The sequence below is a fragment of the Marmota monax genome, unplaced genomic scaffold (assembly GCF_021218885.2).
Source record: "Marmota monax isolate L192 unplaced genomic scaffold, Marmota_monax_Labrador192_F-V1.1 WCK01_AAM20220418_F8-fsc00064, whole genome shotgun sequence".
Taxonomy (NCBI): domain Eukaryota; kingdom Metazoa; phylum Chordata; class Mammalia; order Rodentia; family Sciuridae; genus Marmota; species Marmota monax.
Genome location: NW_026694542.1, coordinates 1,434,984 through 1,495,931, shown reverse-complemented (window position 1 = coordinate 1,495,931; position 60,948 = coordinate 1,434,984). Strand labels below are relative to the sequence as shown.

General features: G+C 44.7%; 2 protein-coding genes, 2 long non-coding RNA genes and 1 other non-coding gene across 7 annotated transcripts in view; 3 read left to right on the top strand and 2 right to left on the bottom strand.

Moving 5' to 3' along the window:
- The first annotated feature begins 665 nt into the window (after positions 1-665).
- On the top strand, positions 666-22,638 carry LOC124076448 (uncharacterized). Its single transcript, XR_009224562.1, has 3 exons — positions 666-8,531; positions 18,587-18,723; positions 20,123-22,638. It is a non-coding gene; the product is annotated as an uncharacterized LOC124076448 (long non-coding RNA).
- LOC124076608 (U6 spliceosomal RNA) lies at positions 1,051-1,157 on the top strand. The gene has a single exon (XR_006846399.1). It is a non-coding gene; the product is annotated as a U6 spliceosomal RNA (small nuclear RNA).
- A 1,677-nt stretch (positions 22,639-24,315) lies between the features above and the next one.
- Positions 24,316-42,659, bottom strand: Trim25 (tripartite motif containing 25). 2 transcript variants are annotated; one of them, XM_046420363.2, is made up of 8 exons: positions 41,927-42,642; positions 37,684-37,779; positions 34,484-34,717; positions 32,836-33,007; positions 31,480-31,545; positions 29,399-29,548; positions 29,224-29,319; positions 24,316-29,077 (listed from the first exon to the last, which is right to left on the bottom strand). In XM_046420363.2, exons 1-8 carry the CDS (start codon positions 42,518-42,520, stop codon positions 28,548-28,550), a joined length of 1,938 nt encoding a protein of 645 aa, XP_046276319.1. In that variant the 5' UTR covers positions 42,521-42,642; the 3' UTR covers positions 24,316-28,547. The 2 variants fall into 2 exon arrangements, with proteins under 2 accessions (XP_046276319.1, XP_046276320.1); XM_046420364.2 differs by lacking the exon at positions 29,399-29,548 and having other exon boundaries at positions 41,927-42,659.
- On the top strand, positions 42,588-43,944 carry LOC124076447 (uncharacterized). The gene is made up of 2 exons (XR_006846355.2): positions 42,588-42,868; positions 43,110-43,944. It is a non-coding gene; the product is annotated as an uncharacterized LOC124076447 (long non-coding RNA).
- Positions 43,945-51,527: 7,583 nt separating this feature from the next.
- The window catches only part of Coil (coilin), an 18,353-nt gene continuing 8,932 nt past the window's right edge, over positions 51,528-60,948 (bottom strand). For both annotated transcript variants that reach the window (XM_046420362.1, XM_058571491.1), the window contains exons 3-7: positions 60,938-60,948; positions 60,617-60,664; positions 59,237-59,306; positions 54,944-55,032; positions 51,528-52,481 (exon numbers count right to left, since the gene is read on the bottom strand). The exon at positions 60,938-60,948 is cut by the window's right edge and continues 76 nt beyond it. In XM_046420362.1, coding sequence (XP_046276318.1) covers positions 52,398-52,481; positions 54,944-55,032; positions 59,237-59,306; positions 60,617-60,664; positions 60,938-60,948 — 302 coding nt within the window. In that variant the 3' untranslated portion in view covers positions 51,528-52,397. The remainder of the gene's footprint in view (positions 52,482-54,943; positions 55,033-59,236; positions 59,307-60,616; positions 60,665-60,937) is intronic.

The window sequence follows — 60,948 nt, the reverse complement described above, 5'->3', positions numbered from 1 at the left end:
AAACTGAAGAGCATTTGTTCTTATTCGAGTTCTGGGCTCTGCTGGCAGTCCTTGCAATTTGATCTGCTTGAATGACTGCCGCAGATAGATCGGCACTGTGGTCCATACATCTATTCTTTATAAGTTCAAAGCAGTCCAGCTGAGTCCTTGGCCCAGGCACTCTTTTGAGGGTGTGACTACTTCATATCAGAATCACAGTATTGAGGACACTTGTGGAGACTCTACCTGAATCTCCAACTGGCCTTTGGTATTTTCTTCCCTGTTTGAGCACAGCCCTGGTACCTACCACTTTATCAGCCTGTGTTGATTGCTTTTGTTGTGTTGGGTCTATACTGTGATCATTGCCTACAGACAGAAATGAGAATTGAAGCATCTGATAAAGATGTTCGCTTGTTTTTTAATAAAAGTTAACGTGCAACACTAGCGGGGCATGAGTGCACAGTTGTAATCCCAGCAACTCAGTAGGCTGAGACAGGAGGATTGCAAGTTCAAAGCCAGCCTCAGAAACTTAGCAAGACCCTGTCTCAAAAGGACTGGGGATGCAGCTCAGTGGTAAGGCACCCCTAGGTTCAATCTCCAGTGCCCCCCAAAATTAAAAATAATAAAAGTATGGTCTTGTGGGTTTGGGGAGGGGTTTGTTTGTTTGTTGGGTTTTTTTGGGGGTACTGGGAATTGAACTCAGGGGCACTCAACCACTGAGCCACATTCCCAGCCCTATTTTGTATTTTATTTAGAGAGAGGAGGGCCTCACTGAGTTCCTTAGCACCTCACTTTTGCTAAGGCTGGCTTTGAACTCACTATCCTCCTGTCTGAGCCTCCTGAGTTGCTAGGATTATAGGCGTGCATCACTGCACCAGGCTTCTTATGTTGTTGTTTTAATACTTTTTTTTTTTTAGTTATAGATAAACGCAATACCTTATTTATTTTATGTGGTGCTGAGGATCGAACCCAGTGCCTCACACGTGCCAGGCAAGCGCTCCACCACTGAGCCACAACCCCAGCCCTTGTGTTGTTTTTGACACAGTAATGAGACAAATTAAGAAACTTTGAGTGCTTGCTTCAGCAGCATATATACTAAAATTGGAACGATACAGAGAAGATTAGCATGGCCCCTGCGCAAGGATGACACTCAAATTCGTGAAGCGTTCCATATTTAAAAAAAAAAAAAAGAAAGAAAGAAACTTTGAATTCACTTCCAGAAAATAGTTCTTGGTCTACAGCAGGTCAAACTTGACAATGTGGCAAGTTGTAAGTCCTGAACTTTTGAGTGGAAGGAATATAAAATTCACATGGTGTGGCTTTTGTAGTCTAGAGGCACCGAGTGTCCACATGTACATAAACACATCCGTTTGCTTGTAGACAGGCCCCCAGCAGAGCGGAGCCATAAACAAATGGAGTGAAATGTGAGATGGTGAAGAACAGGTTGGACACCAAGCCCCCACGCTGATTGCCTCTGGGGCATTATCTTGGTTTTGTCCCTCTGTCAGGTGAAACCCATGCCCTCTCTGGAGCTGCAGCCTCAGAGGCCCTCAGGCTCTGGGCAGGTGGTAGGTGCAGGGGGCTGTGGAAGCTAGAGAGCTCTGACCCAGGGAAGCAGGCCCCTGGGGAAAGAGCCTACTTTTGTAGAAATCAGACAGACTTTATATGAAATCCACTTACTGGTTGGCAACTCCCTGACCACCTGTGGCCACACAGGGTGCTGTGACGGTTCTAGTGTGGGCAGAGGGGCGCATCCTATGGTCTGGCAGAGGGTTTCCTTCCACTTGAGTTTTCATGAAGCTTTGGTTTATGATTGTGACCTCGCTCTCACAGAACGTTTGTCACAGATAACGTTTTTTTCATTTCATCAGGTCTTAGAGGAAAGAGTGTTTATGGTCCTACTTTATCCTGTCATCCTTACCCAGATCCTAGATGTCCTTTTTTTTCCTCTCTCTTTTCCTTTTGTGTGTGGGTGTGTGTGTGAGAGAGACAGAGAGAGAGAAAGACACTGAAGCCAGGGGCGCTCCACCCCTGAGGTATATCCCTAACATTTTTTATTTTTTATTGACTGTCTCACTGAGTTGCCCAGGCTGGCCTTGAACTCAGCAACCCTCCTGCCTCAAGCCTCCTGAGTCTTTGGATGACAGGTGTGCATCACCACACCCGGCCACAGTCATCCATTTTTACAAAAATTCTTGAAATAAAACTAACTGTTCACTTACATGCTTTAAAAAAAAAAAAAAAAAAACACGATACACGGATTTTCTTGAGGGATAATTTTATACATGAATTACATAGCTGTGATAACAGCTGAAATTCACAAGGAAAGCTTTCTTATTTACTAATTCCTAACAATTCCATGTTTGGACTTCTTAAATAGCTTCAGCAAACACTTGGGTATTTGTAAGGTGTGTTTACTTTTAGCCTGTGACAACCTATATAATTCTGAGTTAGACGTTATTAAACCCATTGTACAGAGCTAGAGGTTGATCCCCTGCCATCCTACCCACTGCTTTTTCTTATTTTATTTATTTTTTATTTTTTCATGTACCAGGGATTGAACCCAGGGGTGTTTAAACACTGAGCCACATCACCAACTCTTTATTTTCTGTTTTGAAACAGGGTCTCACTAAGGTGCTTAGATATGCAACCCCCGCTTGCATATCTTTTTAAAGATTCTGCTCTGTGTATTACAAAACACGTACTCTGCAGAACAGAGCTCCAGTTCCCAGCTGAGGATGCTGCATTCAAAGGGCAGCCCTGAAAACAGCAAGCTATCATCTTCTATTGCATGCCTGCATGAATCTCCCAACTGGTATCTCTGCCAGGTTGTTCTCAACCAAATCAACCAAATCCTCTGTCAACTGGTGGCATGTATACCATGGGATCACTCATCCCTTGAAGCTGATTGGACCAGGGGAGACCATCCATTGATTATCAGCTAATCAGATTCTCCACTGGACTTCATCTTCTTGAAATACCTGTGTAGCCTTTAAATCTGTACTCTTTGTGAACTGTTTGCTTCCAAATCCACCAAAAGCACAGAAATTGCAAGTAAGATCTAGACATTTTCGTAGTTATTTTGTCAATTGTCTATGGAATCTAATGGTTTAAAAAAAAAAACATAGTTCGTAATTTACAGGTCTTATCATTTTTCTCTTAATTTTCTAAAAAATATTAATACGATGTTTCAGAAAGCAAAACTAAAACCAGGCGGTGGTGCACGCCTGTAATCCCAGCAGCTTGGGAAGCTGAGGCAGGAGGATCGAGAGTTCAAAGCCAGCCTCAGCAAGAGAGAGGCCCTAAGCAACTTAGGGAGACCCTGTCTCTAAATAAAATACAAAACAGGGCTGGGGATGTTGCTCAGTGGTCGAGTGCCCCTGAATTCAATCCCTGGTACAAAAAAGAAGAAAGCAAGTAAGACAGACGAAAGTCCTTCACCAGGGATAATTTGAGATGCACTGCTTTAAATAATATGTTCATTTCCTTTCGGAGAGGAGGGGACCCATCTGCAGTGAGTTTCTTTTCCTCTTCAACAAGCTCTACAATGATGCAGGAGCCTTGCTATAACCTGATCAACAGAGCGGGGGCTGTCAGGGTCTGATCCCAAAGCTTTGCTTGCGGCTATGATTGAGGTAATTGCAATGGACTCCAGACCAATGAAGCACTCAGACAACCAGGGGGAGGGAACGAAAGATAAAGATGAACTTAGTATTTTGAGATAAGCAGGACATGATGTCAACTGGAACATAATACACGGAACCACATGGCCTGGAATTAAGTGGCATAATGAGATTTGTAGAGCACTCAATCATCTAAAAGCAATTTTATGTAAAGTATTTTATTTATTCCTTTAGAAAGTCAGTAGGGTAAGCAGAGCAGATATAATTTCTGTTTTCCAAATGAGTACACTGTGATTCAGAAAGGTTAACGATAAGCCAGTGTGACACTTAGCTGAGATACCAGTGTGACACTTAGCTGAGATAACGCCAAATCCTAATGGGGTTTAATCTTCTGCCTACATCAGGGGTTCCTACCCCTCATGGGGTCCAAGCAGCCTTATGCAGTTGGCTACAATTGTAGACCTTTCTTCCTCTTCCACCCCACAGCTATGCAGACAGCAAAATTATATGGCAAATTTTAGGGGTCTCCTACACTGCTGTTTTCAACAGGAATGTGGTGTGGTGGCACACGCCTGTAATCCCAGTAACTCAGGAGGCCAAGGCAGGAGGATCACAAGTTGGAGGGAGCATCAGCAATTTAGCAAGGCCCTAAGCAACTTAGGGAAATCTTGTCTAGAAATAAAAAATAGGAGGGCTGAGGTGTGGCTCAGTGGCAGAGCACTTGCCTAGCATGTGTGAGGCACTGGGTTTGAGTCTCAGCACTTCATATGAATAAATAAATAAAATAAAGGTCCTCCTGCCTCAGCCTCCCAAACCACTGGTATTACAGGGGTACACCACCAAGCCAAGCTTCTCCAGTCATTTCCTACTTTTGACTCATCTGCAAGCCCACAGAGAATTCAGTCACCTGCAGTTTCAGAGAATTCAGGGTGGAGGAACATATCAGGGAAAAAGAAAGTGATACTTAGCCTAGGCCTTCCAGGAGATGCCAATCTGGCAAATTCAAAGACCCACATGCTGGACAAGATGGCGAGATGAAAAGGTTGATACAGAGGATTCTTGGGAAAGAAATTTGAAGAAGTAATGAATGACCAAATGTTAAGAGTCTTGAACAAGAAGCTAAAGCATGTCAACCTACAATCTGTGAACTTTAGGGCACCATGTACAAAATGGCATTTTAAGATTACTATGGCCAGTTGCAGTGGCACCAACCTGTAATCCCAGGGACTCAAAGGCTGAGGCAGGAGGATCGTGAGTTCAAACCCAGCCTCAGCAACTTAGGGAGGACCTAAGCAACTCAGCAAGATCCTGTCTCTAAATAAAATACAAAAAAAAAAAAAAAAAAGGATGGGGATGTGGCTCTGTAGTTAAGCACCCCTGGTTCAATCCCTGGTACCAAGAAAAAGAAAAGATTACTCTGAGAGTGGTGTGGTTTGAAAGGAAGGATTGGAAACAAGAAATGCAATTCAACAGAGCAGAAATGAAACATGCCTGGAAGAAAAGTTGACAGGCAAGATGGCTAAGGACACTCCTAGGAGATGGTGAGCTTATGAGCCTTGGGCTGCTCGCCTGGAGAGCAGAAACGAGACGTGCAGGTATCAAGCTCACTCCTGGCAAGGCCACCTCCTGACCAGGTGAATCAGTGAGGTTACAAGGAGCCACTTTCAAACTTCGATCATGTATTAAAGCAAAGAGAATAATTTAGGTAATTTACAGATTGCAAAAAGAATAAGCCAAAGATGCTAGGTCCCTGTGACTTTTGTCTCACCCACCAAGAAGTCCACTACCACAACTAAGAGGCCCAGTGCATGCAGTGTCTCAGGACAGCTCCCTGCTCGACAGAAGGTGGCCCCATAGCAGCTCCCTCCATGTCCATGAAGATCACAAGGCGTTCTGCCAAGACTCAGATAAACCACTGTTCAAGACATTGCCTAAGCAGATATGAGCAAGGTCACTGTGACACCATCACAGAGTCATGCCCCCACACAGGATGGCACCTTTTTGAGACCAGATCTCGCTAAGCCACTAAGGCTGGTCTCCAACTTGCTATCTTCCTGCCTCCCCCTCCTGAGTACCTGACTTGATTTTCTTTCTAGCCCTTTCTCCCAATTAACATTGATCTATGTGCCGTCTGTTCCCTCTAATAGAATGCACAGCCCACCAAGGCTGGGATCAGGGTTTGTGTTTCCACTGCTGCATCCCCAGCAGGAGAACGATGCCTGGTGTCTACTCAGTCCTCAAGATGAATTTCCTGCATGAATAAGTCAATGGCAGCCCTTGGAACAACTGTAGCCTTGTACAGGGGACCTGCAGAGGCATGTGGGGGTAGGGGAGAAATGTCCTAAAGAGGGAAGCCCCGAATGATCAGTGACTCAGGAGGGCCGTTCTTGGACGACACCATGTTCAGCAAGTCGGTCTCTGCTGATCAGTTCTGCTTTGTTAAGGAATGTGGGGGTGTAACTAGCAGCCTGGGAAGCAAGTGTCCAGTGGGAAGGAACAGATCAAAGATGCAAAAGTGAGGTGATAGCTGTGGATTAGAACCCAGCGCTGACTTAGATCTTTTAGTCCCCAGCTTGCATCAAGGCCGGGAGTTATCACTTCCCATATCCTCCCCTTTTCCCAGCATACAGGCTGCTGGTTCCTAAAAGTGGGCAGCAGTGCCTGCTATAGCTACTTACTCTTTGGCTACCTTCCAGATGGGTGACAGATAAGAGGGCACTGCATGTCACTGTTAGAATGTTTTTTTGGTACCGGGAATTAAACTCAGGGACACTCAACCACTGAGCTGCACCCCCAGTCCTATTTTGTATTTTATTTAGAGACAGGGTCTCACTGAGTTGCTTAGTGATTTGCTTTTGCAGAGGTTGGCTTTGAACTCACAATCCTCCTATCTCAGCCTCCTGAGCTGCTGGGATTACGGGCGTGCACCACCGTGCCTAGTGTTAGAATGTTTTAAGGAAATCTGGCTTGATACACTACAATGAATCCTGTTTGTATGTATAATTACAATGCACTAATTGAAATAATAATAATAATAATAATAATAGAAGGGAGATCAGCAGAGCAAGCAGATGGAAGAGGGGGAGAGGGAAAGAAAAGGTCCTGCAGAATGAGATTGATGGAATTATGTATGTTATGTGCATGTAAGAAGGCAGCATGACCAGTCTCACTATTATGTATAATTAAAGGCAGCAATAAAAAAAAATTTTAAAATAAACCTGACTTGAGGCATATTAAACAGGTAGACATAAAAAGTACTTGTTTCACCTCGCATAGGAGCGCATACCTATACTCCCTGAGACTTAGGAGGTTGAAGCAGGAGGATCACAAGATCAAGGTCAGCCTAGAAAACTTAGAGACCTTGGGTAACTTCTGAAACATAAAATGGACTGGAGGTGTAGCTTAGTGAAAGAGTGTTCCTGGGTTCCCCTGTGTGTGTGTGTGTGTGTGTGTGCGCGCGCACGTGCACATATATATCTATTAATAACCCTGCATTATTAATTACCTTTATTGGACAACCAGATGCAATATTCCTAGAAGTGTTTAAAGCAAAAAACTAAATTTTTTTTTTATTATGGTGCTGGTGTAACAATGGTCCACTTTATGCTTTGACTATAGCCCTTGCTGCTTGGCCACTGCAACTTATTTTTTAAATGGACATGTTTCTTTCTCTTCCTCTCTTCCTGCCCTCCCTAATTTCTCCCCTTCTCTAATCTCAGGGGAAACAGGATTACTTTTCTTTCCCATTTTAGGCAGATTTACCTGTCCTTGAGTACACACACAACATAGAACCTAAGTAATCCAGATTTGGGGGATGGCACCAGAAGATCTCAGAAAAGAAATGACTATCCCCAAATTAGCAAGTGAATGACAACTCCAACAGAGAACACGTGAATGTAGCCTTCTAGTCACCTCTTTAAAAGCCTCTGTTCTTGCTGATGGGCAGAATCACAGCCTCTAGGATGGGAGTCCTCTGGGTTTCTCCTTTGCTAGCAAAGTAATAAAACTTATTTTTCCTTTTTCTCAAAATCATGTCCTCATTATTAGATTGGCATCAGGGACAAGGTAACAAATTTGGCACCCTAGATGGGACCCAAGAGCAGCCCCCACTCCAGCTTTCTTGGGCAGACCTGGCTCTCCAAAGAACCCCACTTTCATGCCTGGCTCTCCAAAGAACCCCACTTTCATGCTGGGATGCAAGATGCTAACGAACTTGTTGAGAGCCAACTGCTAGAGCGTTAGGAGATGGGTGAGTTTGCTATGGGTTGAACCAGAGGAGCAGTTCCTGTGAGCAAAGGGAGGGACTGAGGGACCCTCCCAGCAGCTGCCAAAGCTCCTTTGGCTTTGGAGAACTTCTGCTTTCTCTCCCATTGTGGTCCACTTTGAGAAAAAGGAAACTGAACTCAGTAAAGTCACAACACCCTTGGCCATCTGGTAAGTCCCCCATGTGCACGCCAAGACCTTTGATTTTACACACCTGTTTCCTCTTCATGGGAACATCTGGTCCCTGTTTGTGGGGACACCTGTGGCACCACTGGTGTAGGAGTCCTGGTTAAGCAGGATATTTACTCCCTTCAGATCTATTCTAGGTTCTCATCTGTTTGTTGGCCTTGGGTTTGGGAACTCCCTCCGGTTGACTGTGTTTTCATTTTGTTTATATCTGTTATTACCTCCTTTTAAAACATAGCCAATACTGCACTGATCCCATCTGTCAGCCATGGTTTGGGGGTCCTCTCTGTGGTGGTCTCTCTGTTTTTCTTTTTTGAACAGTCTTACAACTGGAGTTGGTCTGTCAGAGGTAAAGTGAGTTGAAGAAAGGACCACCTACAGGATAAGCCTGTCTAAGATAATGTTTTACTGTAACCATCTGGCTTTTGAATAGCTTTCTGGATTATTATACAATCTTGCTGTTGGAGTTGGTAAAGTCAAGTAAGTGGAAGACATTTGTACCTGCAGGTGTGTCTGTTTTAAAGTTTCCCATCTGTCAGCCCTGGCTTCAGTGATTCTCTCCTGTTTTTGTTGTTGTTGTTGTTGTTTGTTTTGTTTTGTTTTGTTGTTTGTTTTGTTTGTTTTTTGGGGTACCGGGGATTGAACTCAGGGGCCCTTGACCATTGAGCCACATCCCCAGCCCTATTTTGTATTTTATTTAGAGACAGGGTCTCACTGAGTTGCTTAGTACCTCGCTTTTTGCTGAGGCTGGCTTTGAACTTGCAATCCTCCTGCCTTGGCCTCCCAAACCGCTGGGATTACAGGCATGTCATATATTAAAGTCATAAGTGATTACTTTGTAACTAGTTAAACAAATAACTGTTACTTAGGTTATAACAAAATATAGTTGATACCCTAAATATATGTGACTAGGTATATGTATGCATTTGAAAACTATATCTAAGTCTTATATAAGTGTTATATAAAAGTTTATAAAATGAAAGTTTATGTAAGATTACTGACAAGATAACCAATAAGTACTCTCTTTTGTACATTGTATCTGACATACAAGGGCCACACTGTCACTTGAAGACCTGTGTTGTTTGCTTTGACAAAGTCAATTTCTGATCCTTAACACTGTTTCCTGAATGTAGAAGAGATTTAAGGTGATCCTTTGATTTCTGCTAGTACTCTAACCCATGCAGACCTGTGATTATTGCTACTGTACACTCTGGGTTCTAAATTGTACTTTTAAAGTTAAACTTAGTTAAATGTAAAGCTTAGGAGACCACTTTACCAAGCTTGTTCTCCAAACTAAAATTATCTGTAGCAATAGTCTCAGATTTGTATAGAAATAACAAATTTGGTTGGCATATATTCATGTCATTTGATGTTTTATAGCTGAATAAAGTAACCTGTTTTCAGTAAGCTATAGATGCAAATTTGTGGTACTCTCCACACTGCAACTGGAATTTAAATGAGTTTTTGAAAGATAATAAGGAGAGTCTGATCTCTTTAAAGGTGACATTGTGCAACATGGAATCATTCTGCCACTTTTTCCACAAAAAGAAAGTTAAAAGCTCTCTTAGCCTAACTTTGATTCATGTTCCAGATGTAATGTTGTATTGTATTATTTGTGAAGAGCCTCCACCTTATCTGAGATAAGGCTCTGCCTCCCACCTCACTCCATGTTAGAATGGCTCCAAAATAGGCTAGACTTCAGCTCATTTAAAGTTGTGTTCAAAAGATTGATTTTTGTTGTAAAGATGACTGTGACCTCAAACAGGGGGTATAATATATAAGTAAGTAAAGGTTTAAGATTATAAAAATCATTTTTCGTGGTTCATAGCTATTAAACTGATTTTTTTGCTCTGTTAATTTCATTTTGTATTTTCCTTGTAAACCTTATAACTGTTACCTGTGTTTCTTTAATTTATTCTAATTTGTTATATATGGCAATAGAATGCATTTGATTCATATTACACATATATAGCACAATTTTTCATATCTCTGGTTGTACACAAAGTAGTCACACCATTCGTGTCTTCGTACATGTACTTAGGGTAATTATGTCTATCTCATTCCATTGCTTTTCCTACCACCATGCCCCCCCTCCCTTTCCCTCCTTCCCCTTTACCATAACTAGAGTTCATCCATTCCTCCCAGGCTCCCCCTCCCAACCACACTATGAATCAACCTCCTTATACCAGAGAAAACGTTCAGCATTTGGTTTTTTGGGATTGGCTAACTTCATTTAGCATTATATTCTCCAACTCCATCCATTTACCTGCAAATGGCATGATTTTATTCTCTTTTATTGCTGAGTAATATTCCATTGTGTATATATACCACATTTACTTTATCCTTTCATCTACTGAAGGGCATCTAGGTTGGTTCCACAGTTTAGCTATTGTGAATTGTGCTGCTATAAACATTGATGTGTCTGTGTCCCTGTAGTGTGCTGTTTTTAAGTCCTTTGGGTATAGACTGAGGAGAGGGATAGCTGGGTCAAATGGTGGTTCCATTCCCAGTTTTCCAAGGAATCTCCATACCACTTTTGGGGCTGTAGCTCAGTGGTAGAGCGCTTGCCTAGCATGTGTGAGGCACTAGGTTCAATCCTCAGCACCGCATTAAATATATATATATATAAAATAAAGGTATTGTGTCCATCTACAAAAAAAATCCATAGTGCTTTCCATATTGGCTATACCAATTTGCAGTGCCCATTAGTGTTTTGCAGAGGTACTACTTCTGAAAAAACAACCTGGGTTAATTTGAGATTATAAGCCATCACCTACAGGACAGATATTATATAATGCTGACTTCCAGTACTAATACTAACCCCAATTATGAAAGGGGCAACTGTAAAATTATAGAAATTGAAGTTATAACCTTTTACTTCCTCTCTCTCTTTTTTTTTTTTTTTTTTTTAGTTGCTGGGGATTAAGCCCAGGTCCTTGTGTATGCAAGGCAAGCACTCTACCAGCTGAGCCAAATCCCCAGCCCCTGTTACCCCCTCTTTAAGATTGGTGAAACTGGCTTGCTGGGAGTTTAAAACCAAAAACTCGAAGACCAAAGTCAAGGAAGTAAAAGGGCCAAGAAAAAGCATCCAACATTTTGGCCCTTTTCCTCTAAGGTCAGCCAGGATGCAGAGAATGATGGGACCCCTCTCTGGGCCCTGAAATTCTGATGAGATACCCAATCTGCTGATCAGGGAGATTGAGAGGACCCTAGATAACAGGAAACTAACCAATGCACATTCTGCAAAGAGGAGGGTCACTGGAGACAGAATTGTCCCTGATGCTTCCAAGAGAAGCCACATATGGTCATCAGGACTCTGACCCATCCTGGCAGATGGCACCCCTGGTAGCAGAAAGCTAAAGAGGATTCACATACAACCACAAGAGTGATCTCTAAGGAATTTCAGCTGACTATTAAGAGTAGATAGGAACAAGGTCAGTTTTGACCAACTTGGTCTTAAACACCTGGCAGGATAGTATAGCCTAAGCACAGTCCTACATGGACATTTAAAATGAAAAACTACAAAAAAAAAAAAAAAAAAAAAAAGGAAAAACAATGCTTTTTTTTTTTATGTAACTTAAGATGTACTCTTGTGTCAATCTAACCCGAAATAAATAAAGCTAGAGTCTACAAAGGAAGGATTCTTGTGTGGGAGTGCCTATTAATAATGATCCACAAAGGACTCTAGAATTGCAAGTTTGTCCTGAGTTAATTTGAGCCTGCTCTCATAGACCTACAAATCTTCCTAAGCTTCCATATGGATAAAATTGATCTATTTTTCACTGATATAATTATGAGTTACTGTCTTTCTGGTTTTCACGGACTGGCTGAAATACTAATTGCTTTTGTGCTAATTGTTTACCAAAAAAAAAAAAAAGTAATGCTTTGCTATCTTGTTTATTGATACCTGCCCTATGTATGCCTTGTCCAGACACCTGCCATCTGCCACTGTGGACCTCTGGGCTGTTCTGATGCTGAATGCCCTGAACTGTCCATGCCCCACCTGATAGAGAATAAATAGAGAATCCACCTGATAGGACTTTGGGTTACTTCCCCCAACTTTACCCTCTTTCACCAGGAAGAGACACCCAATTTTCCATAGAAATAGAATGTAGAAATTGACAGTGTGGAAAAGTAACCATGGTCCACTTTATGCTTTGACTATAAATAGCCCTTGCTGCTCTGCCACAGCAACTTAATTTTGATGGACATGTTTCTTTCTATTCCTCTCTCCCTGCTCCTCCCTAATTTCTCCCATCCATAATCTCAGGGGAAACAGATTACCTTTCTTCCCCATCCTGGGCAGAGTTATCTGTCCTTAGAACACACTCACTATAAAAATTCAGTAATCTAGACTTTAGGGATGGTACCAGAAGATCTCAGAAATGACTATCTCTCAAATTAACAGGTGAATGACAACTCCAACAGAGAACAAGTGGAAGGTAGCCTTTGAGTCACCTCTTTAAAAGCCCCCTGTTCCTGCTGATGGGCAGAATCACAGCCTCTGGTATGAGAGTTCTCCTTTGCTATCAAAACAATAAACCTTCTTTTTCCTTTTTGTCAAAACCATGTCCTCATTATTGGATTGGCATCAGGGACAAGAACCAAGCTTTCGGTGACACTGGGAATTGAACCTAGGGGCACTTTGCCACTGAGCTATACCCCAAGCCCTTTTAAAATTTTTGAGATAGGGTCCCACCAAGCTGCTAAGGCTGGCCTCAAACTTGTAATCCTCCTGCCTGAGCCTCCAGAATCACTAGAACTACAGACATGAGTTACTGTGCCTGGCCAGAAACTCAATTCTTTTTTATTTTTTTTTTCTTTTTGGTACTCGGGTGACTCGATCACTGAGCCACATCCCCAGCCCTATTTTGTATTTCATTTAGAGATAGGGTATCACTGAGTTGCTTAGCACCTCCCTTTTGCTGAAGATGGTTTTGAACTCGCAATCCTCCTGCCTTAGCCTCCTGAAGTGCTGGGATTACAGGCATGCGCCACGGCGCCTGGCTCAGAAACTAAATTCTTAAAGTGCTGAACAAAATCAATGCTATTCCCATTTTATAAAGCCCTTGCTGCTTATTTGTAAGAAACTGCTATCATTATTACTTCTTCCTACAATACAAGGCCAAGAGCAATTTGTGCTGTTTCCTTTTTGGATATTTCTAGAAATATAAACCTAAATTTTACTAATAATGTAGGATGTGCCAACTATCATTAGTCAAAAATATATATTGGGGATAAATCGTATGAAATATAAATAGAGAACTTCTGTGTGTGGTGATTGCTGCACAACTTTGAACTTTGCCCTATTCCTAGGGTCCCATCTGCTGGGTGGGGCTGTTTGTGTGCTTTCCCTTTCGGATTCCTAATGACTCAGAACAAAACGACATTTTTTTCCTCCCTGGTGCTGATGATTGAACCCAGACAGGAAAAAAAAAGAAAAAAATGAGCCCTCCTGCCTCAGCCTCCCAAGTCGCTGGCATGACAGGCGTGTGCCACCACACCTGGCCCTTCTGCTATGGTTTGAATGTAGTTCGTCCCCAACAAAAACTCTTGTTGAACTGTTATCTCCGCTGTTTCATGTTAGGGAGGGGTGGAAACTTAAACCATGGTGTTCAGAGGTCATTTGGTTCTCTAAACTGAGGTCATCAGGATGCAGCTCCCCTCCTGTGACTGAATACTGGTGCCTTTGTCATTGGAGGGAGTCTGAGGAGGTCCCTGGGGTTTGGAGGAGAGGGGAGTCAGGACAACAGGATTTTTTTTTTTTTGGGGGGGGGTACTAGGGATTGAACTCAGGGCCTTGTGCATTTGAGGCAAACACTCTACTGAGTCAAATCCCCAGCCCTCCCAAGCCCTATTTTGTATTTTATTTAGAGAGTTGATTAGCACCTCACCTTTGCCGAGGCTGGCTTTGAACTGGTGATCCTCCTGTCTCAGGCTCTGGAGCCCCCAGGATGACAAGCATGTGCTACCATGCCTGGCTGCAGTTTTTTCCTACAACATGTATATGTCAAGAATCCCTTCGTGCGGGCACAGTGGTGCATGCCTGTCATCCCAGTGGCTCGGGAGGCTGAGGTATGAGGATCACAGAGTTCGAAGCTAGCCTCTGCAAAGGCAAGGTGCTTAGCAACTCAGTGAGACCCTGTCTCTAAATAAAATACAAACTAGAGCTGGGGATGTGGCTCAGTGGTCGAGTGTCCCTGAGTTCTATCCCCAGTACTCACTCCCCCCAAAAAAAAAAACCTGCAAGATGTGTCAGAGGCATAAGAAGAGATTTATTCTGGAAAGCAAGGAGTACACATTCAAGGGTAGACGTGGGCTGTCTGAGAGCGAGACACGTCTTGGAAGTCTCAAGTCCTCCTTTACATATGCATGTAATTTATTTATTTATTTATTTATGGGTCCTGGGGATTGAACCCAGGGGCGCTTAACCACTGAGCCACATCCCCGGCCCTTAGTCTTACTAAGTTGCTAAAGGTCTTGCTAAATTACAGAGGCTGGCTTTGAACCTGCCATCCTCCTGCCTCAGCCTTCTGAGCCACTAGGATCCCAGGTCTCTGCCACATTGCCCTGCTCAGTCCTCCTTTTTTTAAAGGAAACATTGTGAGGGATGGCGTTGAAGGTCTCTAGAGAGGACATCAGTTGGTGATGACAAGATGTTCTGGTGGTCTGACTGTTCTCAGGATCTTTGACACTGTCTCCATAGATAATGTCTGATCCATAGATAATGTTTGCAGTGTACCCGCTGTGAAGGTTCCTTAAACCATCACCTCTCCATTTGCTCAGTCTATTCTCAAAATTCGTACATGGCACAGGGCAATTTTCCTAAGTAAGTGAATTTCTAGTAACTTCAAGATTGTGAGTAAAGATGAACAGATTTCCCAGAAATTTGAGAGTGAAAAGAAAAACCGGCTTGGGGAGTTATAGGCCTGGGAGGCATATTGGCCCGCAAGTGAAGGCCAAGGTCAAGGAAGGTCAAGGCTTTCAGAAGAAAGCTGCAGTCTCCTTTTCCCTCCTTTTGTCTTTTCTCTACCTTTTATTTCTCCTCTCCTGTCTCAGCTGAGACAGAAGCCACATCCACATGCTCCCTGTCCAGGGTTTTGTGAGGCCCCATGCCACCTAGGGACTCCACCAGCAAGAAGGCTAGCACCAGAGGCATGACCACGCACCTCTAGAATCAGCTGCCCAAATTAACCTTTTTTCTTTATAACCTTATCCACTCTATGGCTTGTCTCATTAGCAACAGAAAACAGACTAAGAGAAATTCTCATCCTGCAGTAACTTACCAACTAGCCCAACAGCCTTCACCTACCATGGTGACCACAGAATACTGCACTGACCCTGCCTTTTTTTTTGGGGGGGGGGTACCGGGGATTGAACTCAGGGGCACTCGACCATTGAGCCACATCCCCACCCCTATTTTGTATTTTATTTAGAGACAGGGTCTCACTGAGTTGCTTAGCACTTTGCTGTTGCTGAGGCTGGCTTTGAACTCTCGATCTTCTTGCCTCAGTCTCATGAGCCTCTGGGATTACAGGCATGAGCCACTGCACCTGGTACAACCCTGCTTTTTAAGGGAGTTAACATTAATGAAGCATTTACTGTATACCATGGTCTAAAGACTGCATAGAATAATGATCATTTTAACAACCACTGCAAGCATTTATTTATTGAGCATATCAAAGCACTATTGTATCCCATTTAATGGTGATAGACACCAAAATGTCATTACTCCTATTTTACTGGTGAGGAAATTGAGGCTCAGGAAAGTTCAGTAACTTGCCAAGTTTGAGGGACTGGTAAAGTTGGGATCCAAACATGTTCTTTTCCTCTTACCACACTGCTCTGCCCCAGTATTTTAGTGCTGGTCTGTTTTTAATCCATGGAAAAGGAAACTAAAAAATAGCCAGTAGAAATTTCTCAAATGGAAGTTTTTTCTTCTTTCAAATTTTTAAAGCTTTTGCCTTTCTAGAGAGAAAGTGCCAGCTGATAACTAGGCACATAACAAGTAACAAATAAATATATATTCATGGAAAAAGTCACAGGAGCTAGTTTTGCTCAGTTTAATAGTTTGAGTGTGTGTGTGTTGGCGGGGTATGGTATGTGTCAAAATATTGCATGCATGTTTTATCTTCTGCTGCTGAAATGTTTCCATTATGAAATTAAATGTACCTGCCCATGGATACACAAATATCACCAATGATTCTTGTGGCAGAGGCTTCTCATGAATCCCCTGAAACTGTGTACAAAGTTGGGTTTGTGAATGTATGTACATGTGAGTGTGTGTGTGTGTGTGTGTGAGAGAGAGTGAACGCACGTACCATGTTCTAATAAAAGAAATCTGAGGTCTAGCTATAGCCAGAGATCCGTGATCCAGAAGGATTTCAAAGCCACTGACTGCCTATCATTCCCTCTTACTGCCATCTCTCTAGGTCTAAGAAAAGTCTATGAATTCTACCAGGAGACAGATTTCTGTCCAGATGGCAGCATCTGAGATAATGTCTTCTTCATTTTCTGTCCTGCTTTAATTCTTCATAATGACCATGTGTCACTTTGAAAAATAATGAAGTGATTTGAGAGAAGTAAAGGGGGACAGCCCATCAGGGTGGCCTACCAGCCTCCTTTTTTTTTTTCCCTTTAAATTTTTTTCTAGTACTGAGAATCGAACCCAGGGCTTCACACCTGCCAGGTAAGTGCTCTTCCACTGAGCCACATCTCTAGCCCACCCAGTCTGTCTTACACCTCCATGGATAGGAAACTCCATTCCTAAGGGCTCTAGTCGGTCTTAATCCTCCCCAAAGCATTAACATTTCTTCCACATATTTAATTTGTGTTTATATAAAGAACAAATTAGGGCTGGGATTGTGGCTCAGTGGTAGAGCACTTGTCTAGCATGCATGAGGCACTGGGTTCGATCCCCAGCACCACATAAAAAAAATACTAAATAAACCAAAAAAAGGTATTGTGTCCCTCTACAACTAAAAATATTTTTTAAAAAGAACAAATCAATGAAGTTCCACGAGGCCAAAAAAACAGAAATGATTCTTGGGGTGAAAGAGCAGGGAGGGAGTGGCCTATGGCTGATCCTTAGAAGCCTGCCTACTTGGCTATACCACATCAGGGATGAAGTTCAAGGACACCAAACAGGTCTCAGCACAACCTGGGGATGCAAAGTCTTATCTGTGGTTTGGAAAGTGGAATGTGGAGATGGGGAAGACAGTGAGGCAGAAAGAAGGGCCAAGTTCAAATACAAAGGGGAGGGGGAGGGGGTCACCTCTGTCAGGAGCCCTCAGAAGCAGGAACGTTATGTAGGGTGTGAGTCCAGGAAGGGAATGCTCACAACATCAATATGCCACAGTGGAACAAAATAGCCTTTCGCCTCTGTCCCTTGTCCCAATTTCTAAGTCAGCCTCCTGCTGAATTTCCCTCCAAGTGCAAGTGCAGGCCAGGATGGGCAGAGAAGGTAAAGGAATAATTGCATGCTCAATGCTTTAGCTTTTGGGCCATTTTTACCTCTAAAATTCCATCTGGATGGCAAGTTCAAGGCCCACCTGGGCAACTTAGCAATACTCTGTCTCAAAAAATAAAAAAATAAAAAGGGCTGGGGATGTAATGCAGTGGCAGAGCACCCGTAGGCTCAATCCTCAGTACTGCAAAAATTAGTTAATAAATGAAAGCTTGGTATGTGCCTTAGCCATCCCTTTAAATGAGCTTCAGAGCCCAGGTGCCTCATTAGGGCCAGGATGCTGTTGCCATGACGACGAGGACAAACAACAGAAAGGATTAAAAACTGTTGAGGATCCACCAAAAGAGCAAATTCTCAGGGCCCTTGACATTTCACTCACTGTGGTTTGCGTTCTCTTAACTGCAGGCGGAGATGTGTATAACAATGCATCAGGGGGCAGGGGACACAGCTCAGCTGGCAGAGTGCGGCATGCACAAGGCCCTGGGTTCAACCACAAAAAAAATAAAAAGAAAAGAAAAAGAAAGAACGCAGCAGGATATGAGAAGCTAATCTTCGCTCCCGAAGGCCCACTGAGCAGGCCTACCTCAGAGTTCAAGGAACAGGGAATCATACCCTTAGAAATGAACCTAAAGCTGATGAACATTCCTAAACCTACCCCCCCCCCGCCACCCGCCCTGCAAACAGCCCTGTCACTAACGCCAGTGCTCTTTTCTTTTCTTTCTTTCCTTATTTCTCTTTTAATATTTTTAGTTATAGGCGGACACAATACCTGTATTCATTTTTATGTGGTGCTGAGGATCAAACCCAGTGCGCCTCACATGTATTAGGCAAGTGCTTTGCCACTGAGCCCCAGCCCCAGACCTGTGTCTCTTTTGTAAAAATACTTTTTAGTGTTCACGGACCTTTATTTTATTCATTTATTTATATGTGGTGCTGAGAATTGAACCCAGTGCCTCACACATGTGAGGCAAGCACAACTCGAGCCCCTGTGTCTCTTTTCTTTAAGCGAAAGACTTGTCGGTGTGTTTGTTCCACTAAATTGCTCTCCTTTCTACCATCTGCCCACCAGTGCTATCTGATATCACTCCTGGTTGTCCACAAAGGAGCTACCAGTTCTTCTTTTGTTATGGTGGTGAGGCTCTGTGACCTGCCTGGGATCCGTGCTCAATAAATGCATGAATCTCTGCTTCTGGGGAAGATAGGCAGGTAAGAAAATCCCTTGGCCCATGAATTCAGAAAGAATTGGCTCAGGAGAGAAATGAGGACAAAAAAAAAAAAAGAAAGAACCTTTATTTTACTTTTGTTTGGTACTGGGGATTGAACCCAGGAGGCTGGCTTTGAACTTGCAATCCTCCCACCTCAGCTTCTGGAGGCGCTGGGATTATAGGAGTGCAGCACAGCACCCATCTAGACACAAGCATTTCTTAATGGTCCCTTATGAGCTGCCTGTGTTAGGGGACAGGCAGATGTAAATTGTGGGAACATGAAGAGAATAATTCTGTAAAATGGGCCCACGGTGCTGACCCCCACATGCTTTCTTTGCCAAAAAGCAATTTGCCTGCAGCCCTGGCCTAAGTGGACAGGTTATGTCACATTCCCCAGAAAACTGAGGCAGGGGCAAAGGTCAGGCAATCAGTGTAGGTAATGAATGATGGGGATCAAGAGAGACCACTGGTTATCAGAGAACAGTGCGCTGCTAACAGTGAACCTTTGCACTCCTGCTCCCAGTCACGTACACGGGGAAGAAAAAGAAGGGAATGATTATAAAGAGGGGTTCTGGGGCCTATAGGGAAGCAATCTCACCCCCTCCTATGGACACCCATCCCCTTCTCTCTGGAAAAATCTATCTCTATCTTTTTCTTAATAAAACTTGTGCTCTACACTTGCCTTGGTTCCACACCACAGGTATTTTATTCTTCAACACCCAGGAACAAGAACCCATTCCTGGCCTGTACCCATCCTGCTCCACAACTCTGTCATAAGCTCCATCCTCTGCTACAAAAACAATCTAGAGCCAGGCATGTTGGTGCACGCCTGTAATCCCAGAGGCTCGGGAGGCTGAGACAGGAGGATTGTAAAAGCCAGCCTCAGCAATGGCAAGGCATTAAGTAACTCAGTGAGACTGTCTCTAAGTAAAATACAAAAAAAAAAAAAAAAAGGTCTGGGGATGTGGCTCAGTGGTCAAGTGCCCCTGAGTTCAATCCCTGGAACCAAAAAAAAAAAAAAAAAAAAACAGCCTAGACAGGTTCAGTCTTTCCCAGAGATGGACAGCTGGTTAGAAGACCCAGATTGCAAACCCACGTTCATCAGGCTCCAGAATTCTTGTGCTCTCCTGAAATCCCCTCACTCATGCCGCCACCAGTTGAGGCAGAGTCGGCCGTAAGCAGCTCAGGGTGGCATCTAACAATGCTGTACTTTGCTTTTGTTTTCTGGTACTAGGGATTAAACCCTAGTTTAAATTTTATTTAAAAAGGATCTTGCTAAATCACCCAGGCCGGTCTTGAACTTGTGATCCTCCTGCCTTAGCCTCTTGAGTCACTGGGATTACAAGGGTGTGCCACCACGCCCAGTGTACCACACTGCTGTACTCTGTGTTTGTTTTTAGGAAATGTGGAAACAGCAGAAGCACATCAAGATGATTTTAGTCAGCTGTTAAGATCTGAAGGAAAACTTGAAGCTCACAAGGTTCAGGGATCACCCTGCTGCGCCAGGCAGGAGGACCTACCCAGTATGTTCCCTCCATGCTGGAATCGCCTACAGGCCCCAGCCCAAGAATGGAGAGGCATAGAACCCGGAGGCCACCTGCAGAAGGGACTAAGGGGTGAGTTCTCAGGATGCCATTGTCAACCAAAATCAATTCTACAAACAGTGGTGTGAATGCCGACTCTGTCACAGAGACAGCATCGCTGAAATCGAGCACTGTTACTAGTGTCCTTGGGCAAAGACACTGGCCCTGGGGGTGCCAAGAGACAAACTTGGCCACTTGTCCCTATATGCCAATCAAAGAGATGAATCGTGGTGAAGGGTGAGAAAGGGAGAACTGGCTCTGGAGCATTCTCTCTCTCTCTCTCTCTCCATGGGACCCAGGGCTTTGCAACATACCAGGCAAGTGCTCTACCATGGAAGGACATCCCCAGCTCAGCCCAGGAAAGGAGTTTTTCAACACAGCCACACTGGGACAAACCGACACTGGGGCACAGTGACCAAAGATCTGTCTTCCAGGGACTGACAGAAACTTTGTGGTTTTACAGAAAAGGGCAATGAAGGAGGTTTGCATAGCTGCTGGGGAGGTCGTCCTGGTCAGGTCATTCTGGTTGATCATTATCTCAGGACTGGTTCTGTATGGCTCTGGAAAGGTCACCATGGCTGGAGGGATGGTTCTGTTCTGATCACGAGAAGATTACTCCTGCTCAGGGGGCAACCTCGGCTCTGATATGGCATCACTGCTCAGGCTCCGGGAGATGTCTCATCATGTCTATGGTGGGTTGAACTGTGCTTCCAGGCTGTTGCTTTGAAGTAGTTTCAGTCCTTTGTCAGAGTGATGCTTATCCATCAGGCCTATTCCTGGAATGCAGATAATTGCAAGAGGAAGTGGCTCAGAGAAAAAGCACTGAAGCCTTGGAATGGAGTCAGAGAGCGCCAGGATGGAGTCCGTCAGGCCCAATCAGCTGAGGGACCCCCATTTTCTTCTTTCATGCATCTGTGCCACGTTCTCCCTTTCCACAGGCCTCTCTCGGTGCCTCTTTTCCCTCCCCTTCACTCTTAGACCTGCTGTTTTAGGCTCCGGGAAGTAAGCGTGTTGGGATTGGAGTCAATACAATGGGAGTAGCCTAGCACTCCAAGGTCAATGACAACTGGGGATCCATCCATTATTCCTGATGTTACAGACATCGCAAGACCACCTGGGGCTGGATGGAGTGGCTCACACCTGTAACCCCAGGAGCTCAGGAGGCTGAGGCAGAAAGATCTCTAGTTCAAAGCCAGCCTTAGCAACTTAGCTAGGCTCTAAGCAACTTAGCGAGAAACTGTCTCAAGAAAAAAAAAAAAAGGATGGGGATGTAGCTCAGTGGTTAAGGATCCTTGGGTTCAATTCCCCATAAAAAAAAAAAAAGGAAGGAGGGAGAAGGAAAGAAAAGGAAGGAAGGAAGGGAGAACTGGTGGGAAAACATGTAACACCCATGAGAGAGTCAGTTCAACCCTGGCCAGTGGACCACTCCAAGAGACCACAGGGGACTTTGAAATAGCCCCCCACCCATACACAAGCACTCCCAGCTTGGCTGTGTTTTACTAAGGAGTCATAGATTACTACCTTGAACTGTGTGTGAGTGTGAGTGTGTGAGTGTGTGTGTGTGTGTGTGTGTGTGTGTGGTGCTGGGGCCTTGTGCGTGTGAGGGAAGCACTCCACCAACTGAGCTATATCCCCAGCCCTACCCTGAATGTCCTTAGAAATTAGAAAGTGTCCCAGGCCACTGGAAGTGCTATCTCTGAATGGGAGGGCCATTCTGTCACTGACATTCTGAGCACTTTTGTGGCTACAGTGAGGAGAAAAAGCTGCAAGAGGAGGCGGGGATGAGAGAGAAGAAAACATGGGACATTAAAGAACAGCACGCACACCTGTCATCCCAGTGACTCAGGAGGCCGAGGCAGGCAGATCCCAAGTCCCAGGCCAGCATCCGCAAATTAGCAAGAACTAAAAATAACAAGTAAGGGGCTGGGGTTGTGGCTCAGTGGTAGAGCACTCGCCTAGCATGTGTGAGGCACTGGGTTTGAGCCTCAGCACCCCATAAAGATAAATAAAGGTATTGTCCATCTACAACTAAACACTAAAGATATTAAAAAATAAATAAATAAATAAAAATTGAAAAAAAAAAATGGACAAGAGGTAGATATAGCTCAGTGGTAAAGCACACCGGGATCCTGTTTTAATCAGCTTTTTTGCTTCTGCCACTCAAAGACCTGACCAGAACAACTGTAGAGGAGGAAAGAAAATTTGATAGCTCACGGTTTCAGAGGTCTTAGTCCATAGAAGGCTGGCTCCATTCCTAGATGCTTGAGGTGAGGCAGAACATCATGGCAGAAGAAAGCACCTCACATGATCAGGAAGGAGAGAGACAGGGGAGGAGGAGGGAAGAATGGAGAGAGGAGGGGGAGGGGGAGAGGGAGGGAGGGAGGGAGGGGGAGAGAGATTCCCCTCTCTAGATACAAAATATATACCCCATAGGCACGCCCCCAATGAACCACTTCCTCCAGCCACACCCCACCTGCCCCCAGCCACCACCAAGTTAATCCCATCAGAGACTAATTTGCTGGTTAGGTTAATGCTAGAGTTCAATCATTTCTCCTCCAAACCTTGCATCATCCCACACATGACTTTCTGGGGGACACCACATCTAAGCCATAACAGGTTCAACCCCCAGTATTAAGAGTGCACGCGCACACACACACACACACACACACACCAGCAGACTTTGTTCTGACAGGTTGGTCAAAGGGGCTTATTCAAAGCTAGCTGGTCCCATCATCTGTTCTGACAGGTGTACCGCAGTACAATGGGCCCATAGCCACCCAGAGTTAGATCAGGTGCCACAGGAGAGGGATAGAGCCCAAGATGGTCCTCACTTCAGACATCAGCCCCACTCTGGGGATCCCAGGCCAGGAGATTACTGTGACCTCCCTCAGATTGAGTAATTCGCTAGAGAGCAGTGTCACCAATATTTGATCCTAAACGGGGTCCTTTGTCTCTCTGAGAATGTGGAACCAATAAAAAGATGGATGCATATTGAGCCCCGAGGGGTTCATTCCTGGCGAAGAGAAGTTGGGGGTCAGGAGGCTACAGATAGAGGGTTAAGGACATGAGAGGAAGAGCCAATAAATGGGAACAAAATTCACTGATGTTCTGGGGGTGGCTGGGGACGATCTGGGAATTCTAGGACCACCTCATTTCCCTCCTTTCATAGTTCTTTTCAGTCATCCTCACGGCAGTTGGCAGTTGTCAACTGTCATGGTGCTCATGGTGCATTGTGGGGGGTGTCATTTAGCATGCAAATGGGATTATAAATCAAGTTAGAGGTTGTCTGGGATCATTCTAGCAGTTGTCTTAGATCCACCCAGTTTTGGCAAGCCTACGTGAAGAGGAACTTCTAGCCTGCAGGTGTTATGGTGAGATTATTCTAAATCACCTGAGTCAATCTTAGAGCAGAAAATGGAACCATCTTTATTCCCCTGCTAGTGTTCGGGATTCCGCAGCTGGAGGGCCCAGGGGCAGGCGGCAAGTCTACACCCTTTGACCTCCTCGAGCGCACCTTTATATTCCAAAACCACATTAATCTTAAGTGGCTGTTGCTATGATTCAATGCCAGAAACAAACATCATGAGATCTAAAATCATAAGCAGAAGGGGAAGTGGTCAAAATGACCCTGTGTTAAGTACAAGTGAAAAAACGTTTACTCACGTCCAAACATTCTCTGACAGGGTACATTGCCCAAGAAAAATGGGAAACAAAAACAGAACAATTTTACATTGTATAAGAACTGCCATTTTGTGTTGCCAAACATGCTATACTAAGCAACTGCTGATGGGTACAGAGGCGGGGTGATCCCAAGGGAGAAGCATTTTTTGTATGACATGGAGTCTCAGGGTAAAATGCAGTCTGTTTGGTCACTGCCCATAGAGCCTGGAGTATAACACAAGTATCCGTTCCTCAAAGACAAAAAAGATTATATAGAAGGGGCAGAAATTCAGCTGGCTCACCTAGGCAGTACAAGATCAGGGTCAAGTAACAACAGAAGCAGGAAAGCATTATATTTATTACAATTTTATTTATAAAGGACAAATCAGAACCAGACAAAAATACAGGGCAAAGTCTGGGAGTGTCTCAGATACAAAGTTTCCCTGCCATGTCCTCATGGAATCAGGGGCCCTCATCCTCCCAGCCCAGCCAGGTGCTCAACCCGGGAGTCCACTGAGCATCTGTGTCCAGGTTATCTTACTGGAATTTCATTATGTAGGTAGGACTGAGTAAATCACTGGATCATTGGCCACATTACTGAACTCTATCCCCAGAACCCCTGCCCTGCCCTCCCCTCCTTGAGTCAGCTGGCTCAAGGGCCCAACCCTCTCATCACATCCTAAGTCATCTCATTTCTTAGTACAAACTCAGGTGCCATCCAAGGGGCTCGGAAACAACAGACACTCCTCCTACTCAGAAAATTCCAAAGATTTCAAATCCCTCCTCTGAGTAACCAGGAAGAAAAACCAGTTAAATTCTTTAATATACAATAACTTCGAATGCACACCTCCTACCCAAACAAGGTTAAAACCCACTAAAACAGGGCTTGCAAAATGATCTGGGCTGTTTTCTGCTTCATTTTTTATTACGCAATTTTTTGAAATGTAGGCAACAGTAGAAAGAAGAAAACAGTGAGCCCTCCATTTGCAACACCATTCACCCATTTTTCTTGTGTGGCTTATCCTTTCATTGATCCTTCACCCTGGCATTCTCCGGAAGCCGAGATCAGACATTCTATCAGTCTGAGAACTCTTTATCCAGGACTCAGAGGTCTGGGAGTGGCTGGGTGGAATCTGGACAAATGGGCCACTTGGCGGTAGCCTTCAGGCATGGTACACATCATCTGTTGAGTCCAGCATGATGGACAGGATTGTTTTTTACCTGTCTGCACCAAGGTGCGAGAAAATACACACCAAACACTTTATTGCATTCAAAATTTCTAAGACGCATCAGCCCCGTTTATAGCTGTATTTTCTTTTTCTTTTTTTTAATTTTTCTTTTAGATTTTTAGTTGTAGGTGGACACAATTTTTACATGGTGCTAAGGATTGAACCCAGGGCCTTACAGGTATGAGGCAAGTGCTCTACTACTGAGTCACAACCCCAGTCCCCTAGCTGTATGTTCTTAAAGAATAAAATAAAGCTGGGCACAGTGTCACAAGCCTGTAATCCCAGTGACTCAGGAAGCCAAGCCAGGAAGATCAAAAGTTTAAGACCAGCCTTAGCAACACAGCAAGGTCCTAAGCAACTTACCAAGACCCTATCCCATAATTAAAAGTAAAAATGGCTGGGAATGTGGCTCAGTGGTTAAGTGCCCCTGGGTTCAATCCCTAGTACCCACCTACACACATAAAAAGAACCAACTAAAATTTTTTTCAAAAAATGACAGACATTAATTAAAATCAGTAAGGGTGTGGGGGAGTCAGGTAAGAGATAACATATCAGTATTAGATACAGATCACAGTTTGATTGAAGAGTAATTAAAACAGATATAACTGGCCAGGCAGTCTTGAATAACACAAAGACCTGACCTTAACCTTTGGTTTATCATGACCAGGGTGATGGAGGCCAGTTCCCAGTATCTCCGACTAAGATAGGATTTTGATTTCATGTTAGTATTTCTGGGAATTTTGGATACTTCTGCAGGATACCAGGGTTTCCCCATCACACAGGTGAGGAGTTATTTCCTCCATGATGGAATGGTACAAGTGCAGAATAGTCATCCTCTACCTTCTCATCTTATTCTGAAAAATGAGAAGACAGATGGATACAAAAGTTCCTCCCACTCTAGGGTCTTCAGTGCACGCAGTGGCCCCGCAAGGCTGGATAATGTAAAGTTTTACCACAGCAAATGGAGTGGGTGGGTCAGGACAGCTAACACGCACTCCTCAGGTCACATCTCCAACGACCTTGCACAGAGCTAAGCACTAGTCACCTAGATGCAGAGGGACTCCTGCTGCTCATTTGCCATGAAGCGCCCCCTCATTTCTGCAGAGGAGAGCCCTAGCAGGAGTCCTGGATTCTTCTTGCACTTTCTACTCCTCTGAGCCCAGCTGTTTCTCAAGTATGCATTGACTCCAGATCAACAAAGATACTTGTGAACACCTTTGAAGTAGAGAAGCTTCAAAGAACTTTTCTTCTATGTAGCAAGGAAGAAAACTTCTGTTGGGGGGAGGAGGGTACTAGGGATTGAACCCAGGGGTGCTCTACCACTGAGCTACACCCCCAGCCCTTTTCATTTACTTTGAGACAAGGTCTTGCCAAGTTACTGAGGTCTTGCTAAGTTACTCATTAAGTTGCTAAAGTTAGCCTCAAATTTGCAATCCTCCTTCCTCAGCCTCTCAAGTCGCTGGGATTACGGGCATGTGTCAACATGCCCAGCCAGTAAGAAAACTTTGAAAGTCACACATACCAGCTATGGCAGGGAAATCTTCCCTAAGACGATTATCTTTTCTCCCAAGGAATGGAGATCATTGGGAGATGATGGATCATACATCTGTCAGGAATCTCAAGTGCTGCTCGGAGTCTCCCAGGAATTCCAGCACAAGGCCTGAGATTTGTTAAAATTCTCAAATATCTATATATAAGGTCTGGAGTCCCTATTTTCCCCAATGGTGACTTCTTAAGAAGCCAGACTCAGGAAGCTCCCCTCACATTTTTGGGGTTGAAACTTCCATCCTGACAGCAGGATATAAGGAGTTTGGGGGAAATTCTGAAATCCATTCACTCCTGCCCCTTAATGTACTGGGTTATTTTCACTGCATAAAACACTACAGGGAAAATAGCCACTTATCTGACCCTCTTTAGCTCATTCCTCTCCTGATCCTCAAACAAGTCTTCCTGACCTCTAACCTGGTCAATTTGAGTATCTGGAATGGGCTCAAATGAGGAAGATAGCAGAAGGAACCAAGGTCAACAACAGGATTGAGGAGAGGGCCAGAGCTGTGTCTGTAGCCCATGGCCAGGAATAAATGGGAATGTTGCCATCTCCTGCTGGGCCTGCTAAAAGGCCCTTTGGTCATAGGTAGCCACCCCAATAGGTGACTGAGTATGGTCCATGCAGCAGCCATGCATGGCCTGAATGGTGGTGGCAGACTTCAGATGCTTGCTGTGGGCTGGGTGCGTGGCTGAGTTAGCCACAGTGGCATCTGCAGCAGGCAGTCCAATGTCTACACTGTGGGGGAGGGAATGCTACTGCCAAGGAGAGCTGTCATGGCAAGACGCCGTAGTAACAGCAAAGCCACCCCACCTCTGTTAACCCAGGCCAGGGTCCGTCTTGCCATGTAGCCCAAGCCATTGGAGGAAACAAGACCTCCAGCAAGGCTCTGTAGCAACAGCCAAAGCTTTTGACCAGATGTCCCTTGTTAAGGCTGGAAGCCATATCCATTCCAAGTAGATCTGGGTCACCTTGACCTTCCCTCAACCACAAATTCAACACAGGCTGTTCAACTGAACTTTTTTTTTGGGGGGGGAGGTGCTGGTCATCAAACCCAGGGGCAAGTGCTAACATGCTGGGCCCCACCCCCAGCCCTCAAATGAAGATTTTAAAATCATGGATGGGGTCATGAAGGGAACATGATAAGGCGGGAAGCAGGGCTGTCCTTCATCGGAGGGAAACCACTGTTTCTCTGGGACACTCTGGTCTAGGTGGAGAACGGCTACCCATGGTTTCCCTCCAGCACAGATAACAGCCAGGAGACAGAGCCTAACATGCAGAGAGCTGAGAGAATATAATATTGAAATTCAGCCTGGGGGTGTGGCCCGTTGACAGAACCTGGGCTTAGCATGTGCGAGGCTCTGGGTTTAATCCCTAGCACCGAAAAGAGAAAAAATATATATATCGAAATTCAATGACTCTAGAAGTCAGAAGGCTACCCCAGAGAGCAGGAGTCAGCCCCTGGCCTAAGAAGGAAACTGCCATGAGTAGTATATATCTTCCGCAAGAGCAACTGGGGCACTAATGACTTGACTTCCCAAAACTCTACCCAGGTTCCCCAGCAGCCTGGAGATTTCCTGAAACAGTCAGAAGGAGGTGGCCCTGCCCAGATGGGCACCAGGAAGTAGAAGGAAAAGCTTCCTATCCACAACACAATCACCCCACCCTCTTCCCCTGGCTACCTCCTTCCTCCCATCCCATCTCCCACCCTCCCACCGGCTCCCTCCCCATCCTCCCAGGGAACTCAGGGAAGTTCTCCAAGGAGTCCCACCTGAGTGCTCCTCAGGCAGCCGGCCCAAGGGCCTGCCTACTTTGGGGAGCAAATGGAGAGCGTGGCACCCGCCGAGAACACCCAGAAGGCCGGGTACAGAGCTTCGGTGAAGTCCACGACGTATTTATACATCATGTGGATCTTGTCAGAGATAGCAAAGAAAATGACAAAACCGTGGTCACAGTTGAGGAGCACGCCCACCCGCGTGGCCTTGGTGGGGGGCAGCGTTTTCCCCGTGTTGTTGTGCCAGGCGGAGATCTTGTTGTTGAACCACTCCACGCACCAGGAGGCTTTGTTGCGGCCCAGACGGCTCTCGGGACCCTGGCGGTCCATGGTGCCATAGCAGATGCCCACCCCACAGAAGTTGTTCTTCTGCAGCTCCACCTCCCAGTAGTGGATCCCTTTCTTGTAGCAGTGCAGACCCAGCACCTGAGAGCAGTACGTGAACCGCTGGGGGTGCGGCCGGTACATCTGGGGCGCATCGGCCACAGAGGCGGTGGTGTAGTTCTCGGTCAGAGCCACTTTGTAGTGGGCGGTGTTGTAGTCCAAGATGACCTTAACAAAATCTGAGAAGACACCACCCCAAGCTGGGAATTACGAGGGGTCCCCTCAAGCTCTCCTAGATCTTCCCCTGATACTACCTATTAGATTGTTGGATCCCCCCCACTCACCCCCTCACCGGCTCTTCCGTTCCCACCACCAAGCTACTCACACTCTAAGAGCTCAGATCTGGTCTTGGCTAAGAAGTTTTCCAGCACCTTGGTCTTGATGGTCACGGCACTTGGCAAGGTGGTGGTTTTGGCTGCATCTGGGAGAGGAAACAGAGAGCAGTTTTCAGGGCAAATTCAGAGCGGACACCCCACTGGCCCTTGGTCATGATGACGCACCATCCAGGGATGATTTCATTTCCACTGACTGTCCAGGGGCTCCGAAGATGAAAGTCTGGCTGGACGAGGCAGAGGCAGCAGTAGCGCCAATGTCAGTGCTAGAAGCTAGGGGTGAACCCAACTTACTGTGTTTCTTGGTTTTCTTTTCTTCTGAAAAAGAAAATTTCACAATTGATCTATCTTAAAGCACAATGCCATAACACTTCAAATAAAGCTGGGATGTTTTAATTTTTTTAAAGATCTGGGTGTTGTGGTGCACACCTGTAAATACGGTGGTTCAGGAGCTGAGGAAGGACAATCATGAGTTCAAAGCCAGCCTCAGCAACTTAGCAAGACCCTGTCTCTAAATAATATAGTCTATACTCTCAGGAGGCTGAAACAGGGGGATGGCAAGTTCCAAGGCCAGCCTCATCAACTTAGTGAGCCCCTAAGCAACTTAAGTGAGACCCTGTCTGTAAATAAAACATAAAAAAGGGTTAGGGATGTGGTTCAGTGGTAAAGTGCCCCTGGGTTCAATCCTCAGTACCAAAAATAAATAAATAAATAAAAGAGGGCTGGGGGTATAGTTTGGTGACAAGAGTGCCACTGGGTTCAACCCCCCAGTATTGTAAAAACAAAACAAAAATTAAGGGGCTGGAGTTGTAGCTCAGCGGTAGAACGCTTGCCCAGCAGGCATGAGGCACTGGGTTTTACCCTCAGCACCACATAAAAATAAAGGTATTGTGTCTATCTACAGCTTAAAATAACAAAGAAACAAGAAGTCTGTCCAAAATAAAAACTTATCAAATATCACAACAGTCTTTTAAAAATATTTGGGCTGGGGTTGTAGCTCAGTGGTAGAGCACTTGCCTAGCACATGCGAGGGGCTGGGTTTGATCCTCACTCACCAATGCATAAAAATAAATAAAGATTGTGTCCATCTACACCTAAAAAATATATATATATATTTGGAGTGTATGCCTATAGGAAATGAGTGGACTAAAACCCTGATTTTCCATGTGTGGTTCCCAAACCAGCAGTACCTGTGTCACCTAGTATCCTGTAAAAAACGCCAGCAAAATCTTGGGCCCCACCCCAGACCCGCAAGAAAGTGCAGGGGTGGGACCCAGACATCTGTGGTGTGCAAGCCCCAAGTGATCCCAGAGCACATTCAAGTGGGCTTCTAGAAGGATCCATCCCTCTGTCACCTTGCCCATCACTGGGAAAATACTGCCAGGGATACTTTACATACAGACAGGCTGAGCTTCTCCGGATGGCTTCCACCCCCCCCACCCCCCACCCCTCGCCAGATCCCCTGGGCCCCACATGGCTCCATGCCCCCTTTCCCACACACTTCACAGTCTCTCTCAGGAGCCCCATTTCCTCACCTCTACCCCTCCCCAACCCACTCCCAAAAGACCAGCACCTTGGGACGCAGCCTAAGGCACAGGCTCCTTCCCGATAGTCACCTCTCTCAGGTGTTTTTACAGTGACAGGTCTGCTCTCTCCCTACCTACTCCCTCACATCAGCCAGTTTATTCTGAGCCGCTTTCAACATAGAAGAACTTCAATTCATTCCTGAGTTTAACTTCCATGGCTCTGAAAATTTTCTAGAGTGTCATTCTGTCATTTTTCCAACTTGGCTCAGTGGAGGAGAAGGAGAGGGGCAATATTGAAAAGGGGCAAGAAATGCTGAAGCATATTACAGAGCAAAGACTGAGAGAGTATGGCCTCCTCTGCTCATCAGGACACGGTCCATCTCATCTCCTCTAGGGCTCTGTCCAAAGGCCAGCAGGACTTGGGTGTAGCCAATGTTTTTAAACAAACACCAGCTTTGATAACCTTCCATTCCAGACAGCCCAAATATCCAATGCAGGTGGACAAGCCCTCCTTCCTGGCCCAAGGGCACTCCTGCAGCAGTGCAGCCCTGCACTGCCCTTCCTCTGGGTCTGTAGCCAAACTTGTATCCAACAGAGGCCCCAGGCCCTGTGGTGGTGTGGAATGAGCTACGGCCATCTGGAAGGAGTGATGACCCCTGTGTCAGCCAAAGCACCAGCCAGTCACAGCCATGCAGACGCCAGGAACGAGGTGGGGCTACTTACGTGAGGACTTTTTCCCAGGGTTCGAGGGTTTGTTTGTAGACTGGGTGCCACGGTCTCCAGAGTCATCTGTGCCAGAGAAGGACTGAATGTATGTGGCTCCTCCTCCCACCCCAACCTCAGAAGCCAACTTTGCCATGGAGGGAGAAGAGAGCATTTATACAGCCAGCCAGTCTTTCCTTCCCTCCTTCTCTTCTTCTTTCTTGATAATAGGGATTGAACCCAAGGGCCCTTAACCACACTGAGCCACATCCCAGCCCTTTTTAAAAATATTTTATCTAGAGACAGGGCCTCATTGAGTTGCTCAGTGCCTCGATAAGATGCTGAAGCTGGCTTTGAATTTGAGATCCTCCTGCCTCAGCCTCCGGATCCCCTGGGATTACAGGCACATGCCACAGAGCCCTTTTTAATTTTTTGAGACAGGGCCTTGCCGAGGCCGGTCTGGAACTTGCGATATTCCTGCCTCATCTTCCCCAGTTTCTGGGAAACAGATGTGCACCGCGGCACCCAGCATAACCAGCTATTTCTGACTTCCCGTCCAATTACTTGCAAGAGAGAATAAAAAGGTAATAGAAGGAGCAGTTCTGTGTGTCACTCATCTCTACAACCTCTGAGACCTCTATAACTTTGGCAATGGGGATGACTCCAACTCACTCGTGGTTTATTGAACCCCTGAATGAGACCACAGCTCCTGGCAGGTAGTGAAGGCTCTGTCAGCATTAGTTTCTTGCCTGCTAGTTCTTCTCTCTCCCCTCCCTCCTCTTGCAGACCAGGCTTCAACAAGAAATAGGCACAGGCCAGGCAAGGTGCTACATGCCTGTGATCCCAGCAGCTTGGGAGTCTGAGGCAGGAGGATCATGAGATCAAAGTCAGCCTCAGCAAAAGCGAGGCCCTATAAGCAACTCAGTGAGACCCTGTCTCTAAAATACAAAATAGGGCTGGAGATGTGGCTCAGTAGTTGAGTGCCCCTGAGTTCAAAAAAAGGTGAAATCTGGCTATGGATTGGATATGGGGGAAGAAAAGGGGTGTCAAGGGGGAATTCCAGTTTCTCTGACCCCCAAACTAGCCACTTCCCCACCAAACACACTCACAATCAGCATCCATTCAAAACCTATCGGAGTTGGCCTCAAGATCAGACAAAAAGAAGCCCATCCAAAGAATCCCATCAGATCATAGAGCTCCCAAGTCTTTTTAAAGGGGTAGCTATGATGTCAGGATGAAGCAGAGACTCCTCTAATCTCAGGCAGCTGTTTCGGGACCTCTGAAACGTGCTCCCAAGCTCTGGACCATGCCCCCTCTCCCACTCTGAGGCAGAGACCCACAGGGTTCAGGACTCTGCGTGGTTGCTGCTGAAGTTACCTGAGCTGATGGGCTCCTCGGGCTTCTTCTCCTGGGACTGTGCCAGGGACTGCCTTAGCTGGTTTTTGACCTCTAAGGCACCTTGGTAGACACCCTTGATCAGCTCATGGTCCAGCTCCACCCTGGGGATGTAGACTGGCTTCGTAGAGACTGTTTGCAGTTTTGACGCTTTCTGCAACAAACCAAGAGGTTGAGGGCAGGTAGCTCCGGGGAAGCCAGCACCTGAGCTCAGTCCTCACCGATCCCTTGAGCAGCTTCCTGTGATTGCAGGTTTGAAGTCCAACAGGCCTGCTCAAATTTCAGGTCCAAGGTCACCAGGCTTTAAAGTACCCCTTTAAGACCTAGAGCTAGAATAGATCTCAAAGGACACTCCTCTTACAGATGGAGAAACTGAGGTCTAGACATGACAAGTGGCCTGCCCACACCACCTATGTGTGTATGGTCACACCTATGTGTGACCGGGTGGCACAAACTCAGTTGGGACAGAGGTCTCCTGAGGTACGTCCGCTCTGCCAGGTGTGGCTGTCAAAGCACAGAAGACACAGGACCTTTCCTCTCTAGAGAAGCAGCCCTAATCCCAGACCTGATGATGGACAGGGATGCTTCGCTGGGAAAGGAGAGTCACTAAGTTGAGTCCTATAGTACCAAAGGGACCAGATAGATGTGGACTGAGCCTTTCTCATACAGGCCAGGCAGCTGCAGATAAAAGCCCTTAAAAGGGGCTGGGGTTGTGGCTCAGTGGTAGAGCGCTCGCCTAGCACACGGGAGGCCCTGGGTTCAATCCTCAGCACCACATAAAAATAAATAAAGATATTGAGTCCAACTACAACTAAAAAATAAATTTTTTTTTTAAAAAAGGTATTGTGTTCAACAACAACTACAAAATAAATATTAAAAAAAAAGCCCTTAAAAGAGGAACAGGGACTCCCTAGATGGAGAAATTTTCCTGCTGACTTGACATAATAAACTGCAAAGTTGAGAGAAGGCCTCGGCGGACAGCCAGCACTAAAGTAGTGCGGACATGGTGGCTCACCCCTGTAATCCCAGTGGCTCGGGAGGCTAAGGCAGGAGAATCTTGAGTTCAAAGCTAACCTCAGCAACTTAATGAGGCCTTAAGCAACTCAGTGAGACCCTGTCTTTATTAAAGGCATTCTGTCCATCTACAACTACAAAAAATAAAAAATAAAAAAAATACAAAAGTGGGCTGTGGCTCAGTGGTTAAAGTGTCCCTGGGTTCAATTGAAGGAAGGAAGGGGGGGGGGGGAGGAAGAACATAGAGGCCTAAATCCTACAACTATAAGGAAGTAAATTCTGCCAACAACAGGTGAACCTGAAAGATAACCCTAAGCTCCAAATCAATACAGTCCAGCTAACACCCAGACTGTGACCCTGAAAGACCCTAAGCAGACAAGTCACAAAGTCATACCCAGATCCTGGGCCAGGGAAACTCAGAGTAAATATAAATTCTCCTAAGCGCCTCAGTTTGGGATAAGTTGTGGCTCAGCGAGAAAATGAACACAGCAGGTGTCTCGGGGATGCTTCCAATGCTCCAGGTGCATCTGTAACCACACCCCGGTGAGGGCTCTAGGTATCCTGCCTGCACTCTGTGGGAACACAAACTGGCAGAAGGGGTCTTTGACACACCCACCTCAAGAAACTCGAACTCGTCCCTCTTCACCAGGCTGCTCTCGATCTCCTCCTTCAGGGTTTGGATCTCATTTTTCTTCTTGAGGAGAATCTGGTAAATGGAGTCAAACTTGTTGACAACCCTCTTCTCTTCTTCCTTTAGCTTGCGTGTGGCGCTGGCCTCGGAGGCCTCAATGAGAATCTTCATTTCCTTGTATTCCTGTCTCACCTGCTCCATCTTCTTGTTTGTAGCCTCCTAAAAGGCCCAAGGCAAGAGGACTCCCATCAGGCAAAAAGGCTAAGGTTGCAGCCCCAAGTGTCAGTGGGATGAGGGCTCTAGGTCCTCGCGCCTGCACTCTGTTGGAGCACAAACTGGCATGACGGCCTTGGGGCGCCATTGGGAGCACAAACTGGCATGACAGCCTTGGGGCGCCACTGGGCAACACCTATTCAATATGAAGTGCTCACAACTCCAGACCCAGCTCTAATCCTAGGTTTACACTCTAGAAAAATTCTTGGACACCTACTCCAGAGACACACACAAGAATGTTCATAAGCCAGGTGCGGTGGCACACACCTATTAATCTCAGCAGTCCAGGAGGCTGAAGCAGGAGGATCAGAAGCTCAAAGCCAGTCTCAGCAACTTAGAAAGACCCTGTCTCTAAATAAAATATTTAAAAGGGTAATAAATAAATAAAAGGTCCATTGACAGCTAAAAAATATTTAAAAAGGGGGGGGGGCCGCTGGAATTGTGGCTCAGTGGTAAGAGCACTTGCCTAGCAAGTGTGAGGCGTTGGGTTCGATCCTCAGCACCACATATAAATAAATAAAAGGTCCATTGACAGCTAAAAAATATTTAAAAAAAAAAAAGGGTTAGGGATGCGGCTAAGTGGTTAAACACCCCTGGGTTTAATCCTCAGTACAAAAAAAAAAAAAGGAATGTTCAGGGGCTGGGGCTGTAGTTCAGTGGTAGAGCGCCTGCCTTCAGGTGTGAGGCACTGGGTTCAAGCCGCAGCACCACATAAAAACAAACAAACAAATAAAAAAAGATATTGTGTCCATCTACAACTAAAAAATTAAAAAAAAAAAAGAATGTTCATAAGCAGCCTTGTTTGAAAACAGTAAAAACCAAGCTGGGTATAGCAATGTATACCTATAGTCCCAGCAACTCAGGAGGCTCAGGTAGGAGGATTGCTTGAGCCCAGGAATTCAAGGCCAGCCTGGGCAACATAACAAGATCCCATCACAGGGAAAAAAAATGAAATGTGACAAGTATAAGTTGAGAAGTGTATTATAAGTTTGAAATGCACATCAGAGGTCAAAGACATAGGACCCAAAACAGGAATGCAAAATATCTTACTAACACATTTTATTTATTAGTTTGTTTATTTATGGTGCCAGGGACTGAACCCAGGAATGCTTAACCACTGGGCTTCACCCCCAGTCCTTTTCATTTTTTCATTTAGAGACAGGGTCTCACTGAATTGCCAAGGCTGGCTTCGAACTCATGATCCTCCTGCCTCAGCCTCAGAGCCGCTGGGATTACAGGTATGCACCACTGTGCCCAGCATGAATTGTATCCTGGGAATGTAAGTCAGTGGCAAAGTGCCTGCCTAACACATATGATGTCCTGGGTTTGATTCTCTGTGCTGCAAAAAAAAAAAAAAAAAAAATCAAAATGAAATGATTTCATGTGTTTCTCATGTTAATTTAAAATCACGTGGAAGGTTTCCATTGTATTTGTTCGTGCTGCTTTAGGAGCCTTAACATCTTGGATAACTTCAACAGCTCAGCATCCAACGTGACAAACACACAGGGAGGGACAGACTACTACCAGTGCGCTCCAATGTTCACGCTCACCTTTTCCTTTAGGAAGAGAACACCCTTGGAGTTTCAGGTGGGCACGAAGCCACCCAGACTACATTTCCCACACTCTCTAGAAGCTAGGCTTTGCAATATAACCAAGCTCTTTCCCATGAGGGAAGTTATGTGTGCCATACTGTGTCTCTTGCTTAAAAGGAGACAAGAGAAGGAAACCACTTGTCATCTTCCTGTTCCCCCTTTCTAGGCTATAACAAAGACGTAATGGGGACCCAGTGGAGACAGCCAGCCTGACGTGACTTCTGTTATCTTGGTCATAATAAATGCCAGTTTGGCACACATCCCAAACCCTAAGGGTCAAAGTCATTATGGTAGTCAGCCAAGCATGTTGTGCTGGCCACTAATGCCTAAATTGGTTTTTTTTTTTCTTTCTCTTAAGTATTTTTTTAAATACTTTTTTTTTTTTAAAGGGCTGGGGATATAGCTCAGTTGGTAGAGTGCTTGTCTCACATGCACAAGGCCCTGGGTTCAATCCCCAGCATGACCGAAGGAAAAAAAAAATTCATTTTTTCTTAAACCTTTATTTATTTTTATGTGGTGCTAAGGATCGAACCCAGTGCCTCACACACACTAGGCAAGTGCTCTACCACTGAGCTAAAGCCCCCAACCCCCTAGACCATTCATTACTTAACAGATGTTGGGCATGGTGATAGTTTCTACGAAAGGACAGGTGCATTCCAGTTAGCCTCGGGCCATTTTTGCCTAGTTTAGCACATAAACCCATTCCCCCCGCCTTGGAGTTTGGGGGTCCTCCTGTCTTGCTGCTACCCAAGACACACTTCTCTCCACAAGTCCCTAACAAAGTGCACTTTGTGCAATTCTGGATCTTTTGTGAGGAGTTGTGATTCCACTGATCAGAACAGAAAACTAAGGCTCTAAGATCTGCCATGGTGCCCCAGGCCACAAAAGCTAGTACATAATAGAGTTGGTATTATAACCACATCTCATCTAACAAACTCACAGCTGCTGCAATAAAACAGAAGGCTTGGGGACAGAGTCTTTGAATATCTAATATTTCTTTTTACTTGTTCAAAAAAATTTTTTTCTTGAACCCAGAGACCTCACATATGCTAGGCAAATGCTCTACCACTGAGCTACATCCCTAGCGCTAAACCTGATTTGTAATCACTCCTGCACTGTTGGCTGGGCTTACAGGTAGTTCTCAGTTGCAGCTTGTGAGGGATCTTTTTCAGGCACATAGCTTTTCATCTGTTTTGCAAGGTTGCTGCTTAATTCTGACTCTTGTGCGTGCAACCAGTGCTGTCCAGGTCAGAGCCATGTCTGTCTTTGCTGGAGGTCAAAGGAGGCTGGGAGTCATTTGTGGGGGGAACTGCTACTCACCCGCAAGCTCTGCTGCCTGGCTCTTACATCCTCCAGTGCTCTTGTCGCCCCGCCGATATGACTGCACATGACGGTTAGCTTATGCCTCAGGGTTTTCTGCAGAGGAAACAAGGAAGGGTGAGAGAAAGGTCCTCTTCAGCCCCTCCCAGCCCCCACACCAGGAACCACCCCCTAAATCTATCCCACTGTTTCTGCCACCGCAAGTCTTTCTTTGAAGAATTCTATTTATTGCCTCCCTTCATCCTTTTAGGGGGATAGTACAGTCAATAAAGAAGTAAAGATTTGGAGCCAGATAAAACAGATTCAAGGGCTGAGGATGTGGTTCAGTGGCAGAGCACTTGCCTCATACATATGAGGCACTGGGTTCGATCTTCAGCACCACATAAAAATAAATAAACAAAATAAAGACATTGTGTCCATGTATAACTAAAATAAGTATTTAAAAAAAAAAAAACAGGTTCAAGTCCTAACTCCCAGTGGTCCAACTGTCTCCCACTTAGTTTCCTTGACCATGAAACAGATGCGACTGGGCTCCTGGGTGGACCCACACAGTGCCAGGATCCTAGTCAAGACATACTAAGGATCAGTATCCAGGATGCTGAACTTCTTCACTACTCCTCATTGTACAGCTGATGGAATCGAGGCAAGGAGACAGCGAGCAGCCAGGCTCACACAGAGACAGATGGAGCTGGGGCAGCCACTTCAGTAATGGCAGATGAATTCATTCAGACAACCAGAAAAGCAGACAAATATCATAGAAGAGAGAAATGCTAAAAGATGCTGGAAAGCAGGGGAAGACTACCGAACCATGAACCTGAGGCAGGGAATCCAGAGCCGTAAGTTGGACCTCTACAGTTGTCTTCCCTGGACACATCTGCCAATTCTAGAAGGAGGCTTGGCAATCTGCGTCAGCTTCAGAGAGGCAGGGGAACAAAGATAGAGTCCACACTTCACCTGGTCACCCTAGGCTGGGACCATCAAGGCTAGGAATATGGAGGAACCAGCCCACAAGGTCTGCAGCCCAGCTGCCCATCGCTCAGGCCCTGAGGTTGAATTAAGCTAGTTTGGAATTGCTTGACTCCTGGCCACCTCCAGAAACAACTCAAGTACACATGAAAGGAGATAATGTCATCCTCATTTATTTCTGTAAGTCTCCTACATCGATATCAATATCCAAGTCTCCTACATTTTTCTCAGACAAATGTTCGGGCACATAAATGAGGAGAAAAAAAAATCATCACTGCCACCACCCTCATAAGGGCAGCTAGCAGTTATGGTGTGTTTACTGTGCGTCGGGTTCTCTTCTAGTGTTGACCCACATTAACTCATTTAAAGCTAAGAACAATGCTATGAGCCTTGGGTAGGAATCACCCAACCTTCACAGACAAGGACACTGAGACACAGAGCAATGGGCGCCCTGTGCAAGATGGCATTGCTAGTCATTGGCAGAGCTACGTTGCTGATATTAAAGTCATAGACCCGTTATGAAACTGAGCATGCTGGAAACTTCTAGAAAAAGAAATCATTTCCCTCCTCCAACAAGCTGGCTCAACATACTTTGCCCTTCCTTCTACTTCTCCCACTCCACTAGAGATATTCAGGGCTGAACCTGACCTTGAATCTACAGTTGAACAACCCAGTGACAGTCACACCTAAGGGCTGGAAGCAGAGACCAAGGCCACATGAACTTAACCCAGAAAGCCCAAGCCACCAACAATGTTTCAGACTCAACCTCTGTTACACTGCTCATCCACCTGGACATTACCAGTAACTGAGATAGGGTTAGGGCCAAAGGCCAAATCCAGGCACATCTGATCTCACAGAGCTGGAGGAGACCTCAGAACACCCAGGGGCTAGAAATTGTTTCACCTCCAAAAGCTGCTCTTAGTACTGCACCCCGATCCCCATGCATCCACCATTCATCAGACACATATGACAGTCATTGTGCACAGGGGTCCACATGACTTCAGGCCAAAGGGAAGTGGTCCAGGAACTTCAGGTGACTGGGGATACAACTCAGTTAGCAAAGTGTTTAGCAAAGTGTTTGCCTGGGTTCAATCTTCAGCACCACACACACAAAATAAAGGAAGGTCTGAGGATTGTGGCAGAGGTCAAGGACTTGTGTTCCTCTGCACAGGAAGCAGCAGAGTCCTGAGTCCACCCCACACCGAGTCAGCCACCCAAGGCTGGGAACAATGCCCAGCTGGGAGTGGCCCTGAAACAGTGGTGAGCAGCAGCAAAAGAGAACACTTGGGCCTGGCGCACTGGTGCAGGCCTGTAATCCCAGTGGCCCGAGAGGCCGAGACAGGAGGATCGAAGGTTCAAAGTCAGCCTTGGCAACTTAGTGAGGTCCTAAGCAACTTAGTGAGACTGTCTCTAAATAAAAGATAAAAAAGAGCTGGGGATGTGACTCAGTGGTTAAGTGCCCTAGGGTTCAATTCCCAGTAATAAAAGAGAGAGAGAGAGAGAGAGAGACTTGGGGGTGGGAAATGGCAGGGAATCCTGTTTTAGGGATTAAAAAAAAAGCCAAGCATATATGTTTGGCACATAAAGCTGAGTCAGACTCCAACTCAGGGTCTCGAAGGCTAAAAGGGAGCAGTGGCTGTAGCCAGGCTGAGAAGCCCTCCTGCCCCTACTTGCTTTCTGCCTCCTAAAAGTGCCTCTTCAGAACCAGGCTGCACCAATAAGCTCACGAACCTTGGAAAGACCAGCTGGGCAACATGTTATGCAGGGGTTTCCCTGCCACCCAGCATGCTCCCCTCTACCCAGTCCTGAGTCACAGAAATGGTAAGAGTATGTATGGAGTTTTCTGCAGTAAATCATTTTATGGACTGCCTCCCTCACGATAACTTTCCGAGCCTAGCATTTCCAGTTCCCTTTTTATCATTTCCCAGCTGGGGAGCCTCAAGCTCCCCAGGGAATGCTATCAATTCCATTTGGCAGATGAGAAAGCAAAGCTCAGATCTGCAGCGACTTGTCCCAAATTGCTCATCTCTGGAGCAAAACAGGGCTCCTGGCTCCAAGGACTGGGCAGGTTCTTTCCGGGAACAGGTGGAGACTCAGGTATCTATAACTTGAATTGGTAGTACCAGAAGGGAGGTCAATTCAAAAGACATACCTTGAGGTCCAGTTGCTAAGACCTAGGGAAAAAGCCCAAAGAAGCCCCCATTCAGACCCAGAGTGACAAGCAAGGCCAGGGCAGGGCTGTGGCCTAAGGGAGCCTTAGTCCTGGCACTGCACACCTTCTAGGCTTCGCCCAGTCTCAAACCTCCTTGGATAGCCCAGGACAGGCCTTGTTCTCCCTGACAGTGCTGGGAGAATGAGATGAAATCGGGCCACACTTCAGGGCTTAGTTTGATATAACAAAAGCTTGCTTACACTTCTTCAGCTTCTGCTTTTGAGTCCACAAGGGGAACCTATGATTTCCCAAACCACTAAAAACATCATAGACCTGAGAGGCCCTTAGGAGTCCACCATGTTCCTCCTCCCTTTACCAGCGAGGACGCAGATCCGGGGACAAATTCCACACTCAAAGTCACACAGCAGGATGGACACCATAGTGTAAGAGCACTGGCTCTCCAAGTGGCTCTAATTTGGGGCTTCCTGAGACACCGTTCACCCTCCCTGACCACCAGAACTCTCCATCCCAACAAGACTTTTGCTTATATGACCTCAAGCCTCCCAGAATGTTCCCCCTGCTCTGAACTCTATAGAGATTGGAATTCTAGTCCCCAGGGAAAAACTGCAAATGGTGTATCAAACCAATCTGGGTCCCAGCTGGCTCGGCAACTTTGCTACACTGGCTTTGCTAAGTTAACTTCTCTGGACCTCAGCTGCCTGATCTGTGAAATGGAACAAATAATACACACCTCCTAGGGGTTGCCAGCATTTAATGAGGGAACCTCCAGGGTCCTCTTTGACCCTCAGAACCCTTAAGAAAAACCATCAGATAAGCACAAGTGACCGCACCTGTAACTTCAATTGTTCCTCTGTAAAACTGTTCTGTGGGGGAGCAACAGAGGGATGGCCACAAAGGATAAGGGGAAGGGCAACATAATTTCCCAGCTCCCTCACTGGGGACACACACCTGCCTAGGTGGCCTGTCACCCAGATGGCTGTGAACTAGCAAACCCAGATATCTCCTCAGAAGACCCAGTGGCATGGCAGAGACGCCCTCAGTGGCCCCTCTCCACAACCCAGCAGGCCCAGGCTGCTCTAAGCATCCTCCTCGACCATACCCTACCTGCAGATCAGTGCTGGCCTGGCTCAGGGCGACCGGAGAGCAGGTCTTGTGGTCCACCAGGCAGACGTGGCAGATACACTCGCCATGTGTGGGGCAGAACAGGTCCCGCAGGCGGTTGTGCCGAGAACATTTTCGTTTCAGCAGGTTTCGCACCGGCAGCTGCAACTGGTGGTCTTGGAAGGCAGGACTCTCGAGGTGTGGCCGCAAGTGCTCCGGACAGAAGGAGGCCATGCACACCAGGCAGGTCTTCACGGCCTCCTCTTTCAGGCAGTGGTCACAGAACACCTGGATGGCGGGACTGGGGACCTCGGGAGGGGAAGGTGGCGTCCAGTCGGCCACGGGCGCCTGCTCCAGCTCGGCCTGTAGGTACTGGTCCACCACCGCGCACAGCACCGTGTTCTTTCGCAACTCCGGGAGCGACGGGGACACGGCGCGGCACTGGGGACACCGGTACGGCTTGCCCTGGACAGCCCACGTCTCGTCCAGGCACGATCGGCAAAAGTTGTGGCCACACGGGGTGGTGACCGGCTCCTTGAAGAGCTCCAGGCAGATGGAGCACGACAGCTCCTCCGCCAGCAGGAACAGCTCCGCCATGGCGCTCCTGGGGACACCGGATGAGACACGCTAGCACGGCAGGGGACCGATGCACGACCGTCCCCAGGCAGCCGAGGAAACGAAACTAAGTTGGAGAGAGGCGGTGCCCTAGGCTTTCAGGAAGTCACGTGGGGCGCAAGGGCAGGCCCCGCGGGGGTCCCCTCTGGAGAGCCAGAGGTGGCAGCTGTGGGAGTGGCCGTCTAGCTGACTCCGCAGCGGTCCCGGAGGTTTGAAGTCCTGCCTCGCGCGGCGTGAGGGCGGGGCGCTGGGTTTCGCTTAGCCCTAGGGGCTTGGGGACCTCCCGACGACCACCATGTCCTTTCCTGTGGCCACTCTGGATGAACCGACGTGAGTGAACCGTGAGATCCAGCCCAACTTGCGCTCAACCTGGCACTTGGGGCAAGTCGCCCCCTGTGAGAACTCGAGGGCGACCTGGGGTGTCCCCACCCGCTCCCACACCCTCGAGAGCAAGCTTGGTCTTTTTCAGGCATGCCTTTAGGAGCTGCTAAATGACCCAGTCCTTTTCTTTCTGTTTTTATTTATTTATTTTATTATTTATTTATTTTTCCTTCCTCTTTCCTCATCCCAGGATCTGAGCCCTGATGGAGCCATAATCACACACGGAGACTTCCACTGAATGAGATCCCCATTTTTGCTCTCTTGGGATTTAGAGATACCCACGTCTAACAAATATTCTGTCTTTTACACACACACACACACACACACACACACGAATCTAAATATGTTTTCTTACAATTGTTAAGAATTATTTCCTTAATGTTTTAGCTCCCCCCCCCTCCCCTGCCTGGGTGTAGGAATTGTGGACAAACAGGAAGCTACTATGTTCAAGAGGGGATGGGGCCAAGAGAAAGTGGGAAGAGTTAGCTGGTGTTTTGTTTGTTTTTGTGGCAGTGCTGGGGATTGAACCCAGGGCCTTGTGCATGCGGGAGTCAAGCACTCTACCAACTGAGCTATTATCTCCAGCCCCTAGCTGGTGTTTTAAATGGATGAAAGGATTAACAGCAAAAAACAAGGAAAAGGTAAATGTCTTAGACTAAGCCCAGAATGTCAGGTCGGTGGCGGTGACTTAGAACAAAGCAGACCCCGTGGAAAAGAAACATCTATCAGCCAACAGAAATGCCTGTCAATCAGTGGGATCTCCTGACTAATGCCTGTCAATCATCAGGACCCCCTGGCCAATCCTGGAGTTCAGCCAAGCTCCCCTGACCTACTTGGGACAAGGGACTCCAAAAACACCTTTTCCTGTCCCAAGACCTTCCCTTCCTGCTGTAAGCCCCATAAAAGTCCAGTCTGGTCCAACTCCCAAGCGATTTCTCTTCAGACCCTTCTCCAGTTCACTCTGATAGAGTTCCATCCCAAGTGATATCTCAATAAAGCCTCATTCCGAGGCCTTTTAAAATCTGCCTCCTTTGGTAGCTGCCCACCTTGCCTGATCTTATAGTAACTACTATTTATGGGGGACCTACTAGGTGCTGGAAAAGTCACATCTACTCTCTCCTAAAATCCTTACAAACCTGCAAGACGGTGTCGTTATGTCCATTCTACAGAGGAGAGTTACATACTTTTGCAAAGCAGGGCTGGGACCCTAGCTCAGGACTGCTGATCTCTACACTAACTGCTTGGTTCCCCTAATTCTTGTCAGGTATTCCCCAGCACCCTTACCCCACTTACTCTTGTTCATATTTCCTTGTCCATCTTGTCTGCATGGAGAGGAAGAAGACAGTAGTATGAGGGACTAGGAAATTAAGATAAAAGCACAGTATCTCATTTAGATTTTTTTTTTAATGTGGTGCTGGGGATCCAGCCCAGTGCCTCTTTTGTGCTAGGCAAGCGCTCTACACTGAGCCACAACTCAGCCCAAAAAGCACAGTATCTCATTTGAGTCTCATAATAAATCTTCTAGGCAGATAAATTATCTCATGATGAAGCCGGAGTTCTGAGATGAGACTCCATTCTCCAAGATGCCAATTTCCCCTGGATTCTTTATTCATTTATTTTTATGTAGAGCTGAGGATGGAACCCAGGGTCTCATATGTGCTAGGCAAGCGCTCTACCGCTGAGCCATCACCCCGGCCCTTCCCCTGGGTTCTTGAAGAATAAAATCCATGGACAAATCACGGAAGGGAAGAGTAAACAGAGCAGGATTTATTTAAGTGAGACAACTCCCACCATGTGGGAGAGGGACCTGATAGCAGAAAAAAAACATTCTGGTATGCCAGCTCAGGAGTTTATATATGGTTCTGGGGCAGAGTATGGAGCAGATTCTTTTGTAAAATAGAAATTGAAAAGGCTCGGGGCTACCATCCAGGTTCACTTCCATCCAGGTTCACCCCGGTCTTCCATTTTCCACCTCTGGGACAAAGGAGTTAGCTGGAGGTGTTCCCACAGGTAAGCCTCAAGATCTTTTATATTTGAAATAGGCCTTGAAGGTGCTATCTACCAGTTAGCCTCCAGCTGTGGTTGAATGAGGCCCTTTATCCTGATTGCCTGGTCCTTTTACTATCTATTATTTTATCCTCATTCAATAATACAAATGAGAAAACTGAGGTTTACAAGAAGTAAATAACTTGCCTAAAACAATGGCTATTGGCACCAGCCTCTGTTTTCAAAAGTCAAACATTTCCTTCTGTAACAGGCTACCTCCCAAGGGAGGAGTGCAGCAGTTTCCAGGAAATAAACACTATAAAATCTACCTCTAGCCTAGTTACGTGGGAGAGATAGCTTTGGTGACTCAGGCCAGAATGTGGAATGCTCTTTCCCAGCTGAAAGATTAAGAAAGGCTTATTAGAAAATGAAACTAACTAGGAGGGTCGGGCTGTATTCAATTCCATGGGGTAAACATTTACCAAGACCTACTATGCAACAGGCATTCAACAGGTTGACTGCTTAAAGAATAAACGCTAGTCCTCTCTCTCTCTCTCTCTCTCTCTCCCCCCCCCCTTTTAAATCAGAAACTGAACCCAGTGGTGCTAAGCCACATCCCCAGACCTTTTTATTTATTTTTAATTTTGAAATAGTGACATTGTCTTGAAAATTAGGATCTGGTCCTCGTTCCCAACACCAGAGAAACACCAATGCAAGAGCAAAAAGTAAATTTTATTTAAGAAACAGAACAGGGAGAAGGAAAGGGAGGTGGAGGGGAGGCGGATGAGACTCTGGAGAGGGAGGGGGTGGGGGACACTCTGACTCGTGATGGTGGGGGCGTGTCCAGAGCTGGTTCCTTAGGGAGTGGGGGTGCTGTGCCCCTTCACAGATTTTAGGTTTCCTTTCCTCTCATGCCCCCTCCTTCTCTAATCTTGCCTACATAACTAAAGTTCGGGAAAGGAGCTGCCCAGTGGGTACCTCTCCCTATTTTCCACACCTGCCAAAGAAGTCAGAAAAGGAGCCACCCAGGGGAATTCGTTAGCAACTCCTTGCTGGGAGGAACCATCAGTCCCTTGGAGGCTGAGGTGAACTTGGCAACTGGTTGCAAGGAGGGGCAAGAGTTCTGCAGGTATTCTACTTACTTTTGAATTAGTTCCCATCTTCCCAACCCAATCATTCATTTTCTACGCTTTCTGTCCTTTGCCCTGTCTCAATAGGGTCTTTCTAAGTTGCTTAAGGCCTTGCTAAATTGCTGAGGCTGGCTTTGAACTTGAATCCTCCTTCCTTAGCCTCCCAAGCCACTGGAATCAGGTGTGCGCGCCACCTTGACCAGGAAGCCTAGCCTTTTAATACAGGGAGAACACTGAGGACCAAGTAGTAAGAGGGGAATGTAGTGGGAGGTCAGTTCCTTCCAGGAGTATAGATTCCTCATCTGCAAGACAGGGAGCCCAGTAATACCTTTTTGTGGAGACATTGTAAAAACAAAATGAAATTCAGGCAAAGCACACTGATGTAGGCGGGAATGGGGAGCCTATGGAGGCGCAGGGACTGTCCCTGGGCTGGAGGGTGTGTTTGTTTATCATGAGTAATTTCAGTGGCACAACATCCTGAAATTAAATGTGACCCTATTGGTCACATGGAAACTTTATGATCCCACCCAGCAGATGGAGAATGATCCTTACTGGATTCCCACTCCATTCTGTATTTGGAAGTTGGGAAAACTAGGTGGAGTAAACAATCTCATTTTCCTGCAAATATAATTTGCCTACTATTTCCACCAATGCCATTATCATAAAATTTAAGGTCAGATTGTGGGTGTGGTTGTAGCACCCACTGAAGGATACGGAATTAATAAATCCCCCAAGATAGTGTGTGATCCAGAAGGAGAGAGGGAGATGGAAGCCAAAGTTTTGATCCCTCCAATAAACCATTTCTCAGTGACATAACAGTGAAACCACGCATTAATCTTGTCCCCGTGTCAACATAGTGACCCCTGGAGGTCAGATGAACAGGACTCCGAATCCTGAAACCTCCACTCTGCCTGTAAAAACACTAATTAAAAACCAAGCCAGGTGCAGTAAGGGGCCCATGCCTGTAATCCCAGCAGCTCCGAAGGCTGAGGATCATAAGTTCAAAGCCAGCCTCATCAAGAGTGAGGTGTTAAGCAACTCAGTTAGACCGGGTCCCTAAATAAAATACAAAATAGGGCTGGGGATGTGACTCAGTAGTTGAGTGTCCCTGAGTTCAATCTCGAGTACCAACAGACAGACAGACAAAAAAAAGCATGCCCAGTAGAAACAAGTTCCAGATGTTTGCAACCTTTTGCCCCAATCCTGTTAAAGTCTTCAAGGACTAAGACCCCCCCACCCAATGTAACCTATGTAAACCTATATCTTCCCTGTAATGGACGCCATTTTCTACCCAGAAGGTGAGCCCTTCGATTGATTCCTGCTCTGCTGCTGAGCAAAAGGCATAGCTGATCCGTGAAACCTGCTCGCACCCTAGTTATTTGTACTTTTATTATGGTGCTGAAACCATTTTGGTTATTGTTGCTTACACCCACCCACCCACCGTCAACCTTCCATGAAGGATAGTGGTTCTTGTTTCCATTTAAAAGATGGCCAAAGGGACTGGAGGGGTGTAGCTCAGTGATACAGCATGTGATATAAACATGCATAAGGCCCTGGGTTCCATCATCAGCACACACACAAAAAGATGATCAGAGATGTCTAATGGTCATTAGACATCCAGATGTCCAGGTCTAGTCTGTTGACTTTTATTCTGTATGTATGGAAAAAGACTATGGTGTCCATGCCCCCAACCCCATGAAATAAATTTATTTATTTATCTATCTATTTATTTTGCAGTTCTGGGGATTGAACCCTGAAGCTACTACTACTCAGACTACCACTGAGCTAATCCCCAGCCCTTTTTATTTTTTGTTTTGAGATAGAATCTTGCCAAGTTTCCAGGCTGGCCTTAAACTTGTGTTATTCCTGCCTCAACATCCCAAATTGCTGGGATTATAGGCATGCATCATCCTACTCAGCTGCCGCATGAAATTTAAAATCAAATTTATTCTCAGCCCTAAGTGAAGGATATGGAGAATAAGTCCAAGGACATTTCCTCCATCTGCTGCTCTTCCCCCGTTTGCCTTGTCTGGGGTAAAATGGAAGTTTTGGTCATTTAAAATCCCAGGCCTCAGCCAGAATTAAGGAACACAAAGGAATATGCACCTGACCCCCAACCACAATGGGTCAGCTGATCCTAATACAATAACGCCCCCCAAATTCCCTGTTCACACTCCTGCCCAACCCTAAGGGATCAGCCTACCCCAATACAATGAACCCCAGGAACTAACCTCCTGTTCCACCCTAAATTAAGCCTAAGTAACCCAGACCCTTGCTTCAGCCTGCCGCCATTTTCTGCCCTGAAAATGAACTACACCAGGGTTCTACCGATTGACTAGCTTACTGATACCGAATAAAGAAAAGCTTGCTGAGCCGAGGTTTGCTTCCCATCGTCTACCTCCATCATTTGTGCGTCTATGTGCTTACAATGAGTGCAAAGAGTTCTAACAGTTATTTTTTTCTGTAACTATCATGATCAATTTTTCATTGAGGTGCTCTTATTTATCCAAACATTTATTTTTAAACACTATTCATAGGTTCTTCTTTATTTGGTTAATGTGGTGAGTTACACAAATTGAATGTTAAACCAATCATGCATTCCTGGAATAAATCCAGGAATTTATTATCTTCTCATATTTTATTTTAATTATTATCATTTTACACATTGCTGGATTTGATTTGCTATTTTTGGGGGGAGGCTCAACCTCCCCAAAAATTTGCTAATTTTTTGGGGAGACTCAACCATTGAGCCACATCCCCATCCCTTTTTATATTTTATTTTGAGACAGGGTCTTACTAATATGCTTAGAGCCTCACTATATTACTGAGGCTGGCTTTAAATTTTAGGTCCTCCTGCCTCAGCCTCCTGAGTTGCAGGAATTACAGGCATGTGTCACTGTGCCCAGCTTTGTAGAGAATTTTTGTGCCTATCTTCACTGTCACAGTATCACAGTGCTTGTGCTTGTGTTCAAACAAGTCTTATTTAACTTAATAATGGCACTGAAGTTCAAAAGTAGTGATGCTGACAATTTGTGCATGCCAAAGAGATACAGTTTAAGTGAAAAGGTGAAAGTTCATGAAGATAGGAATAAAGATAGTACAAGTAGGGTTTGTCACCATCCATGGTTTCAAGCATCCATTAGAAGTCTTATATCCTCCAGAGATTAGGGGGGGGGCTGCTACAAATTAAGTTACCACCATGGAGTCCAAGACAGGGCTAGCAGAGACCAACTATATTGGTGATACACATGGAGTAGGAGTGCTGGAGGGCTTCACAAAAAGAAAGAAGACCCAATTGGGCATCAGACTGATCAAGGGTCAGTTTCTTTCCTTCCCTCCATTTTTTAGAAAGGGTCTCACTATGTTGCACAGGCTAGCCTCAAACTCCTGGGCTCAAGCAATCTCCCTACCTCATCCTTTCAAATAGCTGGCACTACACGCATTCACCATAGTGGCTGCTCCAGAGTCATCTTAATACAGAATCAAAGCAGTCTAGAAGTCCATGGTGAGGAGACAATCTGAAGATGGTCAAAACTGAACCACAGGGGCAGAGAATGTCAGATTTATGTTCTCAAGGATAATGGCAGCAGAGTGGGAAATGTGAGGCAGGTGGGCTGTAGCTGACTCTGTGTGTGTGTGTGTTGCTGGGGATTGAACCTAGGGCCTTGTGCATGCAAGGCAAGCACTCTACCAACTGAGCAATATCCCCAGCCTAGGACAGAGCCACTTTAAGATCAGCTACAAAAGCATCCTGGGGTCAATAATATTGTTCTAAAATTACAATAAACTCTCCAAAGCATAATGTAGTTTGGATCTTAAATGTCCCCAAAAGTCTATGTGTGGAAAGCTTGGTCCCCAGTTGAAAGTACTATTGAGAGGTGGTGGAACCACTGTTGGGTGGAAAGTCAGGTCATTGGGAGCATGCCCTTATAGGGATACTGGAATCCTGGTCCCTTCCTCTCTCTTTTCTCCCTGGCTGCCACAAAGTAGCTTCCTTTACCACAGGCTCCCACTGACAAGATGTTCTGCCTTGCCACAGGCCCAAACCAATAGAGTCAAGTGACCATGGACTGAAACCATGAGCCAAAATCCATCTTTCCTCCTTTTAGGTTGTCTATTCCAGGTACCTTATCACAGGTACCTTGATTAATACACCCTCTGCTAATTGGGTGGTAGTTGGCAAGTTATTCAACACTGAGTTGAGAGGAGTTAGATGAGTTACTACTTTAAACCCATGGAATAATTCTATAATAACAAAGCTGGCATCTGAGTACTACTTTCCTCATTTAGAATGGTCCCTCTGGAGTATCAAGCCCAGGAGTTTGAATATGAGAGCTCCCCTAAAAGCTCATATGTGAGACAATGCAAGAATGTTCAGAGATGAAACAATCAGATTTTGAGAGTTGTAACCTAATCAGTGGATTAATCCACTTGAATGAATCAATTGGGTAGTAACTCTAGGCAGATAGGGTGTGTCTGGAGGAAGCAGGTCAGTGGGGTGTGCCTTGGGATTCATATTTTGTCCCTGGTGAGCAGAGCTCTTTGCTTCCTGGCCTTCATGGCCAGAGCTGCTTTCCTTTGCAATGAGTTCCTCCATGATGTTCTGCCTCCCTCAAAGCTTTGGAGTTGGCCCACCAAGGACTGAACCTCTGAAACCATGAGCCAAAATAAAAGTTTCCTTCTCTAAGTTGTTCTTGTCCCAGTGATGTAAAGATGACTAATCCAAGCAGCAATCAAAGATCTGCTCCGTGGCCAGTACCTGGTACTTTCCTTCTCATCTCCCCTTTCCTCTCTCACTCCTGGGTAAGTGGTATAGTTTAGAGCTTCCAAGTTGGAGAATCACATGATGATGAAATCTCTGGTTTCAAGTAGTAAAAAACACATGTACATTTTACATAGTGTTCCAATACATACACAACTGTATGTAAATGAAACAAAAATTTCAAAAAGCAAACTTAAATTCTTTGGGTGTGAAGCACTTATTTTTCTAACCTATCATATTTTATTTCTCCCAAAGCTGGTCAGGAATCCTAAATTGATACCATCAACTTTCTAGTGGACTCTACCCATCACTATAGAGGAAAAAGGCAACTCAAACTGATTAAAATTTGAAAATATTCCCTGACATCAACACTTCTCTTTGATCCAATTAATATTGATTATTTATCTTAATTTGTTTTCCAAACCCTGGAAAGAAATTATATTATGAAGAACCCCACTGCCAAGATCCCACCACTCAGGGTTAAACTCACTCTTTCTAGAGTAATATTTCTTATTACAATAAATAAATACACACTTCAATACACATCCATGTCATGCAAATTTTAATTTGCATGATCCAGTGGCTCCCAGATGGGATGAACTTGGATGGACTATGCAACATCAGACTCTTTGATGAAGGCAAATGTTGTTATGGAAAAGTGCAATGTCTTACGTTACTTAACCAAGACAGTAATTTGCAATATTCAACTAAACACGACTCAACATGGACATTATGTTCAATATGATTTTATTTAAAAATTTGCAAAGCTGAAGGAGGATCTGATCTTTTGTTAGAAGAAAGCCTTTTTCACAGTATACATTTAGCCATTTTTGCTTTGTATTGAGTAATAACAGAAAAAAAAAAAAAAGGAAGTTTCTGTTCAAGATCCTCACTCCAACCCACTGAGCAGGTGCCTGGCATCTTGTAGCAAGATAACATGTTCCGTGGTCTTAAGTCCCACAGCAAATCCCCTACCCAAGGTAACACAGTTCTCCTCTAGGCACACTGCTCTTACAGAGGGTCCTGAGAATCCTTAATTTTTAAATTAGGAAAATGTGAAAGGATTCTTGAACCCACTGTCTGCAACAAACCCAACTATCTGTTAACTCTTGGCAATTTCAAGTATAACATACTTGAAATTTATAAGATGCTCCATGTTTAATGGAACAACTCAAATGTTAAAAAATTTCAAGCAACATGCTTTAATATTTTAAAATGTTACTTAATGAAACTTATTGAAACAAGATACACAGCACATTCTTGTACTTGGTATTATAAACTCCTACTGACGATCGCTACTCAATGGTCAAAAAAATAGAAAATGAGAAGAAACCAGACTATCGGGATATAACAATGTTTGCAGGGAATGTCAAGTTCTAACTTTTGTTAACTGAAATCAACTTGAAGAAAAATCAGGGGGTCTACAAACCACCCATATTATTTTAAATGATGAGGTAGATTTTTTTTTCCCCCCTATGCAGGCAAATGAAGATAACAAAAAATCCAGACTTTCAAATGCTCTTTAAAAAAAAAAAAAGTTCAGGTTATAGTCACTTTCACAAAAAAGACATTTATAAACTATGAGGTGGAAAGGTCATCCTCAGACATGTTCTATACTTGAGGTGGTACTTGGAGATTCAAGAATCAGTCTTGGATCAATCAACTCTCTCCAAAAAACCGTGATCTGAGGAAAAATACAAAATAGTTTAAGCATTTCATTTTGAGGTCATATAGGATTTAGTAAGTTAAAAAATTTAAGTAATTCCAGCAGTTTGGGAGGTCAAGGCAGGAGGATCAAGTTCAAAGCCAGCCTCAGCAATGGTGAGGCACTGAGCAACTCAGTGAGATCCTGTCTCTAAATAAAATACAAAATAGGGCTGGGGTGTGGCTCAGTAATCGAGTGCCCCTGAGTTCAATTCCCAGTACCAAAAAAAAAAGAAAATTTAAGTTAGTCAAGATCCCACCATTCAGGGTTAATCTCATTCTTTGTAGAATAATATTTCTCATTACAAATCAATCAATACACGTTTCAGTACATATCTATGACATGCAAATTAAAACTGAAGAGCATCTTCCTTGGTCCAGGGGCTCCCAGACTAGATGAACTTGGACTGGACTATGGACATCAGACTCTTCAATGAAGGCAAATTTCTATTGTGCAGGATGATTGAGAACTGGAATAATTTGAGTCCCAGTAAATTGAGTTTAATTAGGACATAAGAATTCATTTCCCTAAAATGTAGCTTAAGTTTAACATTAAACACATTTCATCTTTTGTTTACAATTGGGGGTTGTAGGGACTGAGAAAATGCAGAAGGAGTAAGAAGTTACAAGTGCCAGAAGGATTTCCCCTGTGGACAGGTGGCCTGCAGATTTCTTGGGAGCTAGATGTGGCCAACTGTGTATCACTAGGCTGCCCATGCCCTTCTTGGAAGCTCAGTAGTTCTTATTCTATGCTGCCTGAAAACAAAAACTACAATTTACAAGTAATCACTAACGCTGGGCCACATGGATGTATACTGAGAGCCATCTAGTGTCAAAAACAGTAATGACAGCTGGGATGTGGCTCAGTGGTGACGCTCTAGCCTAGCATGTGAGGGAGGCACTGGGTTCGATTCTCAGTACTGCATATAAATAAATAAATAAATAAATAAAAGTCCATCAACATCTAAAAAAAAATTTTTTTAAAACCCCAGTAATTACTGGCTCTGTATTCTACTTCAAGACTTTGTTTAAAAGGGCATAGTGAATGTGGCTCAGTAGTTAAGCACCCCTGGGTTCAATCCCCAGTGCCCGCACCCCCCAAAAAAAAATGCATAGTGAAAAATCCTCCAAGGTTCAATTTTCCAATGCAGTCTTCCAGGAATACATTTTAAGAAAAATAAATAAATAAATAAATAAAATGAGCTCTTGTATTGCAGATAAAGAAGAACAGGGGATTGGACCAAACTGCCAATCCTATCACAACCCTAAAAATGCACTTTGGGACAAAAAATTATCATCCACCTAAAAAACACAGGAAAACATATAGTTTGGTTAGTGCTTCCACGACTTAACGTTTCAAATGAAATGTGAATTTTCAATAGTGAAACTACCAGAATAAGATTCACAACATTCCAAATACAAGAGTCTTAAGAAAACATTTTCTTCAGTATAAAAATTCTGGGAGTAAGGAGTGACCGCAAGGGCACAGGATGGAAGCTCCTAGAGGCTGTTCATATTCCCTCCCTTCCTTCCTTTCTTCCTTCTGTCTTTCTTCCTCCCTCCCTCCCTCCCTCCCTTCTTTCTTTCTTTCTTTCTTTCTTTCGTACTGGGGATTGAACTCAGGGGCACTTGACCACTGAGCCACATCCCCAGCCCTATTTTGTATTTTATTTAGAGACAGGGTCTCACTGAGTTGTTTAGTGCCTCGCTGTTGCTGAGGCTGACTTTGAACTCGCAATCCTCCTGCCTCAGCCTCCCAAGCTGCTGGGATTATAACTGTGCGCCACTGTGCCCAGCCATGTTCTATTTCTTTATCTATGTCTGATTATGTAGATATGATCATGTGTAAAAATTGTTCAAGCTATACATTTATGTGCACTTTTTATGAATTGTACATGCCAATAAAGTTTTTCTACTGGAATCCCTATATAACTATGCTTGTAAGCAACTCCACACTATCAAACAAAAGTTTGAGTATCTTATCACATAGGCTCTTTGAGGTACATGATGGCACCAACTCAGCACCTGGCACTTGTTACTGCCGCTCAACAGCAAAGACTAGCTGCCCCCATGGCCTAGATCCTTTATGTTTGTTTTTTTTTTTTTTTTGGTACTGGGGATTGAACTCAGGGGCACTCAACCACTGAGCTACATCCCCAGCACTATTTTGTATTTTATTTAGAGATAGGGTCTCATTGAATTGCTTAGTGCCTCGCTGTTGCTGAGGCTGGCTTTGAACTTGCAATCCTTCTGTCTCATCCTTATGAACCATGGGGATTACAGGCGTGCACCATGGTGCCCGGCCCCTTTATGGTTTTATTATAAGTAATTTGGGAAGCTACAATGTCACCTTCCATATCCCACATTACCAGTCAAAAGAAAATGACCAAAAAAAAAAAAAGAATGACTGACCAAACAAGGCAAGAAGAGAAGCATGCCTACCTTCCTCTCCTGTGTCACAGCATACTCAACTATCTCGGTTCCATTTTCATTGTGATAAACCAAATCAAATTTCCCAGGTTCTTTCAAGGCTGAAACCAGAAGGCAGGGATAAAAGACAATAAGTTATTCCTCAATAGTTAAAATATTTCTCTATAGAGAATTTCTATCATTGGGGAAACAGTAACAAATAAAATCACCAACTGATATACAAGTCGGGTGTACAAGAGATCAGGGAGCGCTCTTCACAGACGACCCTTAGAGAACCAGTGCCACAACATGGTCACTTGCTGACCGTTCATCAACAACCTTTCCTTTAAAATGAGCTTGAGGAATTGTCACTACTAATCCCAGAACTGAACATTGAACCACAAGATGATCCAAAAAGATAATTCATATGTTTCAATAAGGCAAGGTGACATACAATGTCGTTCAGTCCCAGAAATCACATATGCATACTATTTGGAAACAGAGGCAGGTTTCAGGCTCCCACAGTAGTATGGGATTGGGAAAAAAAACCTGCGAGACAAAACTATCTTATCAATCAACAGGAAAAAATATGGTTGTCTTGAAATTTTTCAAAATTGTCATCAAAACATCAACGACTCTCACTATATAGAGAAATGAAAATTAGTAAAAATATTTCTGTAGTCCATTTTTATTTCAAACATTAGAAACTGAAAGGTAAAGCACTTTATTTCTTCATAAGAAACTTATCGAGGGCGGTTGGAACGATGCTGCCGTCATGTCACGTAGCTTAGGATACAGATGGCACAGCTTTTCCCTGCCTGGTAGACTATCACAGTCCCTTCGAGGTGTGGATCAGCTTTCAACATTTTATTCTCAGAGCTTCTAATGTCAAGAAGTAGCTCTGAGCGTTTCCTTTTCACTGTGTGGAATCTTAGTGAAGCTTTCCACTGGTGCCACTGCTGGGACTTTTCATCACAGCCGCCTTCTGTATGTCAGGAAGTTCACAAAAGTGGCAGAGTGGACTTCCCCAGTCAGCCACTTCACCTGTGACTCCACTGACGCGGGCAAGGGAGAGTCCAGCATTCTCACTTTTGTTTCTCTACTGTACTTTCATGTTTTTAAAATGTTTTTTAAAAATGTACAAGGTTTTACACTAAGAGACAAGGAGGCAGCACAACCATCTGCCATCTGTACAGAATGTTAGATGTACAGTGAGCAGTCAGTGACAGACTCTGAAAGAAGTGACGTGACTCGTCACTCATCAGGGGGCACATCTGTTATTTACACAGTGATTTGTGGACTGAAGAACTATCAGTACTTAATGCAATTACAGTTAACATACCTAGTATTATGGGGGACTGATGCTAAATACTTGCCTGGTATTGTTGGGGGACAGACACTATTTAGTATTTAACCAAACCATGGTAACAAATTCATGTATATCAGAACTATGTAAATTGAGAACTACTTGTATTTTTCTTAAAGAACAGGTAGTTTTTTTGTTTTTGTTTTCCAATACTGGAAATTGAAACTAGAGGTACTCTACCATTGAGCTACATTCCCCGCCCTTTTAATTTTTTTGAGACAGGGTTTTGCTAACTATCTGAAGCTGGCCTCCAACTTGTGATCCTCCTGCCTCAGCTTCCCAAGTTGTTAGGATCACATATGCCTCTGTGCCCAGGAGGTTGTTTGGTTTGTTTTGTTTTTTTGGCATTAGGGATTGAACGCAGAGGCACTTTACCACTGAACTATATCCCTAGCCCTTTTAAATTTTTTATTTGGAGATGCTAAGTGGCTTAGGGCCTTGCTAAATTGCTGAGATTACAGGTGTGTGCCACCACACCTAGCAGTAGTCATTTCTTGATGCCCCAAAGAAAAGTGCTAGCCAGGCATGGTGGCACATGCCTGTAACCCTAGTGACTCAGGAGGCTGAGGTAGGAGGATCACAAGCTCAAGATCAGTCTGGGCAACTTAGCAAGACACTGTCTAAAAATAAAAATTAAAATTAAAAGGGCTGGGGATGTACCTCAGTGGTACAGTACTCTTGGGTTCAATCTCCAGTACCATATACATATGCACCAAAAAAAAAAAGAAAAAGAAAAATTGTAATTAGATATTGTCATTGTCAACAACTTGACATGCAGTGATTAGGTTTGTGTCACTGGAATTTGACCATGCACAAACTTCTGTCCATCATTCCTAAGAATAGGGATTTCTATAAATAAAACCTCATCTGGAGAAAGCTAGAGCTGGGCCCCATGGCCTACACCTGTAATCCCAGCAATGCTATAGACTGAGGAAAGAGGATAGCAAGTTTTAGGCCAGCCTTGGCAACTTAGCAAAATCCTATCTCAAAATTAAAAACAGCATGCACAAGGCCAGGCGTGGTGGCACACACCTGTAATCCCAGCAGCTTGGGAGGCTGAGACAGGAGGATCTGGAGTTCAAAGCCAACCTCAGCAATGGTAAGGTGCTAAGCAACTCAGTGAGAACCTGTCTCTAAATAAAATACAAAATAGGGCTGGGGATGTGACTCAGTGGTTGAGTGCCCCTGAATTCAATTCCTAGTACCAATAAATAAATAAATAAATAGCATGCACAAATATAACAACAAATCCCATCACTATGTACAACTAAAACGTGCCACTAAAAATATGGAAAAACTGGGGCATGGTGGCGTAGGCCTGTAATCCCAGCAGCTCAGGAGGCTGACAAAGGTGAATCACAAGTTTAAGACCAACTTTAGCAAGATCCTATGTCAAAAAAAAAAAAAAAAGCCTCAGGGGTGGAGCGCCCCTGGGTTCAGTTCCTAGTACTGGGAGGAAGGAGTGGGAGAAAGAAAGATTCAAAAGTTCAATAGACAGAAATCAGTCAAAAGAGTTTTTCAATAAAATCACTTTGTGATATTAAGTAAAAGTTTAGATATAACTTACACTGGCTTTCCAGCTGTCATTGTCATCGTCATCTTCTTTTCTTGGGGGGGAGGGGTATTAGTTAGGTATACGGAATATTGATCCCAGTGATGCTCTATCACTGAGCTATATCCCCAGCCCTTTTTACTATTATTATTATTTTTTGGTGATGACTTTTAAATTTTTTACCACTTTTTTTCCGACCAGGGATTGAACTCAGGGGCACTTGACCACTGAGCCACATCCCAAGCCTGACTTTGGATTTTATTTTAAGACAGGGTCTCGCTGAGTTGCTCAGCCTCGCTCTTGCTGAGGCTGGCTTTGAACTCGAAATCCCAAGTGGCTGGGATTACAGTTATGTGCCACCATGCTCGGTGGAATTTTTAGTCTTTCATTCACTGACTTGTATAAGGAAAAAATTAATTGCTTTAGAGTCTGCTAAAGAGAAAGTCAACTCCCCTGCTCTCTGGTTAAGGACCCCTGCAACATATTCTAAGTTAAGGTCCTTGTGATAAAAGCTGTCTTATCCAGAACCAAAACAGGTAGGATTAATCAGGACAAAGCAGGGAACCAGTGACAATAATGTGCAAATACTCAACTAAGACACACAAGACCCTGGGTTTGATTCCAAGCACCACCAAAAAAATAAAATGTGAGAGTATATGTATACACACACATTGTAGACACTTTATTTTGCCAATCTTTTTGAAAGACAGCTAAGTAGGTCTTGAGTTTACTGTCTGTCTTTCTTTTATAAACCATACCCCTAATACATTGTCTGTAAGTTCCAATTTAGGATTTTCTTTCTTTCTTTTTAGATTTTATTTTTTTATTCATTCATTTATTTGTTTGTTTATATGTGGTGCTGAGATTCGAACCCAGTGCCTCACACATGCTAGGCAAGAGCTCGACCACTGAGCCACAATCCCAGCCCAGGATTTTCTTTTTAAAGTGATGTAAGAATGCAAAACTTTGCAAGGCAACTAAGGACAGAATCTTCTTAGACTTTTACCAAAGTCTTCCCAATCTTTTATAGCTGACCCACTCATATATAATTTAATAGCATTTTTTTTCAGTAATACTCCTGAGTCAGCATTCAATTGTTTCCTAAAAATAATTCTTTTTGAAATCAGTTTTCACCAGCTCATATTATCCTTTATGAAGTCACACAAATACAATAAGAACAAGTAGCCCATCAGCTTTGAGAACCAATCCAATATATCTTAGTAGACACAATCCAAGGAGTAGGTGTGCAGGCCCCAGAGGTGTGGGGTGCGGACAGAGTGGTGAACACAGCCAGTTACAGGTGCTAGGTTAAGTTGAGAAAGAGAACATCTTTGTATATTAATGCTATTCAGAAGCCATTGTAGATATGAAGAGTCTAAATTTTCAAATTCATTTCCAAAAGACTCACCAGGTAAGGATGAGAGAATTTCTATATCTACTTGCTGGGTCTCTGGATTGTGGCTTAATATTTTTCCTTCCTTTCAAAAATAAAAGTCCAAGTCAAAAATCAACATATAAAACACTGTGAAAATACTATAAACCACTGAATTGTAGACTTTAAAATGGTTAAAATAGCAAGTTTTATGTGTTTGAATTCTATTTCAATAAAAAGCATTAAAAATAAATCAACATGTAGGGGAAATAAGAACAGCAGATTTATAATCATTCTATCTGAGTATACTGAAATAATTTCAGAGGCAAAATAGATACATTTTAATCATAAATGGTAGACATCTACAGAACTTAAAGAAAGGCCAAGAATACACTAGGTCATCAAAAGTCACTAAATAAGAGAAATGGAGAAAAATAGGCTAGGATGATGTACTCAGGTGGGACTGGCCATCACAGCCTTTAATAGGAGAGGCCACCTATACCCCAGTGGTGCGGCTCCCATTTCTGATGCTGTCGGGGCCATCCTAAGGGCTGAGTACAGTCCCTTAAGGCTGAAACAGGAAGGTACTTTCTTACTGGTAAGTTTAAAATTTCCTTCCTCCCAGGTCCCTCAGATTTGGGAGCTGGTTTTCAAATGCATCAAGAGGAGGCATTACCCTATGGTTGCTGGTGGGCAATGAGACAATGGGTGGTCTTTGGGGACACACAGGAAGGCCAACTAATCGGTTCCTCCTGCACCTTCCCAGGCTTTCTGAGTATAGACAACAGGTACTTCTAAAAACCAGGTTCAGTGGGGGTCAAGGGCCTTGAGAGACTATTTTTTTTGGAATAGAATTAAATAAATCAACTGATCAAGCTAGAAAACAGCACTTAAGATGAATGCAAAAATATAGGACTCATCTTTCTTTTTTTTATTTTGTACCAGAGATTTAACCCAAGGGCACTTAGCCACTGAGCCACATCCCTAGCCCTTTTTTTTTATATTTTATTTAGAGACAGGGTTTTGCTGAATTGCTTAGGGCCTCACTGAGTTGCTAAGGCTAGGTTTAAACTCAAGATCCTCCTGCCTCAGCCGCCCCAGCCACTGGGATTACAAGCGTGTGCCACCACTCCCAACAACAGTGATAATTTTTAAAAGTTTACACTTTGATAAGTAATTTAATCTTCTACTTTATGACTTTAATGAAAAAAAAAGAACTATTTTATCCAAGCAAGTAGTATTAAATATAACTTTAATCTTAATAGTATACTGACAACTTTGTCTCACTATGTTGCCTATGCTGGCCCTGAACTCCTGGCTAAAGCTGTTTCTGCCTCAGCCTCCTGAGCAGTTGGGACTACAAGCACACGCTAACATGTCCAGCTGAATTAATTATTTTTAAATAAACAAGCTTACCTTGTAGTCAGAGACATCAGGAGAGTAATCAGATGTTAGTTCCAAAAGCTAAAAAAGAAGAAAAAAACCTACGAGTACACAAGCCCTCTCTCTTATCCTCTCTTATCCCCAGGTCTCCTCTGTCTTACCAACCTGCCCCTGGAAGAAAACATGCAGTGCCCACCCTCACCAGTCTGAGGCCCCATCCATGAAACTTTGGTCACACTGGTGTTCCAGGGAAAAGGGTTTTTATAAATATTATTCAACATGACTTGCTAAATAAGTTTATTTGGAAGGGGAGCTAACCTTTTTTGTTGTAATTGTTGCTGTTTTAAAATATACCTTAAATGCAA

Bases quoted from the DNA above. Each gene is read 5' to 3' on its own strand.
- Trim25 (XM_046420363.2), bottom strand. From the start codon at position 42,520: ATGGCGGAGCTGTTCCTGCTGGCGGAGGAGCTGTCGTGCTCCATCTGC. The intron at 29,549-31,479 runs GTAAGTAGCCCC...TTTCTTTTTCAG, and splicing joins CCCTGGGAAAAAGTCCTCAC to AAGAAAAGAAAACCAAGAAA. The intron at 29,078-29,223 runs GTGAGTAGCTTG...GTGTCTTCTCAG, and splicing joins CAGATCTGAGCTCTTAGAGT to ATTTTGTTAAGGTCATCTTG.